We start from the raw sequence: 53306 nt of genomic DNA, 5'->3' as shown, positions 1-53306 counted from the left end.
ATATTAAACTTTTGTTTTAAATAATGTTATTTCTGAAGTAACACTCCTTCTGTTTGGATGAAAAAATTCGTCCATCATCTCATAAACCAAATTTTGTATATTTCTGAAACGTCATCAACCTTCTTAATAAAAAAATTACTCGTTGAATTTATATACTAAAATTGAATTATAAGGAATGACTGTCATAAATTTCGGTATTTTTTAAAATAACCTCAATGCCCGTGATGCACATTATATAGTGTGCAACACGTGATTGTGGTTATTTTTTCTTAGACCGAAAAAAACATAACAGTCATTCTTCAAATATATTAAAATTAGCGGATTTATCCATAAAGCGTAAATTATTATTATTCAGTTTCGCTAAAAAAAGTAGACACATCTTGAATAGATATACAACAAAACCTGTAAAATGGAACATTTTTTTCTGGCTGGTTTAAGAAAGGTCTTCAATTAACAAAAGTTAAAAATACATTTAAACTTATATAAAGTATTTTCATGATTTTTAGACACGTTTCCCGTTGTTACCGTTAGTGGTATTAATTCAATGTGGATCCTGAAAAATTCGAAAGATCTTTTGGAAACAATCAGTTCAAGACAATGACCTGAATATAATAGCATTGAAAACTATGATTTTTCATTTCAACACTGTAAACTATTATTCCCCATACTCAGTTAAAATCCCGACTTGAAAGCATTATACATCGTTGTTTGTTCCCAAAAAAAATGGTACACCTAGATACAAATATATAGTTCTTGGTAGAGATTCTTCATACTTTGTCAGAAATAATTCCAAATCATCTTCCAAATATACAGAAGCAGATGTCTTCAATTAACAAAAGTTAAAAATACATTTAAACTTATATAAAGTATTTTCATGATTTTTTAGACACGTTTCCCGTTATTCCCGTTATTGGTATTAATTCAATGTGGATCCTGAAAAATTCGAAAGATCTTTTGGAAACAATCAGTTCAAGACAATGACCTGAATATAATAGCATTGAAAACTATGATTTTTCATTTCAACACTGTAAACTATTATTCCCCATACTCAGTTAAAATCCCGACTTGAAAGCATTATACATCGTTGTTTGTTAAAAAAAGATGGTACACTTAGATACAAATATATAGTTCTTGGTAGAGATTCTTCATACTTTGTCAGAAATAATTCCAAATCATCTTCCAAATATACAGAAGCAGATGTTTACAAAATGCTGGAATTTTTAATCGACAACATATTTGTCCAGTGTGGTGGACGTGTTTTTCAACAAACGGTCGGCATTCCAATGGGAACAAATTGTGCTCCTTTACTTGCTGACCTTTTCCTTCACTCTTATGAGGCTGACTTTATAACTGATCTGATCCGAAATAAAGAATATCGTTTAGCTACATCCTTTAATCTCAGTTTCTGCTATATATATGACATATTATCTTTAAAAAATCCTAATTTCGGGGATTTGATGCATCGCATCTACCCAAAAGAAATTGAGATAAAGGATACTACAGACAGGCTCAGGCTCATATCTTGACCTACACTTAGAAATCGATGGTAAAGGAAAACTATTGACCAAACTTTACGACAAACGTGTTGACTTTTCATTCAAAATTGTCAATTTTCCTTTCATCTGTGGCAACTTCCCTTCAGCACCTGCGTATGGAGTGTTCATATCACAACTCATACGTTATGCCAGAGCTTGCCGAAACTACGCAGACTTTTTATATCGCGCTAAAACTCTAACAAATAGGCTTCTGGAACAGGATTATGTTGCTACAAGATTGAAGACATCACTACAGAAGTTTCATGGTAGTCATCATGAACTCGTGGGTCGTTATGGTGTATCCATCTGCACCATGAAAACTGATTTATTCAACGGGTCATTGTTTTCCTATCCTCGTTTGTCTACCCCGGACTTGACTTGTTATGAGCAAATCGGCAGGTGTTTCTAGAAAAACAGAGGACGCTTACCCTACCGGTGCACCTGGTCCATGCTCCCAGTTTCTAGTCCGAGTTGCTCATTTGCTTTTGTTACTTTGTAGGTATTATTTTCTTTACTTGTGTTCTTTGTTGTGTGTGTCTGTTTTCCGTGTCTGGTCTTTGTCCCTGGGTTACATTCGTTTGACTACCGCTATAACCTTGGTTCCTTTGATTACTCTTTCACGAGGTCACGTGCATTTGTCTAAGATCATACTCTCAACCAATGAAACGACTTTTTATCAATCGGCAACGTCATAGGCTAATACAGAACAAAGGCAAAGGAAATTAGTATTTAACCAGGTTTCCAAAGTAGAACGAATAAAATATATGTTTACACGGAGGAAGCAGGTATTTATACTCTTTTAAAATAAAAAAAAATCGGGTAACCTTCCACCCGTGAGAACTTTTTTTTTTTCACTCGTGACAAAGTTCTCCAACTCTTGAAAGATAACCCGATCTTTAATTTTAACTCATGTAAGAACCTATGAATATCGACCTGTCTGGCTCACTGTGTTATATCTATCGCATCTACAAAACTGCTACAAAATGAATCATTCTGTAAAATTTTTGCCAGAAGTATAGACATATTGTGCAGAAATAGGGCAGCATGTTGCTTTATTTGCGTTTTCCTGTCTGTTTTATTGTATTTCCGATATAAAATTCTGGTCAGCGATTTCTAATAAAACGGCAAGCCTTTCAAGCTGTGACAAATGCCATAATTTTCTCTTTTGAGTTAAAAAAGAGAAGTGCTTTATAATTACTTTTTAATTAGAATTCTTCGGAGATTTGTCAATATTAGGTAATTTATACCATCACAATCCAACCTAGAAATTAAGTGGTAGTATTTCTTAGTGGAAGGAATGGCACTCCATTTAATTGTGAAATCACTGAATCGATGTCACTGCTGCTGGACCAAAAATATATCTCAAAAGTCTCATACCTATTTAACGATATTTGTAGTATTGCAAATTGCAAAAGGCCTAAAACACCGAGGCTTCATTTTATTTATTGCACTAAGTTGAACTTTTTTTATGTAATTGTTTGATAAGGAGGTAGACCTTGGGTAAGGGACATAACTCTTGAAATCAGTGATATGTTTGTATCATATTCAATTTAACCAAAGCCTAAAAAGCTTTCATATGAAACAGAATGAAGTCAGTTCAAGTTACTTTGACGCCTTCATGAAATTTATGTAAAATGCTGAAAACAAACGTTCCAATGATTTGTAAGAGTTTTGTCCCTTATCCTAGGTCTAGCTCCTTAATGCATCCAATTATTTAGTTATAATGCTGCTGATGGGGTTATTCATGGAAGCAGCATATTGAAATTCGTGTAAGCAGCATACTGAAATTCATGTAAATGATATTTATCAATAATTAAACAGCGTTGTTTATTATTTGTTCTAAAATAATTTAACATACATGTTCGTCTACTAATTAATATGTTTTAAATAAATAATTCATTTTGTAACCATCTAAACCATCAGAATACATTTGTTTATAATGGTGTAAGTTCCCTATGTCGATTTAACTCAGATTTTACATCATATGAGCTACTCAGTAGGTAATTCTAATTAAGCAGATGGGGTTCCCCTGGCGTTTTACATGCTGGGGTTGTCAGGCTATAATATGGTAAACCTGACCGCAAACCATAGTGGTGCACCTTGTTGGGAAAGATGCCACGTTCATCGCACGTTAAATAACACTTATGTGGTATTCTCCCGGAGTAGGAACAATAGGGCTCCGCCACATAAGGCTATATTTCTCGACCTTACCCACTTCTCCCTATTTCCAGTGACAATCAAAATTTGTCGACCCCATTATCCTTTGTGTCCCATCCCATTTTTCATTTCATCATCATTTCATGTTCTTTTTATCATGCATTTCATGTTCATCGCCTGAATATATCTGAATTATTGCTGCTCGGGCGTTAAACCCCAACAATCAATCAATCAATAAATCTTAATTACATGTATACAGTACCTGATATAAGTTCATTAAATTTTTTATTGTGATTTCTCTTGGTATAACCGTCTTTGTTCCAGAATGATAAATATCTCGTTTCTCGTATTAACCATAATAGCTTCATCTAAGGCAGATATATTTGTCAAAATGGTAAAATATCATCGGTTTACATTTATAACTGTAAAACGTATTTGCCAATTTCAATAGAGTTGTTGTGTTTAAAGAGGAATCATTTATCATCAATAGACCACATTGATTCAGACCTCTTTCTTACTTGTTTCTGTTCTAATAACCTTTATCGCCTTTTTCCTGAAGTTTATGAAACCAATACTTAATAATCGTTGTAAATGTCTTGGAACAATTCTACTCATCATTTCTAGCCTTGTTTGGCAAACTCATAAAATGTTTATTCCGTGGACAGAAAGATATTTGCTAAGTCCATTTATAGTGCGTTGTAGATGCATTGCTTACACTAAGAGTATTAATTTAGTAATGATACTATATTTCTTGGTAAAACACTTGCTGATGATCAAGTTCAAAGCGTCGCAAAGGCCCGGTATGATCTAAATTTGGGTATTATCTAAATATATGCTAACTAAACTACACAGTATTCAAATCTCTCTATTCAATACCATGAAAAAGTAATCAAATTTGGTCAATACAAATAAAGGCAGATAACGTGTTCGTATTACATGTAAACAATACACCGTTTATGGATAGGATCAAGGAAACAGTCACGCGAATTCATCAAGGAAACAGTCACGCGAAGTCACGCGAATTCATCAAGGAAACAGTCACGCGAATTCACACGTTCATGTTAATTTCATGTGAAGCTCGATTATTATGAATTGCACATGAAAAATATCTGCTTGTGTAGTAGAGGTTATGTACACACATCCAACACTTTTTTTCGGTCTACATATGCTATATTCTAACGAAACGACCGTCATTTCTGATCCAGATCTGTATGTTTGGGAAAACCATACATTTATCTCTAACATACATCAACCAAATTAAACATATTTAAGAACGATTACTCTTGCAAAGTGTCGATTTAATGTATTCCCAATATACATTTGTATACATGTGTATACATTTTTTCAACAATGATTTCATTAAGTAGGTTTTGTTTCCTACATACATTTAACATTGAAAGTCAAGATTCCACATTTTTTCATTCCAATTCTTACGTATTTGATAAAGTTAGGATATCTTTCTTTCTACCACAATTGTTTTGAATCGCTTTTTTGTCATTCTTTAGTAAGGCAGTCATTTTGAAGAACCCTGTATAAATGTGGTTAAACGACAGAAAACCTATGTCGTCTGCTTAATGTAAGGAAGAAGCTATTTAATGAGGGTGGGTATAAGGACAATATATACATACTTTTTTTTTTTACTTACATTTTACATTTTAACTACCGTTTTCCATTTTTACGTTATGAAGATAATGCTGAATGATTTGTCAAGATATTATTTTTTATAGATTTTGTAATAAAAAATTAGTAAAATGCATCTTCTGCAAAAAAAATAAATAAATAAATAAAAATAAATAAAAAAAAAATAAAAAAATTCTTGAGGAGTTGTTTTGTCAATTATCCCATTCCTATGCATAACTTATGTTTTCATTTTAAAATTTTTGAACCCCCTTATGTTTCATTTATAACATTTTAATATAACTTTTATGCTTGTTTAGCTGTGTTTAAAAAGGACGCTTTCCAAATTAAGATTTCGTAATGGATGGTCTGGAGCGCCGTGGACCACCCTTAATTGTCAATCAACTCAAATCAAGAAAATGATTGAACAAGTTTACAGAAGCCATGTGGCAAACTGGCTAATAAAGATCACTTTTGCAGAGATTGAATGTATAATCACTATGCGCATGTATACATGTACGTACGAATGTACCTTTTGCCGGGATATATCGATTGATGGCCTTAACCGGTTTCTGAAAGCACAATTGTGACGATTCATATTCTACAGTGCTTTAAATAAAGATATAAAAGACAGAACAGAACCAAGGTCGAGTTCTTTGATGCTTTTAAGATTGCTTCTCTAATCAATTATTGACGCCACTTTGTGGGCGTGGCCTCCACGAACGCTACCATGTAACTACGTACAACTACGGTATAATATCAAAATGACCGTTTCATTTCAATTTGCTTTATTCATAAGTGCAGACTCATTCTTATTTGATGGTAATCATTAAGACATTTTTATGGCGATCTGGTAACATTTGTGGGTATATCTAAATTGAATTTCGATAAAAGGCGTTTTCTATACAATCCTTCAAAGACGTGTATGTTTCAATTGTACCACATCAAAATTCACTTTACTTCACATATGTAAAAGTTTATGCTCTTTAAATGAAACAAACCCATACAAAAACAAAGTTATGACTTTTTATCTAGCAAAACTTATGCTTCATTTAAAAGTTCAATTTCCTTCTAACGAGAAAGAAAACCATAAATATTAGTTGATTTTATAAAATACATCCCATTTACGTAACATTCGTTTTGCACATATAAGCACCAAATTTCGAATCCAGTATCACGAGTATTGAAAGAAAGTTTCGAAGATTTACGGCGACACAGAGATGTTACCCGTTAACTTAATCCTAGTTGTTACATTTGTCGGATTTATAGAATGTGGAAGTAAGTTCATGGAAGAAAATTTATTTCTAAGGAGAGGTTTAGTAAAAGTCTTTTATTTCTATTCTGATAAAGTGCAAAGCATTTTTCTTTATGAGCATTGCTAAATGTGAAAGGCAGAAATATTGACGTAAATATAGAATTAAAAAATGTATCAGTCAGTCTGTTTCCTAAGAATCACTTGGTCGCGTTCTTAAAATAGTTTCAATGATTTGTCGAGTTTTTATTTATCCTGAATAGTACATGTATCATAGTTTTGAGCTACATGAAATGCAGCGTGAAAGATTTTTTCCCGTCATTCAGTGTTTTATTTTGATTTTATTTTCTCTTTGCTTTTTCGTCTTTTGTTATTTATTTTATTATTAAAATCTATACCTTGATATAAGAAAACGTTGTTTTAATTACAATTTTTATTATACTGAAAATTGATCGGAAGATTTTAGAAATTCGTAAATTTTATATGCCTTAATACATCTAAAATTAAGTCTAACATTTAGTTTTGATAAGGATATCAAGGATACATGTATACAAATTTGACATACTAGTCTGATAGAACGTATCGGTGCTGGATTTACCTTCGGTCAAAGGCACAAAAGAGCTTGATTGTGTGTCATTCACCATGCCAACTCTAAATAAAACTAATTTGTTTATTTATTTATTTAATTAATTACTCGATATTTTTTTGTTTTTATTACTTTTTTTAAACAATTCAGTTTTAAATCTTGAATTTTTTAATTTCCTAGGTACTATTACGGATATAAACTCGTGTATTGCAAACCAAAATTTGCCGTATTTATATTATCGTTATTCTTTTTTATTTTGTACATGTACTGTACATGTACATTTAAATTGGACACATTGATATCAGGTAAATGTTTGTTCTTCCAGGTATTTCTAATCCCTGTGATCCCAATCCGTGTTATCATGGCGGTGTTTGTGAATTGACATATTACCCTCCTAAGCCTTATGTCTGTACCTGTCCAGATCCTTACACCGGAACCGTCTGTACTGGTAAGATCTGTAAAAAATAAAGGACAATTTCTTCTAAAGTTAAATGCCAGGATTGTAGCGATACCCGTATCAAAGAAATTCCACTTCCCTAGTGGCGCTACTATTTTCAGTTAGATACAATTACCTTTCAAACTATATTATTTGTAGATGAGCCTAAAAAGCAACGGAGACAATTTTAACCAGTTTAGCTGTAATTTTAAAATTCTAAAAATCGGATTGGACAACTTCCGGATACATTCAAGCACATGAGGTTTTTACAGTGTAACGGGAAAGGCTGAGTTGTCCCGACTGGGAGGGAGGCATTTCGTTTATTATTTTTTTTCTTCATTCCAATAATTGATGAGCGTTGTTTTAGATTGTTTTAAGTGAAAAAATAATGAGATAACTTAATTTTTATGTTACTGCTATGACAGAGAAAATAGAAAAATAAAACACGCTGGACAGAAACGACCCGAGATTCGGGACATGATAACAGAGTATTTTGCACTATTTTGTTTTAAGCATATAAATGCGCTTTTCCTTTTAATTCAGAAGGAATTTGTGATTTCTAAATAATTGAAATTGACTAAAAGTACGCGAAATTTAAAAAAAGAGTATTGTTAAATTATTTTGCTCTAGCGGTTGCAGGAGAATTCAATGGGTTGGAAGCTTGAATTTGTTTGATAACGGTCTCAGTTCTAAACACCCCCTCCCCGCAAAATAAAATAAAATAAAATAAAATAAATAATATTAAAAAAAACCACAGAAACAAAAACAAAAACAAAACAAAACAAAACGACCAGAAATAAAAATAAGGATATCCTGATACTTTTTCTAGATCGGACCCCACCCCCTTTTTCATATGTGTTTTGGATATGCTCAGTATTTGCAAAATATAAATATTAGTCTTTGTAAAATCACCTCACACCTCCCTTACAGATGCAGGGATAACAAAACAAATAGTTTTGTTATTGATTCAGTAATAATTCATTGTTAAGTCTGATCAAACCCATGATTAATTCACAAATTTGTACAAACTGACACTTCTAATCGACCCTGAAATGTAAATTCACGTCATTTCAAAACTTCTATTTTTCGATTACTGATGTTTATCTTGTTCTAAGGAGAGGTTTGACTAGACAGTTGTACTTTATGGAAATCTTCTAAATTTAATAAATGCAGATCAGTAAGGCTTTGTGCTTGTACATTAAAGTTACAATGATCATACATGTACTAATTTAAGGCCCGGAATCACTTACATGTATTTTTGTACATGATGTTAACAGAATGCCTAACCACAATTCATGTAAAGAGCGATAATTTAAGATTTGTCAACTTTCTCACGAGGCAGGTACTGCTAGTGATTTGAGAACAGATGTTGGAGGAAGGTGGATAACGAACTTGGTTGGCTTTATGGGGGTCTTCTATTCTGGCTCATTTCATACATTTTTCCTACTTATAAAACAGTTCTATACAATTATGGCTTCTCAATGCATTCGATATCACGATCATGTTTCACGAAACTCTTAAAATAAAAAAAAAACCAAAATTGACATAATTGTTTAATTATATTTCTATGTAGAAATTGATCGAGTTTCCCACCCAGTTACTTTCCATTTTGATTTTAAAACAAATATTTTGGTATATATTTAATATGGTCGAGTCAAGTATCACCAGTTTTTATATGTATAAAAGTGTCTTTATTTAACGATGAACAAAGTTAGGCAAATAACTAATAGCTATTTGTACAATCAGGACTCTTCCTGATTTTAATAATTTTGCGAAAGTTTTAGTGAGTGTTAACAGCCAACGCCATCGGTGCAATTTTACTTGTAATCAAAACGTCAAACGAGCAACATAACAAATTTTAGTGTGTCAGAAATACACAGTCTAAATATAAACTATTAAATACGGAATGTAATAATTGTTGCTATTTAAATATCACTGAACACGTATATCATAAGAAAGACTAAATTGTTTAGAAAGCTGAGACCAAATTTTCAACTTTCCGCCGTTATTGATATTTTCACTATTATTTTTTTTTTATTTTTCACCATATGTTTGGTCCTGTATCTTTTTCATTTTAACTTATGCCTTTTATTTCAATTTTATTCATATTCTCATTGAGACGTTTAGGCTTCCCATACGCATAATAACTAAAAACACGGTATAACGCTCACCAAAGTCACGATAAACGAACACTTCTATCGTGCGTTTAAGGAGGTAGGGTAAGGGACGTTACTCTTGAAATCAGTGATATGTTTGTATCATATTCAATTTCACAAATGCCTTTCATGCTTTTCTTTGAAGCAGAATGAAATCAGTCCAAGTTACTTTGATGCTTACATGAGATTAATGTCAAATGCTGAATACAAACGTTCCAATGATTTGTAAGAGTCGTGTTCTTTACCCTAGGTCTACCTCCTTAAGCGAATGCTCCCAGAGTGCGTAGAAATTCACCATACACGGACGCTCAAAGTGTTCGTTTAAGGAGGTAGACCTAGGGTAAGGGACACAACTCTTATAAATACCAAACTTGCCTTATTTTGTTTGCAAATTCAATATTTTACTTTGCTGTTCTTATTTTCACAATAAACTTTGTTTATTTATTCTAATAACTCATAACAAACGTATCTGCAGACATGTATATGCCACCTAGAAATACAGGTACATGCAAGTTTTTTGAAAAGATATTAAGAACAGACTATAGATGAATTTTTATTACTTTTAATGTGATTTCTAATTTACAGATATAAAGATGCCATGTGAATATAAACCTTGTCAAAATGGTGGGGTTTGTTACAATCTTCTAAAATCTGACGGTTGGCCAGAAGATTCATACGAATGCGCATGTCCCAAAGGATATAGCGGATTAACTTGTGAATGTAAGTACTGTCAGAAACCTGGCCGGATGACTTGGAACCTAGACAGAAGACATTCACCTGATATAGTCTTATCAAACTATATGAAGTCCGACGTGTTCCGAGTATTTATAATATTAATTCCTCCATAATTGGAAAACTACCACATTACTATGTGTTTTGTTTTAAAGTTAACACAGTGACAGATTGTTTGAAACAACTTTTAGATTTGACATTTGTTGTATTTCCTATGATTTTGCTACATCCAATGTAAAGACGTTCCAGATTGAAAAATTCACCCGATTACAAATTTTAAAGTCAGATCATTTTCCGAATTTGAAGTCGATAGTAATGCCATTTTTTCATGATGTATATTTAATCAATATGCCATTTTTTTGCAAAGGAGAAAGTACATTTTGACGTATATACGGCCCTGTAACTTTATGAATTTAAAACTGTACGTTTAAACTGATAAACAATTTCTTGTGCTTTGTCTGTTTATGTTTATGCCGAAAGTATAAAATATATATATGAGATGCACTGCTTCTTGTAGTAACTATTAGGCAAAAGATAAGTACCTATAAAAAATAACCTTGAGAGTGCTCTTATAAGGGAAATATATTTAAGAGATGATAAGTGTAAATTATATAATATTCAATTGATCTAACTTCTAAACGGTGTATATATATGATTGACTGGGGTATATTTGTCATTTATTATTTTTTTTAAGATGGTGGCGATAACAACCCATGTGACCCCAATCCTTGCGTCCATGGATATTGTGTAGTAGACAAACATTACCCAAATCAATATGTCTGTATTTGTTATACTGACAAGTATTATGGCTTAAAGTGCGAATGTAAGTATTATTAAGAATATATCCATCTACAATAAACCCCTATTTGCGAAACAGGATAGTCGATGTGCATTCGTGGGGCATGCTCAATATACACTTCCGCGAGGAAAATTCTTTTGTTCTACCCAAGTCATACCTTGCGGAAGTATATACATGTACATGTATTGATCGGGGTCATCACCTTAATTACCACAAAAGGGTCTATTATACATTTAAGGCATGATACTATGGATATTCAATTGGTTGTGGCGACCACCCCCCTTTTCATTACATTTATGAATACCTTGATCCGCCTTGTTAGAGTAAAAGTTCGTTCAAATAAACACCCCTTCTCTTATTTGTTTTATGAAAATTAGCTAAACAAATTTGTAGGGTGTGAAATGTAAACGCAAATTTTGCCTGTTCTGATTGTTTGTATTTGATGATGCTCAGTTTACCAAGAGTAATCAAGGGAACCAAGATTCTAGGGGTAATCAAAAGAATTACAATCCAGGGACAAAGACCAGACATATAAAACATACATACACAACAAAGAACATAAAGTAACTAAAACCACACACACAAAGCAACGAAAACAAATGAGCACCTCGGACTCCACTAAAAACTGGGAGCACCGGTAGGGTAACACCCTCTGCTTTCCTAGAAACACTCGCCGATAAAAAGTCAAGTTACTTAAACAGTAATTTGTCAATATGCATAATCCAATGGCCGTTAAACTATTTGTAAGGCACCTTTTGTAACCGCCGAAGAAGTTAAAAAAAAATGTATTTGTGCTTTTTTGCTCTTTTTAACTGGTAAAATGAGAAAACAATTATGCTTAACCCGGGTAGGAGTGGTATGAAGGACCATGCGTGTGACTTACATGTACATGTAGGTTCGCCATGAGGTTCAAGGGAGTGATAACTGGAATAGCCTGACAATATTTAATATGGGTAAAAGATTTAAGACTTTATAAGATTTTTGAAAATGATCGCTGCTCATGTTTAGCAATCTTTTTGTAAGATTTTCTAACTCCTTTGGTTTATCCATTTCGTACATGTACATGTAGCATATTCATTTTTGCCAAAACTCCCAGTTCACAATCTCATTAAACGCATCTTAAAACGCCATTTGAAAAGTTGTTTTTTTTTATGAAAATCAATCCTTTTAATTTCTGCTGGTCTTGATGAATAAACCTACTAAGATAAAACCTATTGAAATTCAAGAAAAATCCATTCCCGCCAAAAATGCTATGCTTATGATATCTAAACAAGGAGCTCATTGAACAATTATTTTTCTACTTATATTGTTCTAGCTTGAAAGATTTTAAAAGTTTTCACAACTATCTGAGATCCTTGTTTTTTTTAAACAGAACAGCGAACATCCTTATCTACTCATTTATAATATGACAAACTTAGTTTAATGTATGCACCTACAGCGAGCCCTTGTTCTGGAAATCCATGTGGAAGTGGTCAGGTGTGTGAAACCAATGGATACGATTATCGATGTCGTTGTGCAGATGGTCGATATGGACCAGACTGTGCAGGTAACTTAAACCAATACCTGTCGTGAATGGATTGGTCATATGTTTGAATAATAGTCTATAAAAATGTGGACCTGGAGTGTATCGTGCACACCCCTCGGAAAACAGAAACAAACACAAAAACAAAAACAAAAAAAGCCGTACATGTACATCGCAACAACGTACTTTATTGATTGTAAAAATGCAGAATAGGTAAAAGGAAAGACAACTCAGTTAAAAGAACGGGTGAAGAAAATTATGATTAAATCGAATGGGTCTGAAATGACGTAGAGTATAGGTTGTTGCACATGAAGACCGTGTACTGTGTAAGACTTATGGTTCTTGATTTCCTTTGATTTGGTTGATTTTAATGGGAAAACAATATTTTTTTTATTTCTCAAACATATAAATGTGGATAAAGTAAGGACTATCGTAATGTTAAAATATTTATCCTATGTAGACCGAAACAGCATTGTTTATTGTGTGAATTTTCCTATACATCATGAATTACTTGTATAATACGCAGTGACTGAGTCTCATATGGATTATTACTTAAACATTTTGTTCCGCCATGGCTGTATAAAACAATTGTCTGTCTTGACCGCCGGATCATACATTGTGCGTACAATGTACATGTAAAATTATTAAATGATTGATTGATTGTTGGAGTTTAACGCCCCGCCAGCAATATTACAGCCATATTCAGGTAAAGTTAAATTATTAAAGAAAATATAGTTGTTTTATTGGTCTAATATAGTTATGAATGTACTACAATAATTGAGTAGATCAGTGCAGACATGTATAGGTGAACAGAATTGGGAGAGTACACCTGGTTTCCCCTTACTTACTACATACGTTCATATCTTATATATACCCAAAATTGCTACAATTTAGAATGTGTCTTGTACGAGGTCAATTTCTATTGCTGTTTCTAAGATGATGAAACTTAATAAAATTATTTTGATAAGTTCACATAAAAAGACAATTTAAAGTTAACTTTCAGTACTTGTGATGGTTAAACTTTAAAAAAAAAACTTTCTAGAGGTCGGTGTCTGTCCAAGCATTGTACCATCAACTGGAAATCCGTGTGTACAAGAATGCTCCTCAAATAACGACTGTACATCAGGCAAAATGTGCTGCTCTACCGGATGTGGATATCTCTGTACCTACCCAGTCATAGGTAAGCTCATTTTTTTAACAATTCGAACAACTAAAAACGGCACAGGTATGCATTGTTTTATTTGTCTGTCCGTCTGTGTGCCTGAATCTTAGTAGTGGTATATGTTAATGCAGTATAAAGATTGTAATTGGAATCTGCACGTTTTAGACAGTAAATACCAACTGCATTTAAATGTTCAATACTGGAGAAAATAATTCAATGAGTTTTGTTACATATTTCTTCAATCAAAAACAAAATTTTGTGATATATTTCTTCAATTAATTACAATCGTCACGAACATTCTAATGCTATTGACCTTGTGGAGCTTCGACGCATTTTTGTACCTAAAGTTTGTTCCACACTCTGCTACAATTTTTAGTGCAAAAAGTACATGTATATTACCTCTATCATTTTCCGTACTAGAAAGTCAAGATTTATGCCATAACCACAATTGTCAAAATGGCGGTACTTGTGTTCCAATGCCAGCTATTCCGCTGTTTGCTCCAGTCAATAGATATGGGTGTGACTGTACTTCTGGTTACGAAGGTGCACTTTGTGAAATAGGTAAGATTAACTTATTCATCAGTGAAGTTATTACAGCTGAAATATTTCATCAACACATATTTTTGACAGATTTGTAAATACAAAATCAAGCAAGAATCTTGGTTCCCCTAATTTATCTCTTGGGTATACAATAGAGTAATCAAGGGAACAAAGGTTCTATCGTAATCAACAGAATGTTATTCAGTCTAAAGCTGTTGCCTAAAATGTAAATTGATGATTTCAATTCTTTCCTCTTTAATCTTTTGGAGGATAGAGGGGGTTGGCATCCTCGTTCCATTTGAAAAAAATGTCCTTATATAAAATTGACAAAAATGGCAAATAATATCCTAGCATCCCCTTTTTTCTTTGAAACCCCTCTTTTTTCAAAGTGCCTGAATCCGAAGTTTTGATGTTTTCGGTGCTAACAGAAATTTGAAATCCACTCCCTCTTTCCTTAAAAAAAAACAAAAAAACCAGACAGACAAGATGACATCGTGTAACGTTTGAAAGCAAAGCAAAGCAAAACAAAATCAAATAAAGCAAAGAAATAAAAACAAAAACAAAGACAGAAAAAATGCCATTATATTTAATTTATTCTCTCAACTCATTACAGCAAAAGAAGTAGTTGATGTTTGCGATCCCAATCCGTGTAAAAACGGTGGAGTGTGTGTACAATGTAGCAGCACTACACATGGGTACTATTGTGATTGCCCCTCAGAAAAATACCTCGGTGAAAACTGTGCAATAGTCGAGCAAGGTAAGTACAAGTATGCAAATTTTGATTGTACGCATGCTTATTTCCGTTCAAAATACATGAATATTTGCTTTATATTATGTAATAGTCTGTGTCATAAAATAAAATTCACACCGCCATGACTTCCATTTAAGGGAGATCTGACATCTTCTCTAAAATTTATTTCGCTCGTTTGAATTATTTACTTTGATAAAGGATGTAAAACTTATGATCACTAAGATCCTTTAAGGTTGATATCAGAATGTCATTAGATATAAACGTTTTGCTGATTTGTACAGAGTTATTTCCCTTAGGAGTTTTGTAATATCCTTAAAAGATGACGCACTTTTTGTATACATCCATCTATCTTCAAAAAAACTTCTACAAAATTAATGTTTCTTTGATATTTCTGACAGTTGATATCTATTTCTTTTATTATTTGCTAAGTTTATAATTATCATCATATATCATATGAATACATGTAAGCATTGTCAAAATATACGAGCCCCGTGCAGGTCCGGGTGTTAAAAGAATAGGCCTGCAGCAGCGCTAAGCTTGTCGTATAAGGCGACTAAATAGTGCTCAGAAATCTAGCCGGGGGCTAGGCGCTCTGCCCACAGAGCAACTGGGATGTGTGCCCCAGGTGGTGGAATGGGGTACCCCTGGCGTGTTACATGCTGGGGTTGTCAGGCTATAATACGGAAAACCTGACCGCAAACCATAGTGGTGCACCGTGTTGGGAAAGATGCCACGTTCCTCGCACGTTAAAGAACCCTGCTGTGGTATTCGATAGGAGTAGGAACCTTTGCGCTCCGACGCAAGAGGCTAAATTGCCCGACCTTACCCTTCCCCCCTTTTTCCAGTGGCAATCAAAATTTGTCGACCCTATTGTCCTTGTGTCCCATCCTTTTTTTTTTCATTTCATGTTCATTTTATCATCCATTTCATGTTCATCGTCTGAATATAGCTGAAATATTGCTGCTCGGACGTTAAACCCCAACAAACAAACAAACAAACAAACAAAATATACGATTACATATTTTTCAGATGTGTACAATCCATGTGATCCGAATCCTTGTTACCATGGTAAATGTAAACGCACGAGCACGTGGGAATATCAATGTTATTGTGATGAAGATTATATTGGTGTCCTCTGCTCAGGTACACACATTATTATTTTTAGAATTTTGATGATGGAATTTTTCAAAATGTAACTATTTTTTTTAGTTTATTGAATGTTTAATGATGTTCGCTTAATAGCATTAATATTTTTACCCAAGTCACCCCATTTTTCTTATTATTATTTCATTAACACCTTAACATCTTATTTAAGAAGTTTGTATTTCTTTGGAGTCCTTCATAGATAAAATATACGAAGACAAAACCAATGGAAAATCAAGAGAAAAAAATCAAATGTTCGTATCTGATAAACGAGTACACTGATCCATCATTTTTTTTGTTTGTTTTTAACAATATTGTTATATATATAGCATGAAAGATCTTTAAAGAATTCACATCCTCCTTTTTTATTCTTAAATAGAGCCGCGCACATCTTTAAGGAAGCCATTTTTATATTATTATTCTGGTATTTATCAAAACAGAATTGAAGAAAAATAACCCTTGCGATGTTAATCCTTGTAAAAATGGCGGGATATGCCAGTACGACGGAACTAACCAGTGGTGCGATTGTAAACAAGGCTATATGGGACCAACGTGTGAAGGTATCGTATTTAGAGAACTTCTGCACAGATGATGTAATTCTCTACGGGACAAAATAGTCATTCCGGCAGAGAATTTCCCATACAACAGTCCATATTTTGTGTGGGAACTGTTGAGGGATAAGTTATTCCCATAGGAAAAATATAGTTAAGTTCTGCTTTTACCTTGAGAAAGGTAAATTTCCCATAGAAAATATGTGCTTTTCCCATATGAATTCCAGATTTTCCCATAGGACTCCAGAACTACTTAATCAGAGTAAAAATGTCTTATTACAATGTACGGTTTTATTTAAGCATGTTGAATTTGACGTTTCCGGAATTGCAAGTGCGTCTCGTAGACAGTTGTGTATGCGCTTTTTCGAAGCTTTACATCTCTACCACACACCTTGCCACATGTCACCCTTTTATACAAATCAGTGCAGTACACCGGAAACAGCTTCAGTAGGGCTCATGCTCTGTGAATATTTTCACACCCGTGTTGCAGAATCTTAACTGTAAGCTAGCCGTGTGATACGTAGTAAATCATTAAGCGGTTATCGGTCTGTTGAGGAGATCCCTTTAGAGAGTAGTTTTATAGATGTAGTTACAAATGTTTATTTTACCTTTTCAAATGAAGGCGGATTATACCAAAATAGTAAAGTATAGTGTTATTGGATAGGCCATATTATTTTGATACTAAATAATAAAGGACAAATTTCTTTACAAAAAATATTGTATATTTATATGAAACAAAATCTTTATAATTCAACGGTGAGCTTAACTTCACATAAGCGAAGTAGAGAATACTCCGTCGACACTTGTAATCCGATTTTCAACTGCCAGGATATTTTGACGAAAATATGTTTGGCTACACCAACGAAATTTCTGCAATCAACTACATTGCTTCCATTGTAGACATACATTGTATATTATCGATAAAAATAAAATAAAAAATACAAAGTCCTTGTCACGTTTCAGCGCCAGTATCTCCTTGTGCCAGTGCACCCTGTAAAAATGGAGCGACATGTTTTTATTCAGGGACAGTTTATGTTTGTGAGTGTACAAAGGACTACACAGGAGCTACATGCACGGGTAAGATTCTAACAATAGAGATTGACATTTGCTTCCGGTACTTTAATACGCATGCACACATTAATATCGTGAAGATTATGTGACCATTAGTTGGCCTTTAGAAGAGACTAATATAAATATTTTTGATACAAATTATGTCACCAAATATTTATTTTTTACGATATATGTACTGTAATTTGTTTCGCAATCCTTTACCTGGAATCGAGGAAAATGCATGGCTGGTTGGTAACAAAGAAAAAAAAGAGTAAATAATTCGAACCAGAAGAAGCTAAAACTTAAACGGAAACTCGTAAAGAAGTGTAGTCCCTGCTTCTTGCATGATTGTCCTTAAACCAAACCACTGGAACACTGGTTTAGAGTAACTCCCCTTTGGTTGCTATTCAGATATTTAGTGTGATATATTAAGTCATGATAGTGCTAGAGATTTAGGCTTTCTTGTATAGTAACAAGTATTATAAATTGCAGAAATGAATGCCATGGTTGTTCATCATTTTTGGAAAGAGTAATTCAGCATAAAAAATGAGCAATTTACTACATAAGCGTAAATTAACTGCAGAAGGTTGTAATTGAATGTCCATATCAATAACGTATTAATTAAAAATTGTCTGCCATAAAATTCTGGTTTTCATCCTTAGGAATTATATTGTTCAATGTACATTCATTGGACATAAATGTTAAATCGGAGCTTGAACTTTTATTTACATTTTTAGTGTTTATTTTTGTTTGATTTCAGAAAAGGATTAAATTCTATTTTTACATTTTTTTGTTTACGGTTGCGCTTTAAGATACGTGTAGTTTTTTCCAGCAGCTCAGCAAGCATGTCTGAAATAAAATCCTGGTTTATATGTATAATTCTAAATTCATCCCTTTTGCGAAATTGATTTCCCTCTATAATTATGGACTATGGTTTGGTTTTAGATCCTGTGTCCCCTCCAAGTGGCCCATGTTTCCCTAACCCTTGTCAAAATGGAGGAACTTGTACAGCATTCGGCACGAACTATGAATGTGGATGTGCAACAGGCTATGATGGTCGTAATTGTGAAGGTGAGACCCCTTTTTATGCGGAAACTATTGTTAATTTCATGCGAAATTCGAGCAAAATAAACAAATATTATAAAACACCCTCGAAACTCCTTTTCAAAGTCCCTGAATCTGTCACTACGTCTACTATGCCTTTACACGAAAAAGGAGGAATAAATCTTTAAAAAAAAAACAACTTTCTACATTAAATAACAGGTAAGTCAAAGAAAATACATCTCACGCTAGATCAATATTATGTTGTTCTTGGTACATGTATGAGTAGATGACTGTAAGAGTTCAATCCCCTGTTTCAAAGTATTGTGATCCGAAATGATTACGAGCGTGCTTAAACTATAACAAAATTGATATGTAAACAAATTAGGAACAGCTGTGTATGACATTTTATATGATTGCAAGATTAAAGTTTAAATTATAAAAAAAGTTGTAGGAGTTGTAGGAGTAACTTGAAGTATAACTTGCCAACACATGCATGTTTATGTTATTTTCCGTCATTCATCTATACTCTTTGGGGTAATCAAGTAGGTACTTTCTTTTCATTGGATGATGTAATTATTTTCAATTTGAAAAAGAAATTGCAGTCAATTAAAGACCTTTTCCGTTGGAGATTGCAAATGCTTTTTTTTGTTTTTGTTTTTGAATGAAGACATTTAAAACAGTTCTAGACAAGTAATTTCTTTTCCGATTGACAATATTGTTTTAAAAAATTCAGCGCAATAAAGATTACTGGCAAGTTATTCTGATATCTGTTCATGAATTATAACGCTAAGTTTGTAATGAAGTTTCACATGTAATGATACCTTTGCGATAGAGAATGTTCATGTGTAGTGTATTTAAGGGGTCGTCCATGTAAAAATCAGGCAGATCCTATGATGTGGTTTGCACAGGGTAAATTTTATCCCACTGAAATTTTTGTTTCAATGTAATGTCTATATCATTTATATGCAAATAACATTTTTTTTTCAAGCCACAGTGAAGGCTCAGAAAACGATTTTTAAATTCCCTAACAACGCGACCAAATGTTGCAGAAAACAAAAGAATTATCTCCCCTTTTGAATTAATTTCATTCCTTTCTATGTAATTTTTCTCTTTTACTGTTGCAGTTGTGTGAAAACAAACATTAAACTTTGAGAAAGGTTGCATTTGTGACATGAAAATGGATGATTGTTTTAAAACAAAACTGGTTAATGCAAGGAAACCTTCCTAGTTATTAACAGAAACGTACAATTTGTTTGGTTAAGGAGGTAGACCTAAGGTAAGGCGCACACCTCTTACAAATGATTGGAACGTTAGCATTTTTCATGAAGCTCATGTAAGCATGAAAGTAACTTGGATAATATTCATTCTGTTTCATATGAAAGCCTGATAGGGTTTGGTAAAAGTAAATATGATGCAAACATATGATTGATTTCAAGAATTGTGTCCCTTACCCTAGGTCTACAACCTTAAGGAAGGCGTTTTGTTTATGCAATTTCACACTACAATCAAAGTAAAATGGAGAGGTGTCAAATAGTGTCTTGTTTAGATAGGTTTCCGGTTTATTCAAGGTATGCTTTAGACAGGTTTCTCTGAAATGATAGTGAAAATATACAGGGGGTTTTGCTGATCAATACTACCATCATAACTGTATCCAGACTGTTTGAGATACCAGTGTTTTGTTGACCTTTTCCTAATACTTTCAAATATCATCAAACCCCTGTGATAACAACCCTTGTCAAAACGGGGGAACTTGTCAGTTTGATGGAACGAACCAGTGGTGTGATTGTTTATTTGGTTATATGGGGTTTTACTGTGAAGGTAGGCCGGCATGGTCTGGTACTTTTAAGTTTGGGTTTTCAAGCAAAATTCAATTCATTTAAGCTTTTGGTGTGCTTCAAAGTAAGGCATGCACGAGTACTTTTGGGTTTAGTTTAATTTTAATGCAAATTTCCTTTGTTTGTGGATTTGTCTGTGAATACATCAGTACTCTAGGGTTTTTGTGTTCATAAAAAACAAAATATAAATGATTTTGGATTTGACTGAAAAGGTATGCATGCGTGCGCTGGTACTTTTTGATTTGGGTTTTAATGAAAATTCCTTACATTAATGCTTGTGAATTTGGATCCCTATATTCTTTGTGAAGGAATATATAAAAATTCGTTAGCTTTGTTCCTCATGATCAACGACTCAAGAAGCAGTCTTTGTAAGAATCATGTAAATTCTGTAATACGTGCTACATATTTTTATTTTTGTTACTTAGTTTCTTTGTAGGTCCATATGATGACATATATAACTAGCCATTCCAATCTGCTCGTTAGAGATGATCCACATTTAAACTCCTACAGTTTCTATTGTATTTCAATGCTATTTACAGAGTTATCTCCCCTAATTTTGAATGATACAGTACATTCTATATAAATTTTATCTCTTTAGAACAAGGCACATGTAAATGTCTGATAGCTATGCCATTTAAAAAAATATGTAGGCTTTCAAACCATGAACCACATTTTGCATGAATTACCTGTGTTTCGTAGCGCCACTATATAGGCAACAGGTAACTAAACATGTTATAAACCCGTTATACGAATTCGGCACGAATCGGAGACATAACAAAAATTTGCCAAGCCCTGTGTTTAATCCCTATTGACTTTTTATGAGCAACTCGGCGGGTGTTTCTAGAAAAGCAGAGGACGCTTACCCTACCAATGCACCTAGTCCAGGTTCCCAGTTTTTAGTCCGAGTTGCTCATTTACTTTTGTTACTTTGTATGTGTGATTTTAGTTACTTTATGTTCTTTGTTGTATATGTCTGTCTTCTATGTCTGGTCTTTGTCCCTGGATTACATTTTTTTTATTACCGCTAAAACTTTGTTCCCTTGATTATTCTTTCGCCATATCCGTATAATTTGTAAGTTAATAGACTGTTATTGTTTATATGTTTTCTGTCTTTAATTTGTCACCATGACATTACATATTTAGATGAATGATTTTTTTCTGTTTTTCTGCTCTTGCAAACTCCAGTACCAGTTTTAGATGCATGCGATCCCAACCCTTGTAAGAATGGCGGTCAGTGTTCGGAAACATCAACTGGATACCAATGCAAGTGCGTTGGCCAATATACCGGACCAAACTGCGCAGGTATGTAGAGTTAAGTACATGAAGGTAGGAAGTGAGGAAGTGTTATTTTTTTTAAATAAAACTTTAAAATTTGTTTACCTATAGTTGTTAATAATAACAGTGTGTTTATCTTCCAATAAATAGTCAAGGCGCTGGCGTGCAAGGTTTAACCGTCTTAACATAAATACTTCATTATAGCCAAAATAAAAAAAAATCGTCAAACAAAATACTAATATTTCTTCAAATTGCTGATGATATTCTTTTTACATACATGAATTACACATGTATATGAGTATTCTTCGCTGAGGTACATTAAATCGAATTGAAAACGAAATACATACTGACTTGGTCACTTCCGTTCATCGCACTTGATCATAAATGGTCACATGATATCTTTTTCTTTGTTTTAGAGCGTCCAAAATAGATCCTTTTCTATAAGTTTCTTATTGTTACTAGGAATAGGCGTGTCTAAAAGTCAGTCCTTCCTTCCGAACTTCCTTCCGTTACACAGGGTCACTTGCCATCCGTTTCTCATCCAATACCACCTAATATATTTGAATGAAATTTCACCTTATCTTTATTTCATTTTTCCATTGTGCACCTCTAATTTTATTTTTGATCCAAACTAAATTTGGGATTTTACATTGCAAAACATTAACTTTATCATTGAGGATATTAGGAACATGGAGTGACCCATAACCTACCTTGAATCATCATATACCACTGAATATAATTAAACAAACCTTTCACAGAGTCTTTATTTTACTTTATGTTCTTTGTTGTGTATGTCTGTTTTCCATGTTTGGTCTTTGTCCCTGGATTACATTCTTTTGATTACCGCTATAACCTTGGTTCCCTTGATTACTCTTTATTACATGTTCCCATTGTGAACCTTCTATTTTAGATTTTAATCCGAAATCGGTTTTGAGTTTAAAGGATGCATGTCTTTGAATTGGGAAAAGGGGTATCAAGTTAGTGAGTTTCTAGTTGTTTTAACTTTCTTCTCAATATAGTTTCATTTCATTGCTACTTAAGTACCATTATGTGTAAGAATCAGGCAATGGGTGGTACATCATATTTCTCAATTTTGTCTTTTTTGCCTCAACTACATTCAACACATCTAGAAAACAACTGAACAGGTAACTTTTCAAACACTTTGACAGTAATGTCTTGAGGTTATTAGGTATAAATACTTGGATTATGCAATAAAATATCGGTGTATTCTTTCTTCATGTGCCACACCTTATACACATTTTGCCTGATTCTTAGATGACTTAGATTATAAAGTAAAAATGTTTGAGTGATAATTATGTTTACAACATATTATGCCCATATAAATATATTCATTATGCTTATTAGAGTCATTATCAGTGTCAAATTGTGATCCGAATCCATGTGAAAATGGCGGAAAATGTGAAGATAATAGTTTATCGTCTTTTCCGCCATTTTATCACTGCGAGTGCGATGGGACTGGATTCCATGGTCTTCAATGTCAATGTGAGTATCAGTGCTTGTTTCTGTAACAACGCCATCATTTAAGTGGAGTTTTTTTTTTCTCGGTTTGAAGTTATTTCATGCAAAATGAATCAGCAACTGGTTCATTTGGACTTCTCTTAGTCCTCATCCCATGAGTATAAACCAGCTTTAATCATGCACAAACTTTTGTTTTAACAATCCAATTTAAAACAGACCACGTTATAATCCAGGTTGAAGTCACATCATGTCACCACCTTTCTAAACTGTACTAAAATGTGCCATGTTTAAGAATGAATCCTTGCATAAATACGAAAAATCATGTATGACAATTACCAAAATATTCATGTAAATACAAATGTGCACAGGTTACTTTGAAAATTATTTGTAGAATCAATTAATACGTTTTTAACCCTCACATTTTAGCCAATAGAATATTTCACGCATATATAAAATAAATAATTCCGTCGGTAAATCCAAATTATTGTAAACATTTCTAGTACCTGACGATCCGTGCAGCCCTGCGAACTCTCCATGCAAAAATGGAGGTGCATGCAAACAAAATGGAAATATTATATCTTGCGAATGCCCCTCTGGTTTTCAGGGTGGGTTTTGCGAAGGTGAGTACAATTTAAAATGCCTTTGATAAGCAATCTGCAATTTTCATGCGCATTTTTGTAAATGCAAGTTGTAAGCGCTTGTAGGAGTTAGTTACAATATACGACCTTAACACGGTTAAATGTGAAATAAGTTTGCAAGGTATAGTGTGCATCAGGTAGAAAGGTGCAGTGCAATCTAAAAGCGCATTTTGAAGATTGGGCAACGATTAAGTTCACATATGTATGTAGGTAAGTTAAACATGTTTTACTAGATTTACATAGTTCAATTTCCTTCTCGAGTGTAGTGTGGTGAATAAATACTTCCAAAATGATTCTGTCACACCATGTGTATTGCCTAAATTTTTTGCGTTTGGTATTGACGGTAATTGTGTTATTAATATTTTTTTACTAAATAATGTCTGAGTAGATAGATGCTTGTTTTTCAATATTCGACTGTTGACTGTATTTTTTAGAGCAGGAACCCCAATTATTGTAATGAAAATAGTTCAATCAAATCACGATAACTATTTCAAAGCGATATCTTCAATTTATATAGCTGACGGAATTGGCGAATTAAAACATTCAGGAATCACCTTGTCTCAAAGAACATTTCCTACATAATATAAGTTAAAATTACCAATATTGTTCGCTTGTTTTATAGACATAAATCCTAATACTCAATGTGACAACTTTCCATGCAAAAATGGAGGCGCATGTACCATTGACGATTCAGCACCTTATTATAAATGTACATGTTTTAATGGTTACACAGGCGTAAATTGTGAAAGTAAGTTGAAGTATATATATTGGACGAACATGTAACACAGTGAAACTTATCTAAGTAGGACACTTTTTAAAGTTTTTTTTTTCAGTTTGAACCTCAGTAAATAGAACACCTGTCTAAACCAAACCAATCTGAAATTCCGAAAGTAGTTCAGTTTGAACGGATTTCATTGTTTATGATCGCCTGACAGGATGTGAACGGGTTCCAATTATGTACCGTATGCTTGGTAAAAGAACTTAAATCGGATGTTTGAACATATAAACTAACATGACAATTTTTCAAACTTATTTTTCAAGTTATATACGCGGTACATTATTGAGACCATACAATTTAACTCGGCGGATTAACTCGCCTCAACTCGGCGGGTGTTTCTAGAAAAGTAGAGGCTGTTTAACCTGCCGGTGCACCTGGTCCATGCTCCCAGTTTGTAGTAGAGTCCGAGTTGCTCATTTGCTTTTGTTACTTTGTATGTATAATTTTAATTGCGATTGAACGTTTTTTTCGGCTTAAGTATCCTCTTTCAAAACTTTTATATAATATACTCACATCATCTGTCAAAGAGGGTCTCCAGTCTTACCACAACACTTGTTACTCCCGTAGTGGTATTTATTCAATGTAGATCCTGAAAAAAATCGAAAGATCTTCAGACCCTCAATTCAAGATTATTATCAGAATATAATAGCATTAAAACCTATGATGTTTCAACACTGTATATTTCTATCCCTCATACTATGTTCAAATTCCGACTCAAAATCATTATACATTGTTGTTTCTCCAAAAAGATGGTACGTGTACTCCTAAATATAATAATATAGTTCCTGGTAGAGATTTCTCATACTTTGCAAAAACTAATTCCAAATCATCTTCCATGTATACAGAAGAAGATGTTTTCAACATTCTGGAATTTTGGATGATCGACAACCTATTTGTCTAGTGTGGTGGACGTGTTTTTCAACAAGTGATCGGTATTCTAAGAGGAACATATTGTGCTCCTCTCCTTGCTGACCTATTTTTACACTCTTATGAGGCTGACTTTATAGCTGATCTGATCCGAACATTCCTAGTTTCGGGGATATATCGCATCTACTCGCAAGAACTTGAGATAAAGGATACTACAGATACTGTGAAATCAGCTTCATATCTATACTTAGAGACCAATGGTAAAGGAAAACTTACCTTTCCGATGCACCTGTTCCATGCTCCCAGTATTTAGCGGAGTCCGAGTGGCTCATTTGCTTTTGTTACTTTGTATATATATTTTAGTTACTTAATGTTCTTTGCTGTATATGTTTGTTTTCCATACTTGGTCTTTGTCCTGGATTGCTTTCTTTTGATTTCCGCTAGAACCTTGGTCACCTTGATTACTCTTGCAATATTTTTTAAAGTTACATGTAATATAATACGAGTTTTTTTTCATCTTATCTGGAAATACAAGTTTATTTTTTATGTACACGAAACACTACCCTACCGGTGCACCTGATCCATGCTCCAGTTTTCAATGGAGACCGAATTGCTCATTTGCTTAGGTTAATTTGTATGTATGATTTTAGTTATCTTATGTTCTTTGTTGTGTATGTCTATTTTCCATGTCCAACCTTTTTTTCCTTGATTACTATTTAAAAAAATGGTCTTAAACATATGTTTCAAAGTTATAAACATAAGGTGCGAGAGTCGTGAATGTGAATGTCAGTGTTAATAATGTAATAAAAAAAACCTGAAATGTTTATATGCATTTCTTGTACATAAGTGTACAATTAAAATATTGGTTACTGTGTATGTATGATTTTAGTTACTCAATGTTCTTTGTTGTGTATGTCTGTTTCCATGTCCGGTCTTTGTCCCTGAATTACACTTTTTTATTACCGCTATAACCTTGGTTCCTTTGATTACTCTTTCACGAAACTAAATCACTACTAAAATGAAATGATATTATCATGTTTGTTGGAGAAAACATTCCCGACTGTTAAGTTTTTTTGTAGTAAATGTCTTACCTAAAGAAAAAAATATCTCGAATTCCCCAGTTAACAGATAGCAAAATCTTTGTGTTGTCCAAAAACCTTACTAATGTCATTTATAAAATTATGAATAATTATTAAAAAAAAAGTATCTTCTTTTTTTCGCAATAGTACCTCCTGCAACTAGTCCATGTGCAAACAACCCTTGTATGAATGGAGGCCAATGCAATTCACAGAGTGCATCTCCTTATTATAAATGTACTTGTGCAGGAGGCTTCACGGGAATCCATTGTGAAAGTAAGATCATATTATTGCCTATTGAACTATCTTTAAATATGTAAATAAAACTAAAGAAAATCATATTTTCTACAACATTCAACTCAAACTGTTTAAAAACCCTCAGAAAAGTTCGTAAAATTATACCCCAAGTCAACGAGAAGGAGTGGGTTGTACAATGTCAATTGGAATAACCTAGTCCGTCCGCCATTCAGTCCGTCCAACCATCAAAATGATTGTTGCAATTGTATCGGCTTCAAATAGATGTGTTGATTTCAAATTTGTTCTGTGACTTCCAATATGTAGCAGAAAGATGTAAGCAATTTTGGATGCTCTCCGATATCAACTTCCGGTACGAAAGAGGTATGCAACGTTCCGACAGTAATTTCTCGAATTTGTAAATCTTAGATTGTCCTACTGATAGTATAATCATATTTTAAGGTGAAATATTTTGAACAGTTTAATTGTAATGTTGAGAATAGCAAAACGAATTGCATATGAATCATCATAGTAGCTCATTATATCAGTCTTTACAGAATCTAATATCGCTTACCCTAACAATATCATGCATAAAAACAACAAACCACTATATCAATGTATTTGTTTATTATACAGTTCCCACCGCTTTAAATGCCTGTGCAAACAACCCATGTAGAAATGGAGGTCAATGTGATGTTCAAAGTGCATTTCCTTATTACAGATGTAATTGTGAAGGAGGCTTCACGGGAACCAATTGTGATAGTAAGATTACAGATGCTACGAAGTGTTGACTTAATGTACTTTCGCTTAAAAAATAATGAAAGCTATATGGTTTTTTTTAAATTCGTTTTATCCATATTTCTTAATCTCACATCATAGAAAAAATGTACACTGATTAAGTGCAAATTAAAAAAAATATATATATATATACATATCATCTGTTGAAAAATTTTGATGCTATATTGTATAACGGATATTTTTTGTGGATGCTAAATTTCGCAATTTGCTCCACGAATAAGAGGTACTATATTTTCCGAATCTGTATTCTTTACGTGGATATACAGTATACATTTAAATGGGAGTCGGCTTAAAATATCTTGATTATAATTTTCTGATTACGCATGTTCTCACAAATGTGTTTGAAGAATTGACGAACTATAAACGAAATATATTGCTTTACCTTGATAGTTTCTCCCTGTGCAAACAATCCATGTAGGAATGATGGTGAATGCAACCTACAGAGTGCAACTCCTTTTTACAGATGTACATGTGTTCAAGGCTTTACGGGAACTAAATGTGAAAGTAAGATCAAATTATTCCCTCTTTGTAACTCTCTGTTCTTTAGTTAATACACAAGCAACCCATGTAAAAATGGAGGTCAGTGCGGGGAAGAGAATGTATATTTTCTTTTATATTCTAGGAACAAGGATTACATATAAAAGTCACATGTTAATTTCCGCTCAACTATAGCATTTAAAAAAATATCAAAAATAAAAATAGCTAGGCTTTCCAACCATAAATCCCATAATGCATGATTTTTATCTAGAGTGCTACTTAAATTATTTCATTCGTATGATAGTGATAATGCCTTGATGTCCATGTGATTGTTATTGAACGTCTGGCTGCGTTATAGTTGTGTAATCTCTTGGAAACACATATAAGAATAATCATGGGAACCAAGGTTATAGCGGTAATACAAAAATGTAATCCAGGGACAAAGACGAGACATGGAAAACATACACAACAAAGAACATAAACTAACTAAATCATATATACTACAGATACTGTGAAATCAGCCTCATATCTACACTTAGAGACCGATGGTAAAGGAAAACTTACCTTTCCGATGCACCTGTTCCATGCTCCCTGTTTTAAGCGGAGTCCGAGTTGCTCATTTGCTTTTGTTACTTTGTATATTTGTTTTAGTTATTCTTTGTTTTGTATATGTTTGTTTTCCATTCTTGTCCTGGATTGCTTTCTTTTTATTTCTGCTAGAACCTTGGTTACCTTGATTACTCTTGCAATAATTTTTAAATTTACATGTAATATAATACGAGTTTTTTCATTTTATTTGGAAATACAAGTTTATTTTTGTTTATGTACACGAAACACTACCCTACCGGTGCACCTGATCCATGTTCCAGTTTTTAATGGAGACCGAATTGCTCATTTGCTTGGTTACTTTGTATGTATGATTTTAGTTATCTTATGTTCTTTGTTGCGTATGTCTATTTTCTATGTCCAACCTTTGTTTCTTTGATAACTATTAAAAGAATGGTCTGAAACAAACTTTTCAAAGTTGTAAACATAAGGTGCGAGAGTCGTGAATGTGTATGTCTGTTTTCCATGTCCGGTCTTTGTCCCTGGATTACATTTTTTTGATTACCGCTATAACCTTGGTTCCTTTGATTACTCTTTCACGAAAATAAATCACTACTAAAATGATATTATCATGTTTGTTGGAGAAAACATTCCCGACTGTTAAGTTTTTTTTGTAGTAAATGTCTTACCTAAAGAAAATAATCAAAACAAATATCTCGAATTCTACAGTTAACAGGTAGCAAAGTCTTTGTGTTGTCCAAAAACGCAACGTTATAGCGGTAATAAAAATGTAATCCAGGGACAAAGACGAGACATGGAAAACAGACATACACAACAAAGAACATAAAGTGACTAAATCATATATACAAAGTAAAAAAGCAAATGAGCAACTCGGACTTCACTAAAAACTTGGAGCATGGTCCAGGTGCACCTATAGTGTAAACGTCCTCTGCTTTTCTAGAAACACCCGTCGAGTTGCTTATAAAAAATCGTCCATGGTAGAAGAAACATTTCCTATCGAAACTAGTTCACACTTTTTGCGGTCAAGATTCATATTTATAGTGTAATATTGATATACTTTAGAACGAGAACATTCCAGCAACTACTCGAACAAAATATCGTGCAAAATTGATCGTATTTGTGACATCAAAGATTTTTTTTATTCTTACGTCAGTATTTTCGATCAAATTTACACAAATGAATTTGTGTTATGGTTCTTTACCTGGATATTAGAAGACCTTAGGGTAAGGGACATAACTAATAAAATAGTAATCAAGGGAACCAAAGTTATAGCGGTAATCAAAAGAATGTAATCCAGGGACAAAGACGAGACATGGAAATAGACATATGCAACAAAGAACATAAAGGAACTAAAATCATACATACAAAGTAACAAAAGCAACTCGGACTCCACTAAAAATTTGGAGCATGGACCAGGTGCACCTATAGGGTAAGCGTCCTCTGCTTTTCTAGAAACACCCGCCGAGTTGCTCATAAAAAGTCATATCCGGGGTAGACAAACGAGGAAAGGAAAACTATGACCCATTGAATAAATCAGTTTTCATGGTTCAAAAAGTCATAGGAACGTTTGTATTCAGCATTTTACATCAATCTCCTTCAAGCCTCAAAGTAACTTGGATTGATTTCATTCTGTTTCAAATGAAAGCTTGATAGGCTTTGGTGAAATTGAATATGATACAAGCATATCACTGATTTCAAAAGTTGTTTCCCTTACGTTAGATCTACCTCCTTAAGGGGGAGCGGTGAATCACATTATTTTGTTTTCACTGTACTGACATTATATCACAAATTGTTCTTATAGTTTCACCATGTGCATCATCACCATGCAAAAATGGCGGACAATGCAACGAATATCATCTATCCCCTTACTTTGAGTGTACTTGTGTTAATGGTTTCATGCTTCCGAACTGCGAAAATCAACGTATGTTATAAGATGATAATGTATTTGGTTTTATAAAAATGGATTTATAAATTTTCCAACTGAAATGCTGGCAAATGTGAATTGAGGAATGTGGTGATACTTACTTTAGTTCATGGTCTGGGAGGGACCACCGTGCTACCCCCACTCATTAACTTCTTGGTGATTTTTAGGTACCTTTATACCTCCCATTACCGAATCAATTTGTCGCCAAAGAATATTATCGGATTCTTTTTCAGTATAAGCTTATATTTGTACCCCACTGGGTGAAAAAGCCAAGATTTTTGTGACTCAATTGTATGAGCGTCTATGCATTCTTCGGAAAGCATGTGTGAACAAACTAAACAAATTTTGGAATCATCGTGTAACTTGTCTAAGCTTTATAACGGTACCAAGAAAGTTGTAGTAACACTTAAGGTTTTGTGGTAAACTGAAAAAAAAATTGTACCCTACTCCCCGAAAAATTGCAAAAATAGACATAGTTTTCAATGTCAAAACCCCTAAGATGTAAATGCCTCAGTAAAAATGGCTTATTTGGTATTTTCTTTTTAGTATTATCATCATTTATACTTCTGTGGTATTTTTATTATTATTAACTATTCATTACTCGGGCTTATTACAAGGCTATGACACAATATAATTGTATTTGGATATAAAAAGCTTGTTTGAAGTACGGTATTTGAAAACAAATATGCCAATTATGAAATGGAAGAAAATATGAAATTTCGAAAATTCCCTTTTTTACGAAAACCTCATTATTTTCACATTAAAACTGACAACTACGGTACATCGGTAGTTAAAACAATAGTACCAAACTTGTCTATTGTACACCGTTTATATAAGTAATTAACATTTGTTGAGTTATTTTTGTCATGGGTAGGGGTGGCAATTTTTCACCTAACTTGACTTAGAGAATTTTAAATATTTATTACTTGAGCTCATTTTGAAACTAAGACACTATATTAATGTACTGTATCACATGAAAGCTTGATTCAACAAAGGTATTCTGAGAAAAAGGAAATAACGGGTGATATAGAAGAAATTCTAAAATTCTGAAAATTCCTGCTTTTACAATTTTATAGTAAATATTACTCCAAATAGAAAATGTAAGCATGGTTATTGATCAGATGTATTTGGTATATCAATATCTTAATTACCGCTAAAATATTAATTTAAGGTGTCTGTATGGTGTGAATAAGAATTCTGTTTGACACTGAGACCAGTTTTCTAGGGTTAGGGGTAATATATTTAACAGTTTTTGAACATCCTTTCTTGACAATTAGTTTTTCATGGTTTATTTATGCACAAAATTCAATTATCTTACGAAGGATATCAAATTTGAAACGTTTTAGTCGAACAATTACTTTCAGAGTCGAATTTATGTGAATGTTTACCAAAAAAAACGAAAATTCCATTTTTCGCTTTCTTTGTTTGATAAATTCTGACTACGGAAATAGCCAAAAGTCATCAAAGGAACCCCAGAAGTATAAATTGTGATAATAGTAAACAGAAAATACCAAATAAGTCATTTTTACTGAATCATACATACTCTAGGGGTTTTGGCATAGAAACAATATGTCAATTTAAGCGATTTGTCCTGAAAAGTATACCTGAAAATCATATTTTGGTTGATGAGTTGGGGGGGGGGGCGGTGCACGGGGAACGGGGATAATCTACTACTTTAGTAGAATTTCCTCTAAGAACGCATTAATCATACCTTGAAAATACTTTTAGTAAATAAAAATAATTCGATAACTTAACATAATGGAGAAAGGTAGCATCTGAAAAATATAAAGGAAATTAAAATTTCATGAAAAATTTGCTTTACATTGAAACTGATTTAAAATAATCTTTGTCTTTATCTCTTGTTTTTTATCTGTTTCAAGTGTTAATACTAGTATTCAATATGTCTTAAAAATTTACGGATCTGTGCTTAGGTACTAAAATTATTCAATTTTATATAGCACCACCTAACACTTGCAGTAAAAATTGTCAGAATGGCGGGACTTGTACATCGCTCCCAACACTACCTGAAAGTTGCAGATGTGCACCAGGATGGACAGGAGACCTTTGTGAAAGTATGATAAATTTGTATCTGTTATCAATGAAATATCAGTATTGTATGTGTGTATAGCTAGTTAACATATCTTTTAATATGGTTCACTGGCAAAAATTGTAAAGTAGTGGGTCAAAAAGGAATCTTATTAAATCGAGCATGTGCATATAATATTGCAAATGATAGATTATATATAATATTGATAAGTGCGTTACATGTAAGGTGGTTCACTTTTGCGGCTTCATAAAAAAATAAAAATAAAAAAATAAAAAACAAAAAAAAAACAAAAAAAAACAGGCGTCGATTTCACACTTACGATTTTTTGTGAAATCAACGCCAGAACTTTAAGTTAAATGTGTAAGTAGCATATTCATAAAATCAAAGAGAAGGCGATTCTTGCATTTCAAATAACAAACCCATTCACTTTAATTTCTTGTTTAGAAACAGTTACTGGTCATAAAATCAGTCTTAGTTTTTCGTTTTGTTGTTTAGCTTTGAAAAAAAAATTAGATAGTACAAGAAATGCACTTTGCAAGAGTTACTGTTTTTGATTTAATATAATTTGGTTGTTAATAGTGTTTCAGAAATACAACTGTGGATACAGCAGGGCTATAGTAAAATAAATATAGCATATGTAGACTGATGAAGCATTGTTTGGTGAAGTTTTTTTTTACGCAACGGTTCACTTTATCGTTGGCAGTTTCTTAATTTTATATGGACTTCAACATCTTATAGTGACGTGTAGCTTTATATTAGCACTGTTTGATATAAACGTCTCACGTTTAGACTTATATGTGACAAGAGTTATCGTTTTTGATTTTGATGATTTAATTTTAGTTAGAGGACGATATAAGATTTTATTGAAAGTGCATATCTGAATACCGAAATGATTATCATTCTGTGAAAGTATATCATATGTAGACTGAAAAGCATCGTTTGATTGGTGTTTTTAACACAACGAATCAATTCTAAGTTGTTTTGTACGTATTATCTTGGTTATGTTATGTTCGTTGTTGTTTGTGTCTGTTTTCGCATGTTTTGTCTTTGTCCCTGCATTACATTTTTTGATTTTTCGTTAGAATCTTGGGTCCTTGATTACTCATTGGCAGTGTATGAAATTTGTGCGGACTGGTACTTAAAGCGACCACTACAATGCACAATGTGATCTCTGCATCATTTGATATATTTGGAATTTTTTCATTAAAATTTTGGAAAATTTAGGTCTATAACAAGTGATGTGCCCTTGATATGATCATGTGCATTGTGAAAAATTTCTTGTTCAAGACTATCGTATGATGGAATATATTTGTTGCTTTAACGACAAAAATCTTGCTAATATATATTGTGTGAATGCAGACAGCTTTTAAAAAAGCGGTATACTAATATGTCTGTCTTGTTTAGTGGATCAAGCAAACTTGTCCACATGTATTACAATTAAACATAGTTGATTATCATTTTAATATTAAGAAACATATAAAAATATATATATATATATATATATATTTGTACAGCTCCATCCTGCGAGAATTATTGTGAGAATGGTAGAACCTGCAGAATAGAAAACTCGAGACCCACGTGTGATTGTGGAAGCCAGTTTACTGGAGTACGATGTGAAACTGGTAATACATTATATGCATGCCACCGCCTTGTAGAAAGTGTATGGTGATCACGGTGTGCGTCTTTCAGTACGACATGTTGTTTCTGTCCTTATGCTCGATCGTCTTTTCTGAAGTTTTAAGTTACTAATTTTTTTCTACAGCTGTTTAATACATTTACATATTGATTAGTTTCACGTAATACTTTGACCATATAATTACTTGTGTAGGTTGTCAAATATCCTTGCGAGCTTGGGCAAAGTTGTTCTATAGGTAAAAATTGAAGATAGTGCAACAGTAAATGTTGATAGCTGGAGTCAAAAGTCCAAAACACATGCACAAACACATTACTTACTTTTTTCTATAATTGACTGTGAATGTTCATTATTAATTTGCCTTAGTTTTTAGTTAAAAGATTGTCTGGAACTTTTTACAATGTCTGCGGACCACTGTTGAATCTTATACGCATGATGTAAATATAATTTGCTTTTTGATAACTTTATTACGATTCATGTCACGTTATAAGCCAATCAGGCAATCCATTAATTGGCCGCTTGGTACGAAAGACCGTTTTGGCTGGGTTGTACTCGTGCTGTTTTCGTAAAATGTTTATCAGCAACTGTAAAATCACAACTACTAGATATTTTGTAGGAATCTGTAATAGGGCGTCAAGTACAATGGCCTGCCTTACTTCTACTCCCTTTTTACCAACATTCAGTATTTGTCTACATTTCCGGGTCAAATGCGAAGTTTTTTGTAATATAAAAATCAGTGCCACAAGATGTTTAGTACAAAACTTAAGTATCGGGTCAAATTTCGTCGGATTTTAGATCTGTCGTTCTTCCCTTCCGTTTTCGTTGTTTTCTGTGATAGAAGGTCCATGGCAGACAGGTGTAAGCGAACGAACGTGTATATCTTAGGTAAAATTAGCAATCGCAACACGCAAAGTAATTTTTAGTAATCCAGTAAAATTCAGAGAGTCAATGAAACTTTTTGTACGCAGGTTGACGTCTTTGTATAGTGGTGTGTATAAATTTAAGAGTAATCAAAGGAACCAAGATTCTAGCGGAAGTCCAGATACAAGGACCAGAGAGGGAAAAACATACACACACAACAAAGAGCATACAATTACCAAAATGATACATACAAAGTAACAAAGTAAATGTGCAACTATGACTCCACTAGAAACTGGGTGCAGAGAACATATGCATCGTTAGGGTATGTGTCCTATGCTTTTCTAGAAACACCCGCTGAATTGTTCATAAAAGATTCAGGCCTAGGGTAGAACGAAAGAGAAAAGGAAAACTATGACACATTGAACAAATCAATTTTCAAGGTGAGGATGTATACACCATGAACATCCACAAGTTCATGAAGATGACCATAAAACTTCTGTAGTAATGCCTTCAATCTTGTAGCTACAAAACCCTATACAAATAGCTTAATTATAAGTAGTTTAGAGCAATACAAAAAGTCTGCCTATTTACGGCAAGCTCATGAACAACGTATAGGAATATAATGATATGAAAACTAAATATGCAGGTGCTGAAGGAATGTTGCCACAAATGAAAGTGAAGTTGACAATACTGAGTGAAAAGTCATCGCGTTTGTCGTATAGTTTAGTCAATAGTGTTGCTTTACCATCGATTTCTAAGTGTCAAGATATGAGGCTGATTTAACAGTTTCTGTAGTATCCTTTATCACAAGTTTTTGTGATTGATGCAATGTAAAAATTCCCCAAAACTAGTTGCTGAACTAGATTATTTAACGATAATACGTCATCTATATAACGGACACTGAGATTAAAGTATCTAGCTAAACAATTTTCCCTGTTTTGAGCCAGTCCCATAAAAGTGTAGGAAGAGGTCAGCAAGTACAGGAGCACAATTTGTTCCTATTGGATTGCCAACTGCTTGTTGAAAAACGCGTCCACGACGCTAGACAAATATGTTGTCAATCAAAAATTCCAGAATTTAAAAAAAAACTTCTACTGTATATTTGGAAGATGATTAAGAAATGTTTTTTTTACATTGTATGAAGAATCCAAATACCAAATTATACAAACAACTTAAGAAGTAATTACTGTATAACTGAATTTTCGGGGGGATCACTTGCACGTGATTATTTGGCACCCAATAATTCGACACATACTCATTGGTTTTATTATAATTCCACAGCTTATGGATGTAAAATGGAAGGTATGCGTGCTTAAATCGAACTTAAAAAATCTTTACTCAACTGCTTTCCTTTGTTGGGCGATTGTTATTAAATAGGTCCCTTCAAATTTGTCAAGTTCGTCAACAATGGAAGATAGATACATCCTAGTACGCACTAGTATTTGTATTTATTGACCGTGTATTTATTTAACACCGTAAACAAGTGTTGATTCATCACTACGTAACATCATTTCAACATTACACATTACATAATAGACTTTTGTTTTCGTGAGTTCGAATGTCAACCTCAATTGCATTTAAAAACAATGAAAAGGTGCAATATTTTTATACAAGTATAGTTTGTTAAATCTGAATGTAGTCCATAGTCACATGATCCTTACTACAGCGTAACCTATCTGAACCGAACCCCTTTAAGACAGGTACTTTATTTACAAACAAAGTATACATTTAGATAGATAAAGATATAAACTGCAAAAATGCCTTGTTTGGCCTTGTTTTCCGATGGTTTAGGATTCGGTTTAGTCAGGGTTTCATGTATAACAACACCCTTTTCAATATTTTACAGATACATGCAATCTTGCTTGTCAAAATGGTGAATGCAAACTTAACTTGGCTGGCCAACCTGAGTGTGATTGTAATGGAGGATTTTTTGGAGAGTTTTGTCAAAGTATGACCATTTTTTACGTTACTCTTAGATTTATTGTGGCATGTCATTTTGTACCATCGTTTACACTTTTGAAAACATAATACAATCCAGAAAGATGTTCAGAAGTAAAACTGTACTTTTGCTTTTTTAATCATTCAAAGAGTATGTCCGTTGCCCTAGGTCTATCTTCTTTGATGAAATTACTTTTTTCAATTTAAGATTTGTATAAGAGTAATCAAGGTAACCAATGTTATTGCGGTAATCAAAAGAATGTAATTCAGGGACAAAGACCAGACATGGAAAACAGACATACACAACAAAGAACATAAAGTAAAATCATACATACAAAGTAACAAAAGCAAATGAGTAACTTGGACTCCACTAAAAACTGGGAGAATGGACCAAGGGCACCGGTAGGGCAAGCGTCCAAATTTAACATTTGAGATTGAATTGTCAACAAACGGTAATGCAGAACTAGCTGTTAAGATTTCTTCATCATTTTAAATACCCCAGTTTGACTAGAACAAAATCATACTGTAAGTAAAGTAAACGTTAATAGAAATAACAAGTAGTTCAAATGTCGGTTTAATTTAGAATCACTTTTTATGTAAAGAAAATAGTCAGATTAAAGTGCATGTAGTGACAGTATGATGACATATCAGTGCTTGCTTCGCCAATGAATGCCTAAGGTTCAGAATTGATTGTTTTTGTAATTATCTGCAAACTGTCCATGTTGAATTTTGGTACTATGACCACATTGAGGTCAATTGGTCCGTATATACAAATAATTCATAAGTTAATAATTTCTTGATAAAGAACCAAGTCACAGGTTTAACTGGTACAGACAAGAAATCGTACTAAAAGCAATATGAGTATTTTTTTTCTAGTTATGGTTGTATTTTTTGGGATTTTAAGAACATCCTTTTTCGTAAAAATAGCGTTCCATAGTTAATATAAGATAGATTTACGTATATGTAATACATTTTGGAATAAACATAGATATTATTGGTACAGTACCTGTGCCGATTTATACAAGTATAATTGCGATTGGTCATTGATTACCGATCAGTTTCCGATCAGTCATCGATTCACCGATTCATCAAACCGATCTCTTAAACCGGTGATAGCATTACATGACCACTGAGCGGTAAATTTATTTTACAAATTCCGATTCGATTTCTAGTTTTTATTTACTAAATTAAATATATTTAAAAAAATAAGTTTGATATCTCAGCATATTTATATCTAAATGGATGCATACGTTCATCATGGGAAGTGTCCATGCAAAATCCAGACAGTAGTCGGCACATGACTAATTTCGTTTTTATATTAATTCCACCAATTTCAAAGTAGAATGATTGTTTTAATGCAATGATTAATGAAAACATAAATAACTTATAAAGCATTAAAAGTCATTGAAAAAAGAGATAACTCTTTATGTTGTGCAAAATTTGGTTTCTTTGTTAGGGAACATTGAATGATTGATTGATTGTTGGGGTTTAACGCCCGAGAAGCAATATTTCATCTATATTAAGGCGATAAACATGAAGTGCAAGATAAATTGAACATGAAATGTTGATCAATTGAAAAATGGGATGGGACACAAGGATAATGGGGTCGACAAATTTTGATTGCCACTGTAAATAGGGTGAGGTGGGTAGGGTCGGGCAATTTAGCCTCTTGTGGCGGAGCCCTATGGTTCCTACTTCGAGAGAATACCACAGTAGTGTTCTTTAACGTGCGAGGAACGTGACATCTTTCCCAACACGGTGCACCACTATGGTTTGAGGTCAGGTTTTCCGTATTATAGCCTGACAACCCCAGCATGTAACACGCCAGGGATACCCCATTTCACCGCCTGGGGCACACAACCCAGATGCTCTGTGGGCAGAGCTCCCTAGCGCCCCGGTCATGGTTCTGAGCACTATTTAGTCGCCTTTTACGACAATTAGCGCTGCTGCAGGCCTATTCTTTCTCATGTCCCTAGGTATGAATTAAAAAAGAAAGTTCTGAAAACGATGATAAAAGATCAATGTCTTGATTGTAAATGAAGATTTTAATAAAAAATACCAATTAATATATTGCAAACTTCTATACGCTATGCACGTTTTTTTTTTCAGAAAGTAACCTTTTATCAACGGCATAATAACCAACTACATAGCTAGATAAATCCAAAACTTTGAAGTTTGCAAAAATACTCAAAACCAAAACTATCGAAATGATAAGCCAAATCCATCAGAGAGAGGTTCTACCATATACAATACAAGGAATGAAGCCTCTGGTTTAAAAGTTTTAATGTCTCCTGACCAACCATGTACAAATGCTTTATTTTTCAGTTGTTGACAGGTGTATACCATCTCCCTGTGCTTTAGGTCAGACATGCGAAAATGACCTTACCGGTGGTGATCCCACTTGTATCTAACCAGGAAAATAAATGTAAGCTTTATTTAACACTTTAACACTCAATGGAAGATGAAACCCTACTATCGACATTAACGAAATGACAAAACAACAATTTAAGCATCCAAATAAAAGTCACAGACGATTTTATATTGTTTGTATATATATGTAATTGTTGCCAAGACATGTGCCATTATTTGACATTGGGCTAATTTAGCAAACAAATGTTGCTAGAGAGTCCAAGTAAAACTCGGATGAATCGAGCCTTATCGTGAATTTCTTTTTACATTAAATTTATGTTAAATCAATGTTAGGTGACAAACAGATGTGTAATAAATATTGAGACTTGTATAACTGTTTTATATACTTTTTACCCTTTTTCTTTTCGCGCAATAAGACTTCGGCTATGTCGATCTCAAAAATTTCCGCACACCAAAGACAATGTCTGAACATATTTGTGGCGCAAATCGACCTTTTTTTAATTGTTTCAAAAAGGACAGGTCTAGAAAAGCTTATGGGGTAGACCTGTAAACATTTCCTCTAGAAATGTGAGAAACCTTATACATATGATTTACAATACAACGGCAATGCTTGATTTTTCATTATTTTTTATTAAGAATATTTTCTAATGCTTTAACATGATATATGAAATTAAAATCAATTATTTTCATTTAAGAACTTGGGCTCATCTGCATATTTAAGCTAGAAAAGTAATCAAGGAAACCTAGGTTATAGTGGTGATCAAAATAATGTAATCCAGAGACAAAGACCAGGCATGGAAAACAGACATACACAACAAAGAACATATAGTAATTAAAATCATACATACAAAGTAACAAAAACAAATGAGCAACTCGGACTCCACTAAAAACTGGGAGCATGGAACAGGTGGACCGGTAAGTTTAGGGTCCTCTTATCTAAGAGATATATATATCTCCTGTCTTATATTCTTAAAACATTAGGATTACTTAAAGATTTTAATATGTTCTATCCGTTTCATAATAATGATATTTTTTTTCCATTTCAGATTTAAATAACAAATGGAAAGACTGTAGTTAATTGAGAGATAACATAAACCGTCACGAACAAACTGATATGTTATGTGATTAGATAAATTATCAAAGACATTTCTTATTCATTTCGTCATTATCAAAAACCTCAACTTTAAACTTTTCTATTTTGATGGTCAACTAGTCATAATGGCGTTAAATGTGATATGCAAAATTGGCTTGGTGGTTTGTACTGATTTAAAGCTACTTTGTAGGTCACGTATTGAATTCCTGTTTAGATCTTTCCGAGGTTTGGTAATCTTTTGTTGTCATCAGCATCACTTAAATAGATTAAAATTTTGGAGTAATCCGGCTACTCCTGCATGATACATTGTACTAGGTGAAAGTGTTTTTTTATACACGCTTGGGTACGTGAAATCGAAGTTTTACGAGTGTTTACATGAATTTTATATGAACTCAAATGAATATCATGTATAATGACTTTTAAGGGAATATAACGCCAATTTCATGCCTGGTTTAAGTAAATTTCACATCAAGCTCGGTTCACATGAATTTCATGTGAACATTATTTTCTTTTGTAAACGTTATGACCATCTTGTTAAATATAGTCTTAACTTAGTTCACACCTGGTCCATACCACCAGGTTTTAGTGGAATCTGAGATGCTTATTTACTTTCTTTACTTTGTATGTATTATTTTAGTAACTTTATGTTCATCGTATGTTTGTCTGTTTTCTATGACTGATCTTTGTCCCTGGATTACATTCTTTTGATTTCTGCTGGAATCTATGTTCCCTTGATATATTATTCCTACTAAATAAATTTATGTATTACCGTAATTTGGAATATTTTGGACTTAGTTATTTCAATTTATTTAGGGCATACTTTAAATGTACCAACATTAACCACACCAAAATATAGCGTATGCTAAAATTTGGACAGCCATAATATATCGATGGGTTAGTTTGTGGATATGAAAGCAAGTTGAATGATATCATGAGTATGATTATATTAAATGATAATGTTTTTAGAAATCCTAAATTGCACTTTATCCTTAATTTGAAAAGGCAAAAATAAAATACTTATTATTCTAAATGCACCAAAGGTAAACACACATGAATGTTTGAGTTTAGTCAATTTAGTTTTATTAATATCAACCTGTCAAACAGTCGAGTTATAACATATTGGCAATGCGCCCTGTCCTGATAGAGTAACGTCCGACGTTTATGTGTTTGTTTTAAATGCCTGTGTTTGTTTTCAATGCCTGCGTTTGAATAAAAAAGCTAATGGACACCTCTACAGAATATATTTAAACAAAGTTTTGATTCTAAGATGATAATAAAGTTATTTCCGTCGATAATTACTGGTACATTAAGTACTGTCTACACGCGTTATCAAGAAAATTGAAGTAAGTCTTTTGACATGAGTCATATATATGTTTAGCGATAGATTGTTGTCTATGTTTTAACTAGATAAAAAATCAATATCACTTTATAAAACCTGTCATCAGCCTAATATCTTGTTTGCAATCCTTTTAGTTCGAGCGTTGGAACAGGTGCTGCGGTAGTGTTTTTGACTTGTTTTCTTTTGCGATACTGATCTCGTTTAAAATAAAAAACATTTGCAATGATTTCCTAGATTTTGATATAGTCATAACTTTAATATATCTTTCTTTTCAAAACTATTCTGAAAACGTAGCTGTAGCAACTCTGCACTATTTTTCGATGACAAAATCACCTGCCAACAAAAACTAGTACTCTAAACACATCTGTCTAGTATTTATGTTTCAACAAACAGTACCTCTCTTTAAATGAAAGTCATTTATGAGCAACTCGGCGGGTGTTTGTAGAAACGCAAAGGACGGTTACTCTACCGGTACACCTGGTCCGTGTTCCCAGTATTTTAGGGGAGCCCAAGTTGCTCATTTACTTTTGTTACTTTGTATTATTTTAGTTACTAAATATTCTTTGTCGCGTTTGTCTGATCTTTGTTTCTTTTAATTTCCGATAGGATCCTTTGTAACACATAAAACATCGACTTATTATTTTGGTCCGATTTCATTTTTTAATTGGATTTCTCGTCGAAAATCACTGCCTGTGTTTTCAATGAGATATCTATTGCCGGTTTTGAGTTATAAGGGGTCAAAGGGAATACATCCAAAAATTGCATTTTTTAACTCTTGGTCGAATTTTGAAAATTTCAATTTGTGTGTAATTAAGAGTTTAAACCGGCTGTTTGTTCATAATAAATTGTTAGTCCCTTTCCTTAAGTTTGTCAAAAGTAATACTGTACCCACACTTGCCCCAACTGAAAAGGGTTTGACCAGTGTGGTCGTATCAAACTGTGTTTCGCGAGGATTTTTTTTTATATTTTTAACTAAGTATCATGTTGTAAGCGAAGGAGATAACATGGAAATGGTAGACACGTGTCCAAAATTGACAAAGATTAAGGTAACTAACACTCACCGTAAAACATACGCCATTTTCAAGACTTATTTTAACATTTGAGAATTTAAACTTGAACTCTGAACGGACTAACACGATAGTTTTTATAATCGGAATATTAATATTTCATATATTTTCATATGATCATATGAACTAGTTACTGTGATTTGTGTCAAAAGAGCTATGTTATTGCGGCTAGAATGAGTTGAGTTGGGGTGATAATCAATTGGTTAAACTTGGAATCTAAATGAATTTATCCTGTCTCATCACAAAAATGGAAATTTTATATCGGTCGATTAGAGTGTGATGTTGACCGTGAAACTTCTGAAGGGATGATATTTACAAAGGCTGAATAAACCACTGATTGAGAAGTTTATTTGACAATATCCGCGTTCAGCAGAGGAAGTCCGTGTACATATCAGAGGCTCGACAGGGACGAATGCGAAGTATACTACATAGGCTGGAGATGTTCGTATATTGCAAATTAGAAAGGGGATATTTACTGTTTGGAAGTCAGAATCATTTCGATTGTGATAATGTTTCGATTTAAAACGTACAAATTAAGGTCTAGGTATGCGGTAAACGAAGGTGTATCTGTTGGTTTTTTCATTATAAGTTTATTTCGGTCGAAGGTTGTAGGTTATCCTTGAAGCTAGGAAGCTAGGATTATCCAAAGATAAAACATCATTTACATAACAGTAACTGATATTTAAGGAACCGGGCTACTAGCTTCTCTTGGAATATAAATATAGAAGAAATGAAGTATAAATGCAAAGAAATGTTTAACATAGCATGCTTATATTTTCTATCAATGCTGATACATTATAACACTATTAGATCAACAAATACAAGCACCTTTGATAAAACCATTTTACCTACAGCTGGAATGATGCAGTTGAATGCAATAATATATTAGATAATACTATTACAGCATCCTGTAGTCGTAAGCAAAAATTAAATTATCTAACCACTGAAATGATCAAGATAAATTAAGAAATCAACACAAATAAAAAAAAATAGACAGTAAATATAGCAGATGTCAAAACAAAACCAACATAGTAACCACTAACATCAACACCTCACAATATCAATATAATTTGTACATTTGTGAAAACTGATCGTTTGTAATAATGCATTAGCGAGAAATATTACAAGATTCTAGTTTTAAGGAATTGGCAAATTCAAGTCAAGATTTGCATTCCGTTTAATCCAAAGATGGGAAAACCAACACCACGACAATTTGTTACTTAGATTTATACAGCAAATTCTGGGATCTACAAAACCTTATCTAATTTACCAAACATATCAATACCAATATTATAGATATCTGCATTGTATTTCTGAGTCGTTTTGTTTTGTGCATATGGGTCTAGAAATTGAAACATATTACATAATTTTGTAATGGGCCTCTGGAGCAGGGTTATGTTGTTACAAGATTGAAGTCATCACTACAGAAGTTATATGGTCGTCATCATGAACTCGTGTCCATCTGCACCATGAGGGCTGATTCATTCAATGGGACATAGTTTTCCCTTCCTCGTTTGTCTACCCCGGACTTGACTTTTTATGAGCAACTCGGCGGGTGTTTCTGGAAAAGCAGAGGACGCTTACCCTATAGGTGCATCTGGTCCATGCTCCCAGTTTTTAGTGGAGTCCGAGTTGCTCATTTGCTTTTGTTACTTTGTATATATGATATGAGTCACTGCATGTTCTTTGTTGTGTATGTCTGTTTTCCATGTCTGGTCTTTGTCCCTGGATTACATTCTTTTGATTACCGGTATAACCTTGGTTCCCTTGATTACTTTTTATTTAATTGTATTTGGTCAATACCATGGTACCATTGAAATATATTTTTTCTTACTATTTCAAACCTATGATATTTGGATAACTTAGTATATTTCGTAAAGGAAATTGGGATTTGATTTCATCGTAAAATTGATATTGAGAAAAAACAAAATGCATATATCAAACTTTGTGGTTGTGTTATACAAACTTGCAGCTGAAATAAAACTATAACGTAAGATATAATATAATATACAATATTTTTTTCTGTCAATACTCACGTGTTATGCATTAAGACATGCATTAAATTTTATCAAATAATCTGATAAGAGCATCCTTTATATTACATACAGCTGGAAAACTCATTTGAATATCTTGAATAAAGATCAAAGCATACTGTTTCAAATTTCCACCAGTTTTAATGGCGAATTTGAAATTCGTATATATATCTTCTTACAGATGACTTTTTATGAGCAACTCGGTGGGTGTTTCTAGAAATGCAGAGGACGCTTACCCTACCGTTGCACCTGGTCCATGTTCTCAGTTTCTAGTGGAGTCCGAGTTTCTCATTTTCTTTTGTTACTTCATATGTATGATTTTAGTTCCTTTATGTTCTTTGTTGTGTTTGTCTGTTTTCCATATCTGGTCTTTGCCCCTGGATTACATTCCTTGATTACCGCTATAACCTTGCTTCGCTTGATTATTCTTACATATTTGTAATATCAATTCCATGTTATTTTAATCTGAACTGTGCATGTAAAATTATGATAAATGTATCGTAAAACTCAGCCTCTATGTGAAATTCCCGTCATATTAAGTAATTTTTGCCTCATTCTTAGCTCGATTAATACGAGTGCCATGTAAACAATATTTGCTTGTTCAAACCAAGAACAATGTGGTGTAAGTTTAAGACAACTACAAAAAAATAATAATAAAAAACGATAACTCTTGCAAAGTGCTAATTTCATGAACAATTGATATAAATATAATCTCAAAAGTGCACCGACCAAATGAAAAAAAGGACTAGTTATGTAATCTATCACGGTTGCTAAACAGAGAATACAAGTGAATTTGACGGGTTTTTGACATGCATGAATCACCTCCAGCCTTTTTTTTTACAAAGACGTATACTTAACGGTAGCTGAACTAGGTCAAGAGGGAATATTATTCCTATGCAAGGTGTGTTTTTTTTTAAATTAGATTTATATCACTTCAATAAAAGGTGCAAAATAGAATGAACGTTTTAATATAGACGAATACAATTCTTTTGAAATAAAACCACACAGTCTGTTAGGTGGTTACACAGGGACACAACTCTTAGAAATCGTTGGAACGTTTGTATTCACCATATGACATCAATCTGATGTAAGCATCAAAATAACTTGGACTGATTTCATCCTGTTTCAGAGGAAAGCTTAAAAAGCTTTGGTGAAATTGAATATGATACAAACATATCACTAATTTCAAGAGTTATGCCACTAATCCTAGGTCTACCTTCTTTAAATGCCTTATTAGAATAAGAGAACTAATGACCACTTTTATATGATAGAAATGTACAATATTGTATATTTCCAGAACCTATTTACAGTGACATTTACTGATACATATAAAGTACTGTCTAGACAATTGGTAAAGAATAGCAACTTAATTTTGAGTCATGTATATGTCTAGCGAAGATAACGGAAACTAGATTTCTTTTGATGAAGCGATGATAACGGAAACTAAATTTCTTTTGATGAATTATTCATGTGAAAAAAACCTTTAATTTCTTAATATAAATTTTTTTCATCAAACGAAAATCATTTTTGCAGCCATTAAGAACGATGGAACAGCAGCAAAAATGTTGTATTTCATTTTCATTTCTGCTTCTTTCTCGTTTATATAATCTATAAATTGGTATACTAATAATGGTATGCTTACAATCGACATTATCAAACCGCTGGAATGATTAAGTCTTTGTAAGAATCAGGCAAAACGGGGGAAAATCAGAAACATGCATATCAATTTTTTGACATGATTTGATCTCTGCATCACTGGATTTGCTCAGAGAATTGTTCAATAGAGTGTTAGAAAATTGAAGGATTTGACAGAGTTATCTTCCCTTCAAATTTTTATTTTCAGTGCATTTCAATGCAAATATTACTAACTTTACCAAAATAATATGGGAAATCCTGTTTTGTATCACGATTTTGTTGATGCAAATAATCAAATCAAACTTTTAAAATGGTGGTTTTTGTCATACCATGTTTCACCCACTACCAGTTCCGACACTTAAGACGTATGCACATATCTTATAATCTTAACATTAACGTAACATATGATAGCTATAGATAACAAAATGAGAAATGTATTAGATGACCAAACACGAACAGAACTGAACGAATTCAAGAGTAATTAAAAGAACCAAGGTTCCAGCGGAAATCAAAATAAAGCAATCTTGGGACAAAGACCTAACATTGGAAACAGACATACACAACAATGATTGATTGATTGATTGTAGGGGTTAAACACCAGAGCAGCAATATTTCATCTATATTCAGGCGATGAACATGAAATGAGTGATGAAATGAACATGAAATGATGACGAAATGAAAAAAATGGGATGGAACACAAGGATAATGGGGTCGATGAATTTCGATTGCTACTGAAAATAGGGAGGGTGGGTAGGGTCGGGCAATTTCTCCTCCTGTGGGGAGCCCTATGGTTCCTACTCCGGGAGCCCCGTGCAGGTCCGGGTGTTAAAAGAAGAGGCCTGCAGCAGCGCTAAGCCTGTCGTAAAAGGCGACTAAATAGTGCTCAGAAACCTAGCCGGGGGCTAGGCGCTCTGCCCACAGAGCAACTGGGATGTGTGCCCCAGATGGTGGAATGTGGTACTCCTGGCGTGTCACATGCTGGGGTTGTCAGGCTAAAATACGGAAAACCTGACCGCAAACCATAGTGGTGCACCGTGTTGGGAAAGATGCCACGTTCCTGGCACGTTAAAGAACCATGCTGTGGTATTTGATATGAGTAGGAACCTTTGCGCTCCGCCACAGTAGGCTAAATTGCCCGACCTTACCCATCCCCCTTTTTTCCAGTGGCAATCAAAATTTGTCGACCCTATTATCCTTGTGACCCATCCTTTTTTTTTTATTTCATAATCATTTTATCATCCATTTCATGTTCATTGTCTGAATATAGCTGAAATATTGCCGCTCGGACGTTAAACCCCAACAAACAAACAAACAAACAAAACCTACTCCGGGAGAATACCACAGAAGGGTTATTTAACGTGCGAGAAACGTGGCATCTTTCCCAACACGGTGCACTACTATGGTTTGCAGTCAGGTTTTCCATATTATGGCCTGACGACCCCAGCATGTAACATAGGGCACACAAACAAGTTACTCTCTGGGCGAAGGGTCCCGAACACTTTTTACTCGCCTTTTACGACAAGCTGAGTGCTGCTGCGGGCATATTCTTTTCACAGCCGGACGGACCCGCACAGTGCTACATAACAAAGAACATTAAGTAACTATAATAATACAGACAAATAAAAGCACTTCAACTTTCAACTTACATCACTACGGCCACACATTTTCATTGTTGAGGGCGAAATAATTGGTTTTGATTTTTTTTTCAGATATTTTAGATGAAGGGCAATAACACAATTATCAATCTGATAAAGTTTTGTCAAAATTCAAAGAAAATTCGATAAAAATAATAGCAATATCTAAGCAAAAAACCGAGATATCGGATACCACTGTCCTGGTCCTGACTAGATGCAGATATTTGCATATACCGCAATGAACTTCCAGCTTCCATTAGAGTTAATTTGTTATTAGATGTATATCATTTTTTAACACGTATATTATTTTGCATTGGTTTCCAAAATAGTTTTTTGTTGTGCGTTTTGGTCTAAATGATTAAGGCATATATTTGTCATATCTGTTTGATACATACAATTCTTTTTTAAGACATTTTGTATATTTAGTTTATGGTAATGAATAAAGATCAAAACTCTAAATGTACTATACATTGGAAGAGTAATGAAGGGAACCGAGGTTATAGCAGTAATAAAAATAATGCAATCCAGGGACAAAGACCAGAAATGGAAAACAGACATACACAAATAAGAACATAAAGTAACTAAAATCATACATACAAAGTAACAAAAGCAAATGAGCAACTTGGACTCCATTAAAAACTGGGAGCATGGAGCAGGTGCACCGGTAGGATAAGCATTGTATGGAAATAATGAAACTTTGTTTCAGAGCTAAAAGATATAACATTTGAATCAAGCTGTCATACATTACATAAACATCAGTAAGTCACTCATTATTTTTGATATATTATTAATTAACCTATGTCTGTCATCATGTCATTTTGTATCATAAAAGCTTTGCATCATTGAAAAGGAAATTAATTACTTCAGTTCAAATAGATGGGCAATCTACTTTTATGCGGCATTGTGCAATATCCTTGTTGACGCAATTTATCCACAGAAGATTTTTTTCTGATTATTTTGGTTTAGTTTCAAAATCCGTTAACGCATTTATTCTATCTTCGAAAGTTAAAATATCAAAATGAACTTGTATCGATTATTCATTTTGAACGAATCTTCTAAAAAATATAAACACGGGGATTTTTCACCATAATAAGGAAGTGTGTGTAAATTTTCTACATGATACATTTTAATGAAACTTAGTACAGAAGTTGACATTGTATGCAAACATGCTTTTGCCAGATGCTAGCAAAGGAAAATTATCCGACTTTAAGACTTTAATAGGCTACAACTCTAAACTGCTCAATGGATTTTAATAAAACTTGCAAAGTAAAAATAAAGGATGGGCAAGATCTGTTGTTGTTCAATTTGTTTTTGGGAACATACAAACAAAGAATATAAAATAAAGCATTTTCCTCATATTCAATAACAATGAAAAAAAAATGAAAAGATTTCAATAGTTACTGATTTATTTTATTTCTTATATTAAAGGTATTGTATCTTCCCTTTATTTATATGAGAACTTGTCAAATATAAAATAAAAAAAAATAAATGTTCGTATGTAATTAACATTCAAATTTCAAATCATGAATCTTTTAGGAATGAGAACCTAATGACACTGCCATCTTAAAAAAGCTTGTGACATTTCATTGCATCTAAATTGACTTACAGTTCCATTGATTCAAAACAATTTGATGCACTACTGGACAAGTCTATTGAAGAGATTGTATATTTGATGTGATATTGTTTTTAAAGTTCAACTGATGATAAAAAAGTAAAGTAAATATATTCACGTACAGTGGCACATCAAGGCAGAAGAAAAAATAAAATTAATATTTTTTTTGCATCACTGGATTTGCTCAGAGAATTGTTCAATAGAGTGTTAGAAAATTGAAGGATTTGACAGAGTTACCTGCCCTTCAAATTTTCATTTTCAGTGCATTTCAATGCAAATATTACTAGAATAAAATTAATATTATTTTTGCATGAAAACGTAACCTTACTTTGTTTAATGTCTTTAAGATATTACATCCTCCTTTTATTTATATGAGAACTTGTCAAATATAAAATAAAATAAATAAATGTTAAGATGTATTCAATATTCAAATTTCAAATCATGAATCTTCTTAGAAATTTGAACTTCATGACACTGCATTCTTAAAAAAGCTCATGCTATTCATTATTTATATAGACTGGTTTACAATTCCATTGATTCAAAGCAATAATTCCATGCACTTTTGGAAAGTCTACTGAAGTGATCGGATATACGATATCTGTTAACGTTAAACTGATAAAGAAGTAAAGCTTATTACGTAAATGCACAGGGGCACCTCCAAGGCAGTATGCAGTAGACAATAATAAAATTTGACGCTGGTAATATGTTAACAAATACAGATAGGATCAAATTGATATTGATAACTCAGCACATTGGCTATTGAGTTGAAATGTGGACTAAAAGAGCGATTCAGCATTCCAGATTAGGGGCGGGGCTAATTGAATTGAAAATCGTACAATGCCTTCATCTGTAAAGAGGAAACCTGTGTTCTAGTTGAAATGTTGTAAAATCCATAGACAAATCAGTACAACCAAGGAAGACAATTGAGAGAATAAAACAAATTTTAATTGTACAATGATATAGTATATAGTTTAAACAAGTACAACCAACCAATGAAATCATATTCAAAACCGAACCTATAACTATTATTTCTTTAGCTTTTTAAAGGTGTATATAAGTTTCGTCACGTAATACCATGATTCACCCCGACACTTTGTTGGCATCTATCCTAAGCCAGGAAATTCTGGCTTCTGTTTGTCTTATTTCGTTTTTGCCTTTAGTTTACTTTTATATAAATTGAGTATATTGGAACTCTTTAGTTGCACTCATGTGAAGCGATTGTTATATGTGTGTGTGTGTGGGGGGGGGGTCTTCTGCTGTCTGCCCTGTGGTATGATGATTTCCTCACCATTCATTTAAGATCAATTGGAGATAAATATATATACATTTGACATTTCATTTATTAATAACAACAAACCATTTCTCTGTGTAAAAAAGAGATACAAATGGCAACTATATATATTGTTACAGAATTCAAATTTTTCGAAAAAAAAAAAAACAAATAAGAGAAAAGATTTTGCATTGTCATATTTTTAATATTGTAAAACTTGTGCATTTTGAAATCCCGGAAGTAACCAATCAAATGCCGATCGGTCTTCGGATTTCAAATCGGAAACTCAGGTAGAGAATGATATTTGCAAATCCTGTTATTCCGGACCGTTAAATTATGTGGTGAATATTTGCCTTGAAAACGTTTGATGATTAAAGATTTATGTAGTTACGTTAACTCGATGATTAGTAAATTACGAATTATAGATCATAAACAGGAAATGGTGTTCAACATAAATCAAGGCAATCATATTATAATAATATACGAAATCCACAAGCTTGTCAATTAAGATCAAAGAGAGATTTAAAAAACTGAAAATATAAAACTATGCATCGAGTTTAACGTGATACATAAGAAATGCGCTTACAACAATAAAACAAATTCCCGAGTTAGATGATGTAATAAACCATTCATACTGTAATTACAGAGAATTTTTTTGTCTGTGTTTACTGCTTGTTGTATCTCGTTTGTAGTGTGCACAGCCTACTATAATGTACAATTATATCTATCCTAGTGTTTTAATATAATAAACCAGCACCTATTTCCTGCCACTTTAAGAAGTAAATGTAACTAAAATTGTAATTTCCTGAAATTGATGATATGTGATTACGAATTATAGATAACTTTCCCGAATTGGCACATGGTGTTTCAAATAAATCAAGGCAATTGAATCATATAAATATGATGCACAAGTGTATCAATTAAGTCCTAGAGAGACTTATGAAAAGACTGAATAACAAACTGAAAATACCAAATAAGCATCAATTATAATGTGATACTTAGTTAGTAGCAATATCGTGCGTAACTATGGAAAACATTCCTGGTATCACCCTCACCTTCACGATAACCCGGAATGTTTTGTCATCATTGTTTGTCACTTTGGCAATATGACAACAGCAATTTGGTCTGTTTTCTCAGATAACGTTTTTACCCTTCTGGTAATCATGTTATATTATGTCTTTTAATATATTTTGTATTGCTTGTTTTTTTTTTATTTGACAGTGTTCAATCTATTTCCCATTGATGTTTTTTTTACGTTTCACTAAATATATATTATATTACATTCATCGTTTAAGGTTGTATCAAAACATCGTTAAAATGGAATTGAGATATAAAATAGTCCCTAGTGTTTGTGAAGTGATTGTTTAGTAACATCAATGTATACATTACTGGATTCGTTCAAATTTAAAACGGAGAATGTTTTATTTCTGATGTTCAAACACAAACAATGTAAAAAACGCACCCTTGAGAACATACAATAGGGGAAAAGTGCTTATTTCAAAGAAATACCCAAGAAGTATCTGGGGTACCTAATGATGAAATAACCTGAAACATCGTGAGTGATGCTCATGTAAAAATGATTAATTACTATTAGCAAGATTCGTTTTTCTTTAGTGTATACTAACTGAAACTCTTATAAACAAGCAGTAGAATGGATCTAAATATAAATAAAAGTATGACAACACATCGAGAGTTAAACTCAATCGAATCATCATATTTAAGGTATGCATTAGTAACTATTTTGGTACCCTGTCGTTTGGTGACACTTTTTTTCTGCAATTTCACAATGAGCA

At 33.1% G+C, this 53306-nt stretch overlaps 1 protein-coding gene across 4 annotated transcripts; it reads left to right on the top strand.

Moving 5' to 3' along the window:
* Nucleotides 1-6424: 6424 nt before the first annotated feature.
* On the top strand, nucleotides 6425-40976 carry LOC148596981 (uncharacterized). 4 transcript variants are annotated; one of them, XM_088563580.1, is made up of 25 exons: nucleotides 6425-6587; nucleotides 7473-7595; nucleotides 10325-10459; nucleotides 11166-11294; nucleotides 12709-12816; nucleotides 13835-13972; nucleotides 14375-14515; nucleotides 15108-15251; nucleotides 16275-16388; nucleotides 16829-16948; nucleotides 17903-18016; nucleotides 18935-19060; nucleotides 22054-22170; nucleotides 23509-23646; nucleotides 24123-24242; nucleotides 24883-25008; nucleotides 27132-27257; nucleotides 27852-27977; nucleotides 28404-28517; nucleotides 30859-30978; nucleotides 32940-33053; nucleotides 34543-34650; nucleotides 37369-37470; nucleotides 39786-39885; nucleotides 40877-40976. In XM_088563580.1, exons 1-24 carry the CDS (start codon nucleotides 6530-6532, stop codon nucleotides 39869-39871), a joined length of 2847 nt encoding a protein of 948 aa, XP_088419706.1. In that variant the 5' UTR covers nucleotides 6425-6529; the 3' UTR covers nucleotides 39872-39885; nucleotides 40877-40976. The 4 variants fall into 4 exon arrangements, with proteins under 4 accessions (XP_088419706.1, XP_088419707.1, XP_088419709.1 ...); XM_088563581.1 differs by lacking the exon at nucleotides 24883-25008; XM_088563583.1 differs by lacking the exons at nucleotides 23509-23646; nucleotides 24123-24242.
* The last annotated feature ends 12330 nt before the right edge of the window (nucleotides 40977-53306 follow it).

Source organism: Perna viridis, chromosome 15 (genome assembly GCF_037379345.1).
Source record: "Perna viridis isolate PV_CMFRI_1.1 ecotype Kerala chromosome 15, ASM3737934v1, whole genome shotgun sequence".
NCBI lineage: Eukaryota > Metazoa > Mollusca > Bivalvia > Mytilida > Mytilidae > Perna > Perna viridis.
The sequence above is the reverse complement of the archived record's forward strand: the minus strand, read 5'-3'. Positions and strand labels throughout refer to the sequence as shown.

Bases quoted from the DNA above. Each gene is read 5' to 3' on its own strand.
- LOC148596981 (XM_088563580.1), top strand. From the start codon at position 6,530: ATGTTACCCGTTAACTTAATCCTAGTTGTTACATTTGTCGGATTTATA. The intron at 16,389-16,828 runs GTACACACATTA...TTATCAAAACAG, and splicing joins TATTGGTGTCCTCTGCTCAG to AATTGAAGAAAAATAACCCT. The intron at 18,017-18,934 runs GTAAGATTCTAA...GTTTGGTTTTAG, and splicing joins CACAGGAGCTACATGCACGG to ATCCTGTGTCCCCTCCAAGT.